Raw genomic sequence first — 72,089 nt, 5'->3', positions numbered from 1 at the left:
GACTTATCCAGGCATCTGAAACATGACTTCAGGATGCCAAATGTGCGCTCCACCACTGCACGGGTACGTGCGTGAGCTTCGTTATATCTTTCCTCTCCTGGGGTTTGGGGGTTCCGGAATGGGGTCATTAGATGAGGTCCCAGTGCATATGCCGCGTCACCTGGAAGGGAAAAGACAGAAGGATGTTAGTCATGCATGTGCCCCTCGTGATGTCTGCATCATGGGGGGGGAAAGTCATACCTGACACCCATGTCACTCACCAACCAGCCAGCTGTCCCCATACATGTTCTGGTCAAATTCTGTTGGGATGCTGCTCTGACGAAATATGAAGCTGTCATGACAGGATCCTGGGTGTTTGGCACGGATGTGCCATATGAGGCCATGGGCATCCACTATGACCTGGACATTGATGGAATGCCAATGCTTCTGATTACAATATATGTGCTCGGTCTCACGGGGGGGGGGGGCTGTAGTGCCACATGGGTACAATCAATGGCCCCCACGGTGCATGGGAATCTTGCAATCTGATAGAAATCTGTCACTGCCCTCTGCCGCAGGTCCTCCTGGGTGGGTTTGATAAATTGTTTGGACATGCGTCTCAGGATTGCAGGAATAACCTGGTGAACACATCTGCTCATGCTGGATTGTGACATCCTAGCCACCATTCCACCTGTACGCTGAAAAGAGCCAGTGGCCAGGAAATGCAGTGTTGCCACTACCTTGACCAGTGGCTCCACTGCATGTCCACGATGTGTCTGGCTGGTGATGTCATCATGCAGGGTTGTGGCTAATTCCAGGATGACTTCAGGGCTGAATCTAAACATGCGATACACCTCCGAATCCCCCATGGCAAAGATGTTCCTGCCCACTCTGTATATCCTCTCCTGTGCCCTCCTACGAGTCGGTTCACTCAGTAGTATTGCTAGAACCATAGCTGCCCCTGGCATGTTGGCACACAGATGTGAGGTCCAGAAAGTGTGGGTGCTCTGCTTGCTCAGCTCGTCCGTAACGGTGCTGCTGTAGTTGCTCTCCAGCTGACCTGTGGACGTCTGTTGCCAAGTTGCCCCTGCTTTTATGAGGAGCAATTTTTCCCTGGCCAAACAGCTTGTGCGCTTGGTGTGCAAACTGCGCCTCACACGTGCAGGTTTTTGAATCAGTGTTAGTTCCTCATTTGCATATTTGCTGAGGGAAAACAATGAGAGCGCAAGTTGCACCCTGCGCAAAATTGCACATTACATGCGCCGGGGCAGAGAAACTGCGCCCGTGGAAAAATGCCTAATTTCAGGCTTAGCTTGTTTTCTGGGTCATCCGCATATTTGCCTGGGCGCAAATCAGTACTTGCGCGGCGCATATCGCGATTGCGCACGCGCAAGTCGTACCTGAATCCGGGCCAATAAGTGTATATTGATTGATTTGCACAAAAGTTATAGGGCCGGATTCAGAAAGGAGATACAACGGCGTATCTCCGGATACGCCATCGTATCTCTGAGTGCGGGCCGTCGTATCTATGCGACTGATTCAGAAAATCAGTTACGCATAGATTTCCCTAAGATCCGACCGGTATCTATCTATCTATCTATCTATCTATCTATCTATCTATCTATCTATCTATCTATCTATCTATCTATCTATCTATCTATATATATATATAGATCTATATATAGATCTATATATAGCTATATAGATAGATAGATAGATAGATAGATAGATAGATAGATAGATAGATAGATAGATAGATAGATAGATAGATAGATAGATAGATAGATAGATAGATACACATACAGTAGATCAGCGGATCTTTAGATCCGCGTGATCTATGTGATTTAAGATCCGCTGCAGCAAGTTTGAGAGGCAAGTGGGTAATTCTCAAAACACTTACCTCCAAACTTGCGTGGGCGGATCGTAAATCCCCCGGCGGAATTCAAATTCCGTGGCTAGGGGGAGTGTACAATTTAAATCAGGCGTGTCCCCGCGCCGATTTAACTGCGCATGCGCCGCCGCGAAATTTCCCAGTGAGCATGCTCCAAATGACTAGGACGTCATTGTTTTCGGCGTTAACGTAAATTAAGGCCATCCGTATTCGCGACCGACTTACGCAAAAGACGTAAAAAAAAACAAAATTTGGCGCGGGAATGACGGCTATACTTAACATTGGCTGCGTTTCATAGAAGCAGGGGTAAGTATACGCTGGGAAAACCGCTACGTAAACGTCGTAACAACACTGCGTCGGGTCCGCGTACGTTTGTGAATTGGCGTATCTCGCTGATTTACATATTTCTCAGTGTAAATCAGCGAGAACGCCCCCCGCGGCCATTTTTAAATTGCAGTTAAGATCCGACGGTGTAACACAGTTACACCTGTCGGATCTTAGGCATATCTATGCGTAACTGATTCTATGAATCAGTCGCATAGATACGACTGGCCTAAGTCAGAGATACAACGGCGCATCAGGAGATACACTGTCGTATCTCTCTGTGAATCTAGCCCATAGACTGTATATAGATCTCTCTCTCTCTCTCTCTCTCGATATAGATAGATAGATGGATCTATATCTATCTATCTATCTATAGAGAGAGAGAAAGAGAGAGAGATCTATATACAGTCTATCTATCTATCTAGATAGATAGATAGATAGATAGATAGATAGATAGATAGATAGATAGATAGATAGATAGATAGAAATATAGATATAGATAGCTATATATATATATATATATATATATATATATATATATATATATATATATATATATATATATATCAGCTTCTAATGGAAACTGTGATACGCATACACTGTGCAATAAAATCAGAGAAGGCAAACTGTGTGAGACTGAAGATTATGCTGAAGTTCAGCTTTAAATGTATAGTGTCAACTCAGCTACTATAAACAACTGAAGAATTTTCAATAGTAATGTTCTGTTCGCCAATTCAGTGACAAAACTTTTCAAAAAAATCTCTCTCTGTAGTAATATCATTTATAATGAATACAGTTGCAGAACTTTTAAAAACATAGGTTGACTGGAGCAATACTTCTATATTTCTCATACAGCTGCAATTCCAAGCACAGCGTGTTGCAGTAAATATAGTTTTAGATGCTCAGTGGCAGGTTATTTTGTTAAATGTCTCAGCTGTGATCAGCTGCTTAGAAAGCTAAGGTTCTTTACATTGTAATGGCAAAAGTTCATTGGGGGAATACTTGAGGCAATAAACAAATTTAGCATTTAACAGGATATAGTCTAATTTTGTGGGTTTTGTAACCAGCCTTCGTGCAACATAGAATACTTTAGAACATTTTAAAACTTCTGTTTACAGACCTGTGGCTCTGTAAAGCAGGATTCCTTAAAGTGGCAATGATGGCAGACAGCTAAAATTACATCTGAAATATGTAAGTTTTAAATGTCTCACTGGTCATTTTGTCCTGTCAATATTTTGTGTAGCACGGTCCCCTTGAGGGCTGCTTGGATTTACCTGCTCATCTGCATTTCCACCATGACCCTGTGCATAGGCGTGCGCACAGGGTGTGCCGGGTGTGCCTGGGCACACCGTAATCCTCCCCTGTGCCAGCCAGGGCTTTATACTGGTGAAATTGCTGGGTTCACTAATTGACACTCACTGGCAGTGACAGTGCTGCTTGTGAGACAAGTTTGATTCATATGTACACTCTTAGAGAGTATGAACTATAAAAACTGCAGCTGCGGAGTAAGCTGACAGCTGGCCGCATTTCCCGATGCTCCCTCTATAGTTCTGGCAGCGGAGTGATACAGCTGCACTCTGCCTGCCCTCCACTGTATCTTCTGTTGTCAAAGGATAGGAGGTCAGTAGTATCTAGTGGGGGCCTGGCTGAATCTAGCATGGCAGATTTCACTTCACTCAGCCAGAAGAAATCCCCCCTTCCTCCCCCCACACTGCACGTACAAGAGAGAGGTCTCGATCCTCTCTGGCTCCTCCAGCCCCCATCTCCTGTGTCTGCCCCGCCCACACTGCAATCCTTGGATGGAGCCTGTGTCTGAGAAATGAGATGTGTGGGCGGGAGATCTTGAGCAGCATCTGGCAGATCCGTGGGGGCTGCTACACTGCCCCCCCCTTCCAGGAGCTGCCAAATAGATTTATTGTTCAGCTAGCACTTAGGGATGACTTAACTCTGATGTCAGGGGGCACTGTGCCAGGCTCTGATGTCAGGGGGCATTGTGCCAGTCTCTGATGTCAGGGTGTACTGTGCCATTCTCTGATGTAAGGAGCTCTGTGCCATTCTCTGATGTAAGGGGCACTGTGCCAGTCTCTGATGTCAGGGGGCACTGTGCCATTCTCTGATGTAAGGGGAACTGTGCCAGTCTCTGATGTCAGGGGGTACTGTGCCATTCTCTGATGTAAGGGGCACTGTGCCAGGTTCTGAGGTCATGGGGCACTGTGCCATGCTCTGATGTAAGGGGTACTGTGCCATTCTCTGATGTAAGGGGCACTGTACCATGCTCTGATGTAAGGGGTAATGTGCCATTCTGTGATGTAAGGGGCACTGTGCCATGTTCTGATGTCAGGTGGCACTGTGCCAGTCTCTGATGTCAGGGGCACTGCGCCATTCTCTGATGTCAATGGGCACTGTGCCATTCTCTGATATCAATGGGCACTGTGCCAGGATTCTGATGTAAAGAGACACTGTGCCAGGATTCTGATGTAAGGGGGCACTGTGCTATGCTCTGATGTAAGGCGCACTGTACCAGGATTCTGATGTAAAGGGGCACTGTGCCATGCTCTGATGTAAAGGGGCACTGTGCCATGCTCTGATGTAAGGTAGCACTGTGCCATGCTCTGATGTAAGGGACACTGTGCCAGGATTCTGATATAAGGAGGCACTGTGCCATTCTCTGATGTAAGGGGCACTGTGCCAAGATTCTGATGTCAGGGGGCACTGTGTCAGGATTCTGATGTAAGGGGGCACTATGCCATTCTCTGATGTAAGGGGCACTGTGCCATTCTCTGATGACAGGGGGCACTATGCCATTTTCTGATGTAAGGGGCACTGTGCCATTCTCTGATGTCAGGGGACACTGTGCCATCCTCTGATGTAAGAGGGTACTGTGCCATGCTCTGATGTCAGGGGCACTATGCCAGGATTCTGATGTCAGGGGCACTGTAACAGGATTCCGATATCAGGGGTCACTGTGCCATGCTCTGATGTCAGGGGGCACTGTGCCAGGATTCTGATGTAAAGGGGCACTGTGCCAGGATTCTGATGTAAGGGGCACTGTGCTATGCTTTGATGTAATGGGGCACTGTGCCATTCTCTAATGTAAGGGGCACTGTGCCAGGATTCTGATGTAAGGGGGCACTATGCCATTCTCTGATGTCAGGGGGCATTGTGCCATTCTCTGATGTAAGGGGCACTGTGCCATTCTCTGATGTAAGGGGCACTGTGCCATTCTCTGATGTAAGGGGCACTGTGCCATTCTCTGATGTAAGGGGCACTGTGCCAGGATTCTGATGTCATGGGCACTGTGCCAGGATTCTGATGTAAGGGGGCACTGTGCCATTCTCTGATGTCAGGGGGCATTGTTCCATTCTCTGATGTAAGGGGCACTGTGCCATTCTCTGATGTAAGAGGGTACTGTGCCATGCTTTGATGTCAGGGGCACTGTAACAGGATTCTGATGTCAGGGGTCACTGTGCCATGCTCTAATGTAAGGGGGCACTGTGGCATGATTTTGATGTCAGGGGGCACTGTGCCATGGTCTGATGTAAGGGAGTACTGTGGCAGGATTCTGATGTAAAGGGGCACTGTGGCAGGTTTCTGATTTAAGGGGGCACTGTGCCCCACTGTGAGCAATCTTGTACTAACTGACGCTGGCTGGCAGGGTCATAAACTGACATTGATGTCGCAGGGACACTACTGCTAATACAGTGATCAGTGATAATACTGTACTAATGACACTGGCTGGGAAAGGGTTAACATCATGGGGCAATCAAGGGATTAACTGTGTGTCTAACAATGTGTAAAGTGCACTGCTTTTACTTACTAAGGCTGTTCCGCGGGCCAGTTTCAGCATACATGTTCGGTCGTGTGTAGGCGCGAGCGGGCCGAATTCCAGCAAACATTTGCCCGCCGGGCCTTTTCCCAGCGGGCAAATATTCCTGGACGTGTTTTAAAACCGTCCGCTGGAATCCTGCCCGCTCGGACCTGTACGGTCGTCAGTACAGACCTACCGTACATGTCCGAGCGCCCGCCGTCCCTCGCATGCGTCGAATGACTTCGACGCATGCTTGGAAGCCTTTAAATGGCAGGCCCGCCCACGTCGCCGCGTCATCGTCGCGGCGACGACGCGGACACGCCCCACGTAGTGTTTACGTGCGGACTTCTGTACGATGGTTAGTACAACCATCGTACAGAAGCCCTCTGGCAGGCATGCACGGTGAAAACGGTCCGATGGACCGGTTTCACCGTACATGTTTGCTCGTGAGTACCCGGCCTTAGGCTGCAATTCTAGGCCGGCCGCTAGGTGGTGATTCCTTTGCGGTCGGCGTAGAATATGCAAATGACTAGTTACGCCAATTCACGAACGTCCGCTTTGCCCGTCGCTGTAAATTTACGTTGTTTCCGTAGAGATACGCCGCGTAAAACTAAAGCTGCCCTCTAGGTGGTCTAGCCAATATTAAGTAATGCCGTCGTTCCCGCGTCGAAATTTGAAATTTCACGTCGTTTGCGTAAGTCGTCCGTGAATGGCGCTGGACGCCATTTACGTTAACGTCGAAACCATTGACGTCCTTGCGACGTCATTTAGCGCAATGCAGGTCGGGAAATTTTAGGGACGGAGCATGCGCAGTACATTCGGCGCGGGAACGCGCCTAATTTAAATGGTCCCCGCCCCATTTGAATTAGGCGGGCTTGCGCCGGGCGGATTTACGCTACGCCGCCGCAAGTTTACAGGCAAGTGCTTTGTGAATCAAGCACTTACGCTGAAAACTTGCGGCGGTGTAACGTAAATGTAATACGTTACGCCGCCGCAGCGTAGGGCGATTCTACGTGAATCTGGCCCATAGTTCTGTGTGTTTGTGTGTAATATATACAATGTATAGGCATGTGTGTTTGAGCTTCTGTTTGGGGTGCACACCCTAATGCAATAGGCTGTGCACGCCTATGACCCTGTGAACCTTTCAACCCACCTGACACTTTGGGTTCAGACATCTTTCACAAGCACCTTTAAATGACATGGCACACAAGTCAATGTATTTGTATTATCTCAGCTTTTACTGAAGTAGGCAAAGAAGTATTAATTTACAAAAGGGAAGGGCAATATATCAATCAAGTTCTGGATAACAGCCCAGACTTGGCAGAGGAATTCCCCCAAAGACTGCTTAAGAACAGTTTAACCACTAGCCGACCAGCCACCGTCATTATACGGCGGCAGGTCGGCTCTCCTGGGCGAGAGCCCGTAGCTATACGTCCTATCGTATAGCCGCCACTAGGCGGCGCGTGCGCGCGCCCCCCCGCTCGCCCCCGACTCCCGTGCGTGTGCCCGGCGGGCGCGATCGCCGCCGGGCACACGCGATCGCTCGTTACAGAGCGGGGACCGGGAGCTGTGTGTGTAAACACACAGCTCTCGGTCCTGTCAGCGGGGGAAATGCTGATTTTCTGTTCATACAATGTATGAACAGAAGATCAGTGTTTCCCCTAGTGAGGCCACCCCCCCCCCCCCCACAGTAATAACACACCCAGGCATACTTAACCCCTTCCCCGCCCCCTAGTGTTAACCCCTTCACTGCCAGTGGCATTTTTATAGTAATCTAATGCATTTTTATAGCACCGATCGCTATAAAAATGCCAATGGTCCCAAAAATTTGTCAAAAGTGTCCGAAGTGTCCGCCATAATGTCGCAGTAACGAAAAAAAATCGCTGATCGCCGCCATTACTAGTAAAAAAAATATATTAATAAAAATGCCATAAAAATACCCCCTATTTTGTAAACGCTATAACTTTTGCGCAAACCAATCAATAAACGCTTATTGCGATTTTTTTTACGAACAATATGTAGAAGAATACGTATCGGCCTAAACTAAGGAAAAAAAATGTTTTTATATATTTTTGGGGGATATGTATTACAGCAAAATGTAAAAAATATAATTTTTTTTCAAAATTGTCGCTCTATTTTTGTTTATGGCGCAAAAAATAAAAACCGCAGAGGTGATCAAATACCACCAAAAGAAAGCTCTATTTGTGGGAAAAAAAGGACGCCAATTTTGTTTGGGAGCCACGTCGCACGACCGCGCAATTGTCAGTTAAAGCGTCACAGTCCCGAATCGCAAAAAGTGCTCTGGTCTTTGACCAGCAATATGGTCCGGGGGGTAAGTAGTTAACAGTGGAAGGATACAATACAAACATATGTACAATGAGATACCACCTGAAGCATGACCTGTAGGACTGTCATGCCTTTGGCCTACAAGGAAATACAGTAATATCTTCTGGACTTGTAATGTACATTTCCTGTTGTGTTACTGAAAACTGTCTTTACTTCCTATCACCACTCTTTCATCTCTTTTCCACTGGACAGTCCACATGGAATCAGCTAAGCCTGCACCACATGTTTCCTAGGTCTTGATTCTCCTGGGACAGCATCGCTGGTATGATAAAGACTGTTTATCTATATGCCTAGTAGACATTTGTTTGTGTTCATATAATTCTTATATGTTCAATTATTTGTTTATCTCTAGTTTCACCATTATTCATACGCATCTTATATGGCCACCACCTGTTCATCGTAATAAAGATCCAAAGTTACAGACAGTCTGGTTATTTAGGATGCAAGGTTTAAGCTGTATGTTGAGCTACATATACGCCAGGGGCATACGTGAAGCGAGAACAGAACAAGGGCAATAAAGGGTTAAATGTTTAATGCAGTTGGTTAGATTTTAAAGGGGAACCCAGGGCTGGCCTATTTAACCCTTGAATCCTAATGAGAGATCATACAGAATAAGGATAGTATAGGGCCCTTTAAATAGTAGCAACAGCAATGTCCGAGGTGCAGGCCTCATAGTCTTCACCGGTAGTTGAGGCTCATTAGATTATATCCAATAAGGCATAGTGATGCATTAACAGACTGACTTTCTTAACTGCTTGCCGACCAGCCGCCGCAGTTATACGGTGGCAGGTCGGCTCTGCTGGGCGAGAGCATGTAGCTATATGTCACCTCGCCGAGCAGCCAATAGGCAGCCAGGGGCACGCCCCCGCTCGCCCCTGATGCCGACGCATGTGTCCGGCGGTCGTGATCACCACCGGGCACCCACGATTGCTTGTTACAGAGCGAGAACCGGAAGCTGTGTGTGTAAACACAGCTCCCGGTCCTGTCAGGGGGGAAATTACCTACCGTCTGTTCATACAATGTATTAACACCGATTTGTCATTTCTCCATGTCAGTCCACCCTCCCCTTCAGTTAGAACACACCCAGGGAACATGATTAACCCCTTCACTGCCAGTGGCATTTTTATAGTAATCAATGCATTTTTATAGCACTGATCGCTATAAAAATGCCAATGGTCCCAAAAATGTGTCAAAAGTGTCCAAAGTGTCCGCCATAATGTCGCAGTACCGATAAAAATTGCTGATCGCCGCCATTACTAGCAAAAAAAAATATTAATAAAAATGCCAAAAAGCTATAACTTTTGCGCAAACCAATCAAACGCTTATTGCGTTTTTTTTTTTTAACTAAAAATTTGTAGACGAATACGTATCGGCCTAAACTGAGGAAAAAATTGTTTTTTATATATTTTTTGGGGATATTTATTATAGCAAAAAGTAAAAAATATTAATTTTTTTAAAAATTGTCGCTCTATTTTTGTTTATAGCGCAAAAACTAAAAAACGCAGAGGTAATCAAATACCACCAAAAGAAAGCTCTATTTTTGGGAAAAAACGGACGCCAATTTTGTTTGGGAGCCATGTCGCACGACCAGGCAATTGTCAGTTAAAGCGACGCAGTGCCGAATCGCAAAAAGTGGCCTGGTCTTTGACAAGCAATATGGTCCGGGGGTTAAGTGGTTAAACAGGCTAATGGTACTCCTTGAAATGGTTGTTGGTAAAGGTGTATGTGTACAGTTTTCAAATAGAATTGCAGTAAAGTATTCCCAAGATAAAGGTGTCTGCACACAGTGGGGTTGATTTACTAAAGCAATGCACCGTCAATAGAGGCGCACGGCGAGGTGCAACGCAACATTTCCATAATTACGACATGGTGCGCCGGTAACAGAGCTCGAATCAACCATTTACTATTATGATCTCGGCGCACTGGAGAATGCAATCTGTGCACCTCTATGGACATGGCGCACGGCATCTCCAATTCAATATTAACTGTAGATGGAGGTGCTAATATTATGAGGTGATGTGAGGAAGTTTAGTAACAACTGCCCAAGTAACAAACATGCCCAAAATAGAATGAGAAAGTACATTTTTCAGAGATAGCCTGCTGCGCCTGCAAGGACGTTTAGAACTGCCTGAGAGCCATGTAAGCATTGCGCATGTGCAAGGGGCTCTTGCGCTCACTCACATTCGTTTTTTCATTGCATGCCCAGAATCGTAGTAAATGTTAAGCAACGTACATGCAATTGCATTCGTTAAACGGGCTCACCTCTAATCTTGATTTTTTTTTTTTTTAAGCTGGTTCACCTTTATGTTTTTTTAAAGCAGAGTTCCACCCAAAAATGGAACCTCCACTTATGCGGTTCCTCCCCCCCTCCGGTGTCACATTTGGCACATTTCAGGGGAGGAGGGGGGATCAGATACCTGTTTAATACAGGTATTTGCTCCCACTTCTATTGCCGCGATCTATGCCATGCCTCCTCCCTCTGTCCCCCCCGCTGTCTTCTGGGAGACACACAGGTCTCAGCAGACAGCAGAGACTAGTCAGGATGTGCAGGACAACTTGCGTATGCCCAGTAGGGAACCAGGCTGTGAATCCCGCAAGGCTTCACTTCCTGATTCCCTTACTGAAGATGCCGGCGCCTGCACCTGGGACCCGAGGGACAGGTCAGCTTTGGGTGAAGACATCGTGGGTGCCCTGGACAGGTAAGTGTCCTTATTTTAAAACTCAGCAGCTGTAGTATTTGTAGCTGCTGACTTAAAAATATTTTTTTTCGGAACTCTGCTTTAGCCCTGGTTCACACTGGTGCGATTTGACATGTGAAATTGCATGTCAAATCGGCGGCAATTTCTGGCAATGGCACCGTCCTAATCGGTGCGACACCGCATATGCAGTGCTGCACCGATTTCAAAAAGTAGTTTCTGTACTACTTTTTGCGATTTCGGCCCAATCGCAAAAAGTAGTACACTGATGTCCCTGTAATTGCAGCTGAAATCGGGACTGTCAAGCGGGAGTGAAATTGTGCGAGTTCAGCTGAACTTGCATGGCTTCACTCCCGCAGCCCTGTGTGAACTTAGGCTTAAGGAGATTTGCACACAGGTTATGTGAGCATGTTACGTTGCCAACATGTGATGTGTACTTATGTAAAGACTCTCGCTCCTCTAGCTCCTTTTTTAAAGCTTAAAGGGGTTGTAAAGGTTTGTTTTTATTTTCTAATTAGGTTCCTTTAAGCTAGTGCATTGTTGGTTCACTTACCTTTTCCTTCGATTTCCCTTCTAAATGTTTTTTTTCTTTGTCTGAATTTCACACTTTCTTACTCTCCTCAGTAAGCTTTCCATCATCATCCATGGGGGTTAGTCAGCCAGAACAGCTTACTGAGGAGGAACAGGAAGTGATAAATTTAGACAAACAAAACAAAGAAAAAAAAAACATTTAGAAAGGAAATTGAAGGAAAAGGTTAGTGAACCAACAATACACTAGCTTAAAGGATTTGTAAAGGTAATTATTTTTTCTTAAGTAGGTTTCTTTTTTCCACTGCAGTGCTCGTTCACTTCTAAATGTATTTTTTTCTTCCTTTGTTCCTGTTCTTTAGTGTGTAACTATATCATTCGAGCCGTTGTGTCCATGAGAACTTTGCTCGTTCTCATTATGGGGAAAAAAAGGCTCTGCGCAGGCGCGATGCCGCTAAGCCTAATGGGAACTGTAGTTCCCATTAGGCTGTGATGTGGCTATAATGCACGCGCACCGCAAAGCCGAAAGTAAGGGATACTAAGCATACAGGAAAGAGGGAGGCCGATACAAAAGCTATAATTAAACAGGTATATAACTTTTTTAAATGGCAATAATTAATTTATTCTATTTAAGCACCTGTCAGACATTAATTAGAGACAATTTTTTTTTACCTTTACCACTTAAAGTGGAGGTTCACCCGGAAATGACCATTTTTAACCTTAGATTGATGCTCATTTTGTCTAGGGGAATCGGCTAGTTTTTTTTAAATCAAAGCTGTACTTACCATTTTAGAGAGCGATCTTCTCCGCCGCTTCCGGGTATGGGCTGCGGGACTGGGCGTTTCTTCTTGATTGACAGTCTTCCGACAGTCGCATCTATCGCGTCACGATTTTCCGAAAGTAGCCGAACGTAGGTGCACAGGCGCCGTATAGAGTCGCACCGACGTTCAGCTTCTTTCGGCTCCTCGTAACGCGATAGATGCGACCGTCGGAAGCCTGTCAGAAGACTGTCAATCAAGAAGGAACGCCCAGTCCCGAAGACCATACCCGGAAGCGCGGAGAAGATCGCTCTCTAAAACGGTAAGTACAGCTTTGATTTAAAAAAAACTAGCCAATTCCCCTAGACAAAATGAGCATCAATCTAAGGTTAAATTTATTTTTTTAGGGTGAACTCCCACTTTAAGACCCTCACCAATATGCAGGTTAAGGACCTTGCCCCTTTTTGCGATTCGGCACTGCGTAGTTTTAAGTGACAATTGTGCGGTCGTGCGACGTGGCTTCCAAACAAAATTGCCGTCCTTTTTTCCCCACAAATAGAGCTTTCTTTTGGTGGTATTTGATCACCTCTGCGGTTTTTATTTTTTGCGCTATAAACAAAAAAAGAGCGACAATTTGGAAAAAAATATATTTTTTACTTGTTGATATAATAAATATACCCAAAAAAGATATAAAAAAAATCGCAATAAGCGTTTGCAAAATAGGGGATAGTTTTATTGCATTTTTATTAATATTTTTTTTTACTACTAATGGCAGCGATCAGATTTTTTTTCGTGACTGTGACATTATAGCGGACACATCGGACAATTTTGACATATTTTTGGGACCATTGTCATTTTCACAGCAAAAAATGCAATAAAAATGCATTGTTTACTGTAAAAATGACAATTGCAGTTTGGGAGTTAACCACTAGGGGGCGCTGAAGGGGTTAAGTGTGACCTCATATGTGTTTCTAACTGTAGGGGGGTGGGGCTGGACGTGTGATACCATTGATCGCCTTTCCCTATATTAGGGAACAGACGATCAATGACAGCGCCACTGTGAAGAACGGTGAAGGTGTACTATTTTGTGGATATGCAGACCCTCAAATTGAGAAGCACCTCATCCCATACAATGCAAAATAGAAGAAGGAGGGAAATGGGTACCTGAGAACCCTGGGATTATAAGACGGTGCTGATAAAGTGTAAAAGGACACAATTGTTTAAAAAATAGAAAATATTTTTAATTAGTTTATACATACAAAAGTGAATAAATATTTAGAAAAAAGACCAACTGAAGTTTTAAACATAGACAAACTTCAATAACGTAGGACGACTTGTTGCAGTTATAGTTTGCTCAACATGTTTGGCTCGTTTGAGCTTCTTCAGGAGTGTTAGAACTAACTGCAATGTATCAGAAAAGGTCAGTGTAAAACAGATGGTCAGCAGAACAGTGTAGTAATTACAAATATAAAGATAGATATGACACAGCATATTACTTGCTCTCAAAAATGTTGTAATGATTAGACAAAGAATAATGTAAACAATGTAACAATTCCAAATTTAGAGATATTGTGGCAGAGGAAGGGCGCAAACAACTTACCCCATTGTGTATAATTTTAAAATCAATTTCATCTCTCATCGATTAATCAGGAAATACGAAAATCCTAATTTACACACACCTCTCCCCGTTCTTCAGCTCCAGGGACTGATCGCGGGATTTCGGTGGCGATCGGGTCCGCGGGTCTCGCAGCCGTGGTCACGGAGCTTGGGACCCACGGCTGGGCCATTCTGCCGACGTATATCGGTGTTAGGCGGTCCCTAAGTGGTTAAAGTGGTTGTAAATCCAAAAAAACATAAAGAAAACCCCTGCAAGACACAGGCATAATGAGCTAGTATGACTAGCATACTAGCTCATTATGAATTACTTACCTTAGATCGAAGCCCCCGTAGCGACCCTCGTTCCTCTCCTCCGCTGTCGCCATGATACCCAGACTGACTTCCGGGTATTGCCGCTCCGGCGCTGTGACTGGCCGGAGCGGCGATGACGTCACTCCCGCACATGCGCGGCACCGGCATGATCCCTGTGCATGCGCGCTTTTCCAGCACTATCCCATTCAAGACCCGACATGCTCAGTGCACCTGTGCCGTTGTCTACGGTGTGCATGTGCCGTAGACATCGGTGCCCGATTTTCTGCAAGTATCTCCTTAACCGTGTAGGTTAAGGAGATATTGCAAGCACCTACAGGTAAGCCTTAATACCCTTTAGGTGCAAGTAGTATCAGAGGGCTTACAACCACTTTAAGGAACCTTAGGCCCCGTACACACCAGCGGATCTGTCCGATGAAAACGGTCCGCGGACCCTTTTCATCGGACATGTCCGCTGCCGGATTTTGGTCTGATGGCTGTACACACCATCAGACCAAAATCCCAGCGGAAAACAAACGCGGTGACGTGTCGCGACGTGGCCGCGCTGTCGCGGCGACGATGACGCGGCGACGTGCGCAACCCTGGAAGGTCAATGCTTCCACGCATGCGTCTAATCACTTCGACGCATGCGAGGGATGGCGGCCGATCGGACGTGTCCGGTGAGTCTGTACACACGACCGAACACGTCCGACGGACAGGCTTCCAGCGGACATGTTTCTTAGCATGCTAAGAAACATTTGTCCGCTGGAAAAAGTCTGCTCGGCCGGGAATCCGGTCCGGTCGGCTGTACACACGACCAAACATGTCTGCTGAAACTGGTCAGCGGACCAGTTTCAGCAGCCATGTTTGGTCGTGTGTACGAGGCCTAAGAGTAAACAATTTACTAAAGTTACTTAAGTTACTGGAGTCACCTTTGAAATATTTGTACTTTGTACATTCATTGCAATTATATTCCCTCCCATTCCCTCCAGTGAATAACTGTAGTCAATTAAATTGATCATAGCTTCCCCTTATTATTTTGTTGCCCTTCACTGAAATCTTTCTAAGTCAGCAAAGTCTTTTCTGAGGATTAGTAACCAAAACTCAACTGTATATTCAAGATGAGACAGAGCCAGTGTTTTGTAAAAGGGTAAATGCATTGTTATTATTAGTAAAAGGCTAAAATTATTGATTTCTCTCTGGAATGTATGTTCTTTTTAATGCATGGCAGTATTTTGCTAGGCTAATTAGCTTTGGCTTGGCATTGCATGCTATCGCTAACTCTGTGATCTACAAGCATCCACATATCCATGCATCTGCCCAACTCCCTATGTTGTAAAGGTTGTTCTGTAATGATGCTACATACTGTGCTGAATTTTTTTCCTGGCATAACTTTGTATCATTAACAGAAACTGAAAGTGTGTTTTTATTTCTTTATATCAATAACCACTTAAGGACCAGGCCCATTTTTCAAACTTGTGGTTTACAAGTTAAAATATAATTTTTTTTGCTTAGAAAATTTCTTAGAACCCCCAAACATTATATATATTTTTTTATGATACCTTAGAGAATAAAATGGTGGTTGTTGCAATACTTTCTGTCACACCGCATTTGCACAGCAGCCCTACAAGCGCACATTTTGGGAAAAATTACACTTTTTTTAATAAAAAAATAAGACATCAGTAAACTTAGCATAATTGTTTTTTAGATTGTGAAAGACGATGTTACGCTGAGTAAATTGATACCCAACATGTCACGCTTCAAAATTGCACCCGCTCGTGGAATGGTGACAAACTTTTATCCTTCAAAATCTCCATAGGAGGTTTAAAAAATTCTACAGGTTGCATGTTTTGAGTTTCAGAGAAGGTCTAGGGCAGGGATATGCAATTAGCGGACCTCCAGCTGTTGCAAAACTACAAGTCCCATCATGCCTCTGACTCTAGGTGTCATGCTTGTGGCTGTCAGAGTCCAGCTATGCCTCATGGGAATCGTAGTTCTGCAACAGCTGGAGGTCCGCTGCATATCCCCGGTCTAGGGCTAGAAATACTAACTAACGATCGCTGTGATACCTCACATGTGTAGTTTGAACACCATTTTCATATGCGGGCACTACTCACGTATGTGTTCGCTTCTGCACGCGAGCTTGGCGGGGCAGGAAGCATTAAAAAAAAAATTCCACACTGTTCTTTTTAAAAAAAATGTGTTGCATTTATTCCCATTACAAGGAATGTAAACATCCCTTGTAATAAAAATAAAGCATGACAGGTCCTCTAAAATATCAGATCTGGGATCAAAAATACCTCAGATCTCATATTTACACTACATTGAAATTGAAAAAAAAAGTCCCTTTAAGAGCTATGGGCAGAAGTGACGTTTTGACGTTGCTTCTGCCCTGCAATGGTATGGAGCCATCTTCCTCTTACTCAGCTCCAGGCCAAGCAGGGAAACCTCCCGAAAGCGGCGGAACTCATCAGAGCGTGGCAGGAGGGGGCTCTCTCTCGCCACCGATAAAAGTGAACTCACAATGAATCCGCCGCAGAGACCATTTTTATCTGGAAGCAGACCGCCCTCTGAAGAAGTGGATAACGGGGTTATGGCAGCTAGTTGCTACCATAACAACGATATTCCACTTCAAAGTGCTGCCGTATAATGACGGCGGGCGGTCCGTAAGTGTTTAATAACAAACCTGAACAGCAATGACCTCAAGACAGAATCTTGGGGCGCATCACTTACAACTTCAGTCCATTCAGAGAAAGAGTAATTTAACCTATGTTAAAAATCTATTAGGTACAATATCAAGGCCTGGGAAGGCCTGGGGGAAAAATGGGAAAGTTGGAATAAAAAATTTTCTTTTCAAAGTCGTTTTTTGCTTTCTTCCAGAAAAATTTGAAAACAAGTAATGTGGAATATGTTCTGTAATATACAGTATGTATGACATGGTATTCAAACTATATAAATGTAAAGTCTTAAATTAAGACAAGCAAACCTTGCAACAAAGTTCAAGCAACACTGTACTTCTCAATGCAGTTCTCAAACAAGAGAAATATGCACTAGGGAACACTGCAGGGGAAAGACTCCAGTTTCATTTTCTTGTGGGTTCCATATTGTACCTCCTACAGTATGGTGATTGTTGGGATACAGTAGACCATCGTTTCTGTCCTCTCAGGCTTTAATTGATAGGTAAAAGGGGACATTTGTCTAGTATTAGTTTATCCTTTTTAACTTTTAAATGATTCCTATTAATGTTCTCCACCATCACAGTCTAATATTGCCCTATTGCCTGGTCAGTACATTGTTTTTTCTTTTCCTCCTCTCAGTAAAAGGGTAAGACCAACATCTATCATTGAGTTTGGAAACATTTCTACAGTGCAATTTCTGTTGAGAGCAAAGCTGCAATTTGCAAATATTGTGAGAAGAATTATTATTTTCAAGACGTTACAAGAATGACAAAACACTTCCTGGTATGCTAGAGGTGCCCTAAAGACACTACAAAATACTTTATGGAATTTAATGATGAGGGTCATAATGAAAATGCGAGTAGCTTTTCCCTCCAGAGTTCTCATTCCAGAAACACTCTTTTTGCTACATCTGGATCTGAAAGAGCGAAACACGTTGATGCACAGGGGCTCACTGTTATTTATATGGTGCAATTACTCTTCCTGTGCCATGCAGTCGTGTTTATTATGCGGTATATGTTTATAACTCTCTACTCTTTTGCTCTGTTTTCACAAATGAATTGTTATCAATAAAAAATATATTTTTTACTTAAATATCGTCCAATGTGCCTTTAAAGTCTGACCCAGGGCTGTCCTTAATCATTAATTTACTGAAGAAGCTGTACTCTTATTCCAAGCATAATACTTGTATATACACTGCATTTCACCTTCCCAATGTAACAAAATTACTTTCAATTTGTAAAACTACCCCACGCTAATTTTTTTTTTTTTTTAATTCATTTTTTTCCCCAGGACAAAACAGGGAAAGAAATATTTGTTTACCATGCTTCGAAATTTCTGGAAATTTTACATCTCTCTTTTCACCATCCAATTGCTGAAGTACTTCCTCATAGAACAAAAAAATGTTGGTCTGACCAAAACAGTCTTTCATAAATCTATGCTGGTTGTTTTTTATGACACTACTAGTCTTCCTATCTTAACCTTTTGGGGAGGAAAATCATAGTAATATAAATATACCCATCTTTTATATAAGGGTGTAGGTAAGGGTTAATTTAACTGTCATATATTTTTATTTGGCATATAAGTAATATGTGTACCAGGTATTATTGAAATATCTCCAGGCGTACAGAAGTTATGTGGGAACATACATTTCCCATTGATTTGCATGGGACTTTAAACAAAAACCCCGACCCTCACAAATGGGGGTAGTTAAGGGATAAATTAACTATCCTATAGTTTAAGTGGACATATAAGTAACATGTGACCAAGTGTTATCGAAATATGTACAGCCGTTTGGAAGTTATGAAGTAACATGTATTTCCCATAGAGTTGAATGGGACTTTAAAGGAAAACCCCGACCATGGCAAATAGGGGTGGGTAAGGGTTAAACCACCTATCCTATGTTTGTTGCTGACATATAAGTAACATGTGTGCCAAGTTTCATGTTAATATCTTTAGCCGTTTGGACGTGATGCTGGAACATGAAGTAACATGTATTTCCCATAGAGTTGAATGGGACTTTAAAGAAAAACCCCGACCATGGCAAATGGGGGTGGGTAAGGGTTAAACCACCTATCCTATGTTTGTTGCTGACATATAAGTAACATGTGTGCCAAGTTTCATGTTAATATCTTTAGTCGTTTGGACGTGATGCTGGAACATACATACATACACACACTAGATTATCACAGTTACATTTCTGAATTGAGCTTCTTACCATTCCATCAAATACCTTACATACTATTGATGTTAGACTGACTGGTCTGTAGATTACTGGTACATATTTTGATTCAGTTTTGTAAATTGGTGCCACATTTGCTCTATGCCAATCAGTTAGTACCATTCCAGTTAGTAAGGTGTCTTTAACCACTTGCCGACCGCCCACCATCGTTATACCTTGGTTGTTTAAAATGGAATATTGTTGTTATGGCAGCAGCTAGCCGCCATAACCTCGGTATCCACTTGTTCAGCGGGCGGTTGGCATTCAGGAAAAAGTGGTCTCTGCGGCGGATTCGCCGCAAGATCACTTTTATCGGTGGCGGGAGAGGGCCCCCCTCCCGCCACATTCTATTGCCCTTCGAGGCTTACCGGAGCTGTGTGTAGCAGCGGAGGCGATCATGTCCTCTCCCCTCTTTGGTATGGAGCTGAGTGATGGGAAAATGGTCCCCACCAAAGCTCCATACCATCTTTTTGACCCCAGATCTCATATTTAAGAGGTCCTGTCATGTCTTTTGCCTTTTTTCTATTACAAGGGATGTTTACATTCCTTTCTAATAGAAATAAAAGTGACCCAATCTTTTTTTGAAAAGAACAATGTAAAAATAGAGAATAAAAAGTAAAATAAATAATAAAAATTCCAAACAAATTTAACTCGCCCTGCCTTGCCAAGCTTGAGTGCAGAAGCGAATGCATATGTGAGTAGCGCCCGCATATGTAAATAGTGTTCAAACCACACATGTAAGGTATCACCATGATCGTTAGAGAAAGAGCAATTATTCTAGCACTAGAAATCCTCTGTAACTCAAAACATTCAATCTGTAGAATTTTTTAAACATCACCTATGAAGATTTTTAAAAGTAAAAGTTTGTCGCCATTGCACTAGCCATTTTGAAGCGCGACATGTTAGGTAACAATTTACTCGACATAACATCATCTGTATTTTTTTTGTAAAAAAAAATGATTTAAACTTGTAAACACCAAATATCAAAACTAGGCCCTGTCCTTAGGTGGTTAAAAAATAGAAATAACAATGTGGGAATGCTGTAGCAATGTGTTTCTCCTCTTCTGTTTTAGTCCCTTATTTTGCTGCATTGCATTTTCATTTGTATTCCATGTAAATCTGAAATCTCAGGCCTTGTACACACGACCGGATCTATCCGCTGGGATTTATACACAGATCAGTTCCAGCGGATAGATCCGGTCGTGTGTACGGCCTAGCGGACATTTATCGGCGGATAAAAATCCAGCCGACGGATTTCAAGCGGATAAAAATTTCTTAGCATGTTAAGAAATCTATCCGCTTGAATCCTGTCCAGCGGACTGATCCGGTGGTCTGTACAGACTCACCGGATCAATCTGTCCGCTCCCCTCCCTCGCATGCGTCGTAATGATTCGACGCATGCGTGGAAGTCTTTACCTTCCAGCGTCGCGCACGTCGCTGCGTCATCGTCGCGGCGACGGCGCGACACGTCACCGCGGATGGATTCCGCGCGGATTTCAATCTGATGGTGAGTACAGCCATCAGATCCAAATCTGCCAGAGGATTTATCCGCTGGAAACGGTCCTTAAGGGTATACCTTGCACTTTGTAAATTTTAAAGGCCTCTTTTCTCTCTCTCTCTCTCTTTTTTTACTCCAGTTCAGCCACATAGGTTTAAATATTGTTCTTTTATGTTAGTCACCCAATGGAATACAAACACTAATGGACTTGTTTAATTTATCTTTAAAACACTCTCACTTGCCTTGTGTGTTCGCTGTTGCAAATATTTGGTCCTAATGATTGTTATGCAGTTATATAATGATTACTATCACCTAAATTGTTTCTACCTTGCACATCTGTATTGCGCTCCATGTTGTTTTAAATAATAGATACAACATAGCATGTTTCCTTGCTGGGGCTTCCATCATCTGTTCCATGAAATTGTCATGCAAAACGTTTAAGAAATTACAAGCTTTTGATGAGTATGCAGTTCCATTTGCTCAATCAATATTAGGATAATTAAACCACCAATAAAAATAACATTGCCCTGCTTCCCTGTAATTTCAGTCTGTGAAAGGAGCTTAGACTCTTCCTCATCATTTGTTTTCGTTGGCTTGTAACATATTTCCACAAGTAATTTAATATTTGTTGCATTTGTATGTAGCTACAGCCAAAATTACTAGGCGCCTTCAGAGTTCTTATTAGGGATATCATTTCTCAAATTAATTTTAGATCATCCTTTACATACATAAATACCCCTCCAACTCTTCTGACAATTCTGCTTCTCTGAAACAGAGTGTACCCCTCGATTTTAGCAGCCCACCTCTAGTTTTCTAAGGATAGTTTAACATTTAGAACCTTGCTACAAATTACAAGTTTAGAACCATGCTACAAATTACAAATCTCACACAGCCAAGAACCTATAGTTAATCGTTAAATACCAGCTTAAGGTTAAGCTGCAGGTGAAGGTATTTACATGTAAGTGCACACATTCTTTCCCCTTCCACACAATTTTAATCACTACTCACACTTATGAAACTTACACTCGCACATGCAATATACAAGCTATTGTAGCACTACCCCCGAAGGAGTTCCTGGTTTGATTTGGGTGGCACGTTACCTCTGTCTTCTCGTCATCTAGGGTACTGGATGAGAGCTGTAATAAAGTCAATGTCCACTCGACAGGTGTCTTTTCTGTGCATTTATTACCCAGCTGGGTAAAAACGATAGAAATAGGAGTAGGTGAAGAGATAGAAGAAATGAAAACGGCGGATTCAGGGTTAATTGCTGCGGAAACAGTCCTGCTTCCAACTATGAACTTCTTCACCACTCTAGCCAGAGTGGGTATAGTGCACCCGTATAGGCCTCTCTCACCAGCCTAGCAGCCAGAGTGTCACTCGGAAACTTCCGGTTAAAGTCTCTGCCACAGACCCTCCTAAAGGTGGAGACAATCTCGGTCCAGCACAGGACTACTTGTAAATTTGTAGACTCAGTCTGCTAACTGAGCCCACAAGGTAGATTAACGTGGTCCCAGAGCCAGGAACACAGCAACACACACACGGGGGTGGTGGGACAACTGCCCAGGTGAAAGGCACAGGGCGGCAACGACCTCGACCAATGGCGTCTGCCCCTTAAATACCCCTCTCCAGCATGCACAGCGAGGCGATCAACCCTCCTGATTGGCTGCCGAGGAGAAGTATCCACATAACCCTGATTCCACTGCCACCACCTACCGTCTGGGGGTGACTGAAGTCCCCAGACAGCAGCATAGGTGCCCAGTACAACCAGGGCTGGAACAGAGGCCTTAAATGTCGCCAAATAAACCTGGTCAGAGTCAATTAACTCTCTGACCCCCTTCTAAATTTACAGCAGCACCTGCTATAAAAGTAACCAGGCGCTACACTATTTTAATTCTAATTGAATGGAATGACCTGTAACAAAACATCCTGGGATTTCTATGTAAGGATGATCATTATTGATCATATTATCTTAATTCATATAATCAACCTACTGAACTGAACATTTTTATTCTGGTTGTCCTTGGGAAAGTAAACGAGCCTGCAATAAGAGAATGTCTAGACAATGTGTAATTTATTCAAACCCCATGTAAGGCAGCATAAATGTCTATGCCATCAAATCCATTTGTGTTCTCTTAGATTCAGCGAGGTTATTGATTTGCTAGACATGAAGTTGTACATTGATGAGGCTCGTGTTTAAATAGGAGCTTAGTGTGTTGTTTACACTGTTCTAAAATTGCCAGAGACTTCAAAATCTTACTTTTATTAATGGAAAACAAATTCTTCTAAATCATTTCTATTTCAATCATGATTTCAGGTGTGCACAACTCAAGGTCATCTAGGATGTATCATGAAACTGACAAACTGGATAGTTGCAAAGAGATATATGGCGATTACTTACTTGGTTTGCAATGTTTTGGTGGAATATTAGTTTAAAATAAGTTCAAAATAGTTAAAAAAAACATTTTCAAATAAGTGAGCCTGCTATGACAACAACGCTTCAAAACTGCAGCTGATACCGTCATTTGTATTAGAGAATTATGGGCACTGAAAAGCTACGCTGAGATGACATAAAGGCAGCATGAGCTACCTGCTATGTGCTAAAAGTGACAGTACAGAAATTATGATGTCAATTTAAGTTAATTTTAAAGCACACCCAGGAAGCTAGTCCAAACTATACATGGCCACGTGTACTCGCAAAGCATACTGCTCCTGACCATCCCTCACCTCATCTCTTTATGATTACACTCACCTGAGCATAGTCAATGAACTCGGGCATATCACACAAGCATACAGCATGGCAGCAACAGGACTGCTAATGGATGACAATTGGAGATTTTCCTACCCTCTGGGACGGAAAATATAGATTTTATTAAAAACAGGAGGCGAGTATTATGCTATAATCTTTCTTTACTGTCAACCAGCAGCAAGAGAGTTAATGAAAAGAAAAAACGTTACACAGATGGATATGCAAATGAACATAGGTAGACTGTCCAATCAGGTAACAGAGTACGCTATAAAGGTGAGGTGTAGATGATGCTCTTCCTCTTTCTTGATGATAAACTAGACTGGAAACCACTTGAACTGGAGGCTAATCGGGGTAACTTGAACTGGAAACTTATACTTCAATATGTCATGAAGTCCACCGTAGAATAGGCGTATTTAAGCTGAAAAAATAATACATTATGTAAGAACAAGATAAATCTCTAAGGGTAGGGTATTAGGGTGGGATAATACTCGCCTCCTGTTTTTAATAAAATCTATATTTTCCGTCCCAGAGGGTAGGAAAATCTCCAATTTTATGGCAAACAGGAGGCTCATATTATGCTAGTTCAAAGCTGTGTACCCTAGCATTAGATAAACATACAACCTATAGTTATAATGCATTCATAGACACATGAGATTCAGGTTTAAAATAGAAATTCTTAAAGGTGGATTCTGAAGACCAGTTTGCTGTTCGCATTAAATCTGATAGTGAACCACCTGATTGAAATACCTTAGTGGCCATAGCGCCTCTGGTGGAGTGGGCGCCAAATATGGAAATGTCAATGCCTGCTAAATCCATGGTTTGTCTCACCCATCTAGCTAAGGTGGGTGAGGAAACTGGATGGAAGGGTTTGCAGTAGGAAATCAGTAATTGAGATGAGACAGGGTCTCTAAAAGGGTGTGATTTAGTTTCATAGGTTTTTAGACATTGGACTACACAAAGGTTTGGGTTGAAGGGAAAGGCCGGATAGAAGACCGAATGTAAGTTGGTCTTTGTGCGTCTGAAAATGGAAAATGGAACGCCCTGGGGGGAGAATTGTCTACGGGATATATCTAGGGCTTTTACATCCGCTACTCTTTTGAGGGAGATAAGACAAAATAGTACCGTTAGTTTGAAGGATAGATGTTTAAAAGACAGATTCTCGTTATCGCCCCAGGAGTTAAGAAAATTTAAGAGGATGGAAACATCCCAAGTAGAAAGGTATTTGGGTTTAGGAGGTCCTTTGAATTTTATGCCTTTCATTAATTTGCAGACCAATGGATGTTTCCCTATTGGAATAGAATCTACGGGTGAGTGACTCGAGGAAATGGCTGAACGATATACGTTAATAGTTCTGTAGGCCTTGCCGGAAGAGAAAGCGTCAGATAGGAAATTTAACACGTGAGGGAGAGGTGCATGTAAGGGATCCAGATCCCTTTGCATGCACCAATTAGACCAAAGTTTCCAGGCTGATCTGTAAGCTGTTTTGGTTCCTGGAGCCCAGGCTTCTGACAAGATGTCTCTAGATGTCTGCGAAAGTTCTGAGATAATTCCCGATTGCCTGATAACTTCCAGGCTACCAGGGAAAGAACTCCTGAGATTATTAGAGGATGAGGATTCTGAAATGGGTCTAGTAGAATAGAAGGGAATACTGGGAGTAATCGTGGGTAGTCTATGCTCATCTCCAGAGCCTGGGGGAACCATGTTTGGGATGGCCAGTAAGGGGTTATCAGAACTATGTTCGATTCCAGGTAACGTGTCAGGAGAAGAACCCTTGAAATTAGAGTGAAGGGAGGGAAAGCGTAAGATGTTCCTTTCGGCCAAATTTGTAGAAGGGCGTCTGTCCCCAATGCTTCTGGGTCTGGACGCCAACTGAAGTAAGTTGGAATCTGTCTGTTCAGGCGTGATGCAAACAGATCTATTTGTAAAGGACCCCACAGGGAGTTTAGATGTTGAAAGATTGGCTTGTTCAACATCCAATCGCTGGAATCTGTTAGATAACGGGAATTCCAGTCTGCGATGGAATTGGATAGGCCTGGGATGTATTCCGCCTTCAATATAATGTTCTTGTCCAGGCAAAAATGCCAAAAATCCTTTGACATGTTCGCCAAAGGTTTGGATTTCGTACCTCCTAATCGATTGATGTATTGTACTGCGGATATGTTGTCCATGCGCAGGAGAATACAACAATCGGACCTGTCTCTCGCGAAACTCTTGAGAGCAAATGATCCCGCTAGGAGTTCGAGACAATTGATATGCAACCGAGCTTCGTCTGGAGACCATTTCCCTCCCGTTGTAAGAGGGCCGCAGCGGGCACCCCAGCCTGAGTTGCTTGCATCTGATTCTATTATCAAATCCGGATGTGGATGGAAGATTGTCTTCCCATTCCACATCTGGATGTGAGTCAGCCACCAAAGTAATTCTTCTTTGGTGTCCGGGGTTAGTGTTATCTCGTCGGAATATGCCAGACCGTCTCTTAGATGTTGAGCTTTTAGTCTCTGTAGTGCTCTGTAGTGTAGAGGTGCCGGAAATATCGCTTGAATGGAAGCTGATAATAGACCGACAATCCTTGCAATTGTCCGAAGAGATATTTGACTTTTGTTCAGGACTGAGCGAATCTCTCTTCTGATCGTCTTCAATTTCCTGTTTGGAAGACTCAGAAGGGATAGTTGGGTGTTGACGAGAAAACCCAGAAATTCTACCTCCTTTGAAGGGGTTAAGATGGATTTCTTGTAATTGATTATGAATCCCAGCATGTTCAGAAGGGATATTGTCCATTGAACGTGTAACTGAATGGTCTGAAGTGATTGTGCCATGATCAAAATGTCGTCTAAATATATTATTAGACGAACACCCCTGCTCCTCAGAGCCGCTACTACTGGTTTCAGTAATTTCGTAAAGCACCAGGGGGCAGATGACAGCCCGAACGGGAGACTGGTGAATTGCCATTTCTTGTTTTGCCATAGGAATTGAAGAAATGGTTGGGAATTCTCGTGCATGTGTACAGAAAGGTAGGCATCTTTCAGATCTATTTTGGCCAACCAGTCGTCTTGTAATAAAAGGTCTTTTAACAGGTGAATACCTTCCATTTTGAAATGGCGGTAATGGACGAAATTGTTTAGGTATTTCAGATTTATTACTGGTCTGAAACCTCCGTCCTTCTTTTTGACCAGGAACAGGTTGCTCACAAAACCTGGAGTTTGTAGGGGAACCTGAACTATGGCCCCTTTGGAGTAAAGCTCTTTTATCTCCAGTGAGATGAGCTTTTTGTCCTCTTCTGAGAACCTTATTGGAATAGGGTCCTGACTGAGGCCCCGTACACACGACCAAACATGTATGCTGAAACTGGTCCGCGGGCCAGTTTCAGCATACATGTTCGGTCGTGTGTAGGCGCGAGCGGGCCGAATTCCAGCAAACATTTGCCCGCCGGGCCTTTTCCCAGCGGGCAAATATTCCTGGACGTGTTTTAAAACCGTCCGCTGGAATCCTGCCCGCTCGGACATGTACGGTCGTCAGTACAGACCTACCGTACATGTCCGAGCGCCCGCCGTCCCTCGCATGCGTCGAATGACTTTGACGCATGCGTGGAAGCCTTTAAATGGCAGGCCCGCCCACGTTTCCACGTCATCGCCACGTCATCGTCGCGGCGACGACGCGGACACGCCCCGCGTATTGTTTACGCGCGGACTTCTGTACGATGGTTAGTACAACCATCGTACAGAAGCCCTCTGGCAGGCATGTACGGTGAAAACGGTCCGACGGACCGGTTTCATTGTACATGTTTGCTCGTGTGTACCGGGCCTTAGAGTCGGTAGAGAGGTGAAATCTATCCGGTAACCTAACACGGTGTTCAGAATCCACGCATCTGAGGTTATCATATTCCAACTTTGGAAAAAATACATTATCCTGCCTCCCAAGGGAATTGGGGAAAAACACCTCGGATGGGGATTTACCAAAGGAAGGTCTTGACCTGGGAAAACCGCGATGGCCTCTCGCTCTCCAAGGTCTACCTCTTTGTGGGAAGAAAGGGGATTGTTGATAGGTGTTAACCGGTTGGGCAAAGTGATCTGATCTGGGAGGGCCTCTGGGGAAGTGACCTTCGGTAGAAGGTCTGCGGGGAAATCAGCCCCTACGTTTCCCAGCTCTGGGAAAAACTCTTGGTTGGAAAACCTTTTTGAGTGACGATTGGGCCTTGTCTAGAGATGTAAAGAGAGCCACGTATTTGTTGATCTCTTTTATAAAAGAGTCACCGAAAAGTAGACCCTCGGTGATGGAAGATGGTTGAGATGAAGCAAGATGCATAAGCTGTGGATCCAGCTTCATCAGAATCGATCTTCTTCTTTCATTAGAGATGGCCGCATTGGCGTTGCCAAATAGCACAAAGGCTCGCTGAGCCCAACCTTTCAGGATATTTAAATCTATCGGGGTGTTAGATGAAACTGCCTCTTCTGTTAAATCCAGAATCTTAGCTAAGGGGCCTAACATGTCTAATAATTTGTCTTGACAGAAGCGAAATGATCTGTCCACACCCTTTTTTGGGTGTTTTCCTGATTTTAGAAGAAATTTTACTAGTGCGGGGTCTAATTCAGGTGTATTGGCTAATTTCTTTGGGAGGGAAGGTCTCGGGCACTCTGCTCTTAACTTACTAGCCTCGTTCTTATCTAATGGTTTCTGGATCCAGAGGCTTAAAAATTTTGTAACTAAGGAATGGGCCACCCATTCTCCTGAACGGGGGTGTTTAATTTGACCTGGGTCGAAATACGGGTCACCAGAGCCGTCTAAGATTGTGTCCTCGGACTCCTCCTTTTCAAGGGGTATACCCTCTTCCGTATCAGAGACATACTCGTATTCAGAGTCTCCTTCCTCTTCCGATAGAGCGTCCTCATTAGAAGAGGAATTGCTGGACGAGGTACGGTAAGAGTCTGGTTTCTGCCTTTTTGAGGCCATTTTTACCCGTTGAACGAGCAACTCCTCCCGGGCAGAGGGTGTAATGTGTGACTTCTTGTCACTAAAAATAGCCTTTCCTTTACTAGAAGGCTTAGAAGATTCACCCTGGTTCTCCATCAGGACCATTCTTTTAGAATGGGAGGGACCGGTATGAGATGCATGATGTCGCTTTTGAGACACTTTACCCCCTTTTTTCAATCCCTGGATCATGTGGGATGTAGAGTCCTCCGCTGACCAATAAATGTCAGATGGGGTAGCAGGTAAAGGTTGCTGGGTAACCTGAGGTTTACTTTGGGACAGGGCCATGACTACCGATTGTGCAATGGAATCATGCATAGAAGATATGGCCGTTTGCATAGCAGAGTGGATGGATTTATCTACTATGGATTGGATTTTTTGGTTTTCCTCAGGGGTATCTGAGGGGGTAACGGTAGTGTGATCTTTATCAGACATAGTGGCTGAAGACAAATTGTCCTGCAAGAGAAAATATAATAGGACAACTAATTAGTATATGCAGTCGAATTATATATATCTGTTTTGTATCAGCAGATAATACACATGTCAGTAAGCGGCATATATATTAAAAGCATATACCTCAAACATACATATATATATTATAATTAATATTCAGACTGCAGCTCAGTGTTTGTAAGTATATATATCTATATATACATATACATCCACAATTAACATACAACTACATGTATATATCAATGAACAAACATAAGTTATTTAACATTAGAAATTGTGAATGCTATGTTTTACCGTATGTGTTACTATGTGTGTGTGTGACAGGCACACAGACACACAGAAGAAAGCATTTCTTGCTTGTGTCCCTGACAGAAACTTTCTGTCAGGGAAACAGCGGTATCGCAGTGTTGCAGTGTCGTGAGGGGAGACACTGTGTGACAGGCTGCGAATCCGCGCGGTACCGCGCACAGCTGATCACCAGCTGAGGAGAAAAATGATAGCCTGTAGTGTCGGGAACCCGTCGGAACGGCCGCGGTAAAGGGACGTGGGTTGTCAGGGTATGAGAGAAATGTTGAAAGCGGGAGTGAATGAAAAAAGGTGAGGAGACACCTGAGGAGATAATGAGTAGGAGAAGGGGGGGGGGGGGGATGGGCAGTGGAGGTGCTGATTAAGGATGAAAGTGTGACCCTGCAAAGCTGAGACAAGTGCAGGTTTGCAGGGAAATTCTTTGTCGAATATGAGTATAAATATATATATATATGTAAGAGTTATATATATATATAATCTAAGTATAAGCATAAGCACCTGAGGAGAATTTTTTAAAGTACTTATCTGGCTGGAGCAGCAAGAAAGAGGAAGAGCATCATCTACACCTCACCTTTATAGCGTACTCTGTTACCTGATTGGACAGTCTACCTATGTTCATTTGCATATCCATCTGTGTAACGTTTTTTCTTTTCATTAACTCTCTTGCTGCTGGTTGACAGTAAAGAAAGATTATAGCATAATATGAGCCTCCTGTTTGCCATAAAATCACCTGTATGCCCAGTATGGTAACCTTGCTGGATGCAGTCATGTGCACTTCCCTGGCCAGAGACACCGCTATCTTGCCTGTGAAGGAGATTCTCCAGAATATTTTTCAAAGCCTGCTGAGATCCTGATTCTTCTGGGAAGTATTTGTAGGATACAATAGTGACAGTGTCAGTACTAGGATCCCTTTAATGAATGAATGATTGACTTCTATAGCGCTACACATGCAAACTGAATTGCTTCTAGGCGCTTTTTGCAGCCAGTGTCTTACCCCGTAGGATCTCGACATGCTTTGGACACTCAGTCCTACACACATATATACAGGGCCAATTTGGACAGGATCCAATTAACCTACCAGCATGTCTTTGGAGCGTTGGAGGAAACTGGAGTACCCGGAGGAAACCCACGCAGACACAAGATGCAAACTCGAGGCAGATGGTGTCGTGGTCGGGATTTGAACCAGTGACCCTTTTGCTGCTAGATGAAAGTGCTAACCACTACACCACCGTGCTGAGTTGTTACTTTTGTGTGCCATTGTTTGATCCAGCTTTGATCTGCTTGCGTTTGGTGTATGACCCTGCTAGTTTTGACCCTACTTGCTCGCTTCTGATTTGGTACCGTTTGGACTCTGATCTACCTGTGTATAACCCAGCTTGCCTAGACTACGCTTTGTCTTATTTTACTGTAGTACCTTCATCTGCAGCTGTGAAGTACAAGTCCCAGCTGACCTGCTCTGCTTAGACCTGCTCATGGTATGTGCTCTTGTTCCTTGAACTCTTTGCACAATCAGCACACCTGTTATCTGCTCCTGGCCTGACAGACAGGAGGTCAGAGGACGGAACAAGTGAGAACATGGAAATCGACCCTTCCTAAAGAGCAAGTGAACTTCTGGAAGCAAGTTCTCTGTGGGTGGCAGAAAATGAAAGTATATACTTAAAAAAAAAATAATAATTTGATTTTAAAAATTTAAAAATGTAATATAACAAGGTTCCCTTTACGGTGAGTGTATGTGAGCTTTGTGTTTTGTTCTAGTGTCTGTGTGTGTGTTCACCCTATTAATACCTTGGAAGGTTTTATTCCTTATTAAAAAATAACTTTATACTCCCTAAAACACTTTCCTTTTTTTTCCAATCCTACCACCATCCTCTCTAATGCCGCGTACACACGACCGTTATTCATGTCATGTAAAAAAACGATGTTTTTCTTGACGTGATTCCTCTCGAGCCTGCCTCGCATACACACGTTCGTGAAAAAAATGCTCGAGCAAAGCGCGGTGACGTACAACAGGTATGACGGCACTATAAAGGGGAAGTAGAATGGCGCCACCCTTTGGGCTGCTTATGTTAATTTCCCCATCTCATAACTTGCTTCTGAGCATGCGTGTTTTTTCCCCCTCGTTAAAGCGTACACACAACCGGTTTTCATGACGTGAAAAACAACGATGTGAAAAACTAAGAGAAAAAAATAGAGCAGGTTCTAAGGGCCAGATTCACATAGAAGTGCGGCGGCGTAACGTATCGTAGATACGTTACACCGCCGCAAGTTTTCATCACAAGTGCCTGATTCACAAAGCACTTGCAATGAAAACCTACGCTGGCGGCCTCCGGCGTAAGCCCACGTAATTTAAATGGGCGTGTGCCATTTAAATTAGGCGTGCTCCCAAGCCGGACCTACTGCGCATGCTCCGTTTTGAAATTCCTGCTGTGCTTTGCGCGAAGTGACGTCATTTTTCCGAACGGCGACGTGCGTAGCGTACTTCCGTATTCCCGGACGTCTTACGCAAGAAGGAAACATTTTCAAATTTCAACGCGGGAACGAGGGCCATAATTTATACAGCACATACGTGTGCTGTGTAAAGTTAGGGCACCAAAAACGACGACTAACTTTGCGACGGGAAACTAGACTAGCAGCGACGTAGCAAACGCGAAAAACCATTGTGGATCGCCGTAACTCCTAATTTGCATACCCAACGCTGGTTTACGACGCAAACTCCCCCCAGCGGCGGCCGCGGTACTGCATCCTAAGATCCGACAGTGTAAAACAATTACACCTGTCGGATCTTAGGGCTATCTATGCGTAACTGATTCTATGAATCAGTCGCATAGATACTCTGAGAGATACGACAGAGTATCTGAGATACTCCATCGTATCTCCTTTGTGAATCTGGCCCTTTATTTTTAACGTCCATTTTTATCGTCAAGAAAAATGCTCTGGAGCATACACACAACCAATTAAAAAAATAGCATTTTTCTCGTCATGAAAAACGGTCGTGTGTACGCGGCATTATGCTATGATTTTTTTAACAACTTTTTCCACCCTGCACATCCTGGATTCTCACCAAGGTGAGAATTATGCATTAGATCCTTACAACCGCCTATGATGCATGCACAGCCCATCCAAAGAGGCATTGTGGGAGTCTACCATGTGCCATCAGGGCCCAGGGGCTGACTGCAAGAAACTGGAAGACGCTTCCAGTTCCCTGGTGAGAAGAAGATGGCAGTGTTGGCCTAGGCTTGCAGTGGAGCTCCATAAAACACCAATGGAATGCTGGGCATGTGAGTATGATTTTTTTTTTGTGCATAACCTAAAAAAAAGTAGGGGGGAGGGATTGGGGGAAGAGGGATGAAGATTCTTTTTAGGTCAATGAATAAGGAAATACATACAGTACATTACAATTTTCCATACTACATCCATGAGGCAATTAGCATTTTTTTACCCATTTATTGTGAAGTAGTTATCTTAATGAACTACTACATAGATGGCTACTTGTAAAACTACTGTATATCAGTATACTTTATCCCTGTGCTGCAATACCATTGTGATTCAATAAAAGATGCATTACTATCATTTAGCAAAGCATTATTGCTCTTCTTTAACCACTTCCAGACCTTAGGTGTTTTTCAGATTCGGTGTTTGCAAGACTAAAACATTTTTTTCTGCTAGAAAATTACTTAAAACCCCCAAACATTATATATTTTTTTTTCTAACACCCTAGAGAATAAAATAGTGGTCATTCCAATACTTTTTGTGACACCGTATTTGCGCAGCGGTCTTACAAGTGCACTTTTTTTGGAAAAAATTCACTTTTTTTAATTAAAAAATAAGACAACAATAAATTTGGCCCAATTGTTTTATATATTTTGAAAGATAATGTTACGCCGAGTAAAATGATGCCCAACATGTCACGCTTAAAAATTGCGCCCGCTCGTGGCATGGCGTCAAACTTTTACCCTTAAAAATCTTGATAGGCGACGTTTAAAAAATTCTACAGGTTGCATTTTTTGAGTTACAGAGTAGGCCTAAGGCTAAAATTATTGCTCTCGCTCTAACGATCGCGGCGATACCTCACTTGTGTGGTTTGAATACCGTTTTCATATGTCGGCGCTACTCGCGTATGCGTTAGCTTCTACGCGCGAGCTCGTCGGGACGGGGCGCTTTAAAAAATTTTTTTTTTGCTTTTCGCATTTATTTTTATTTATTTTAGAATTTTTAACACTGAAAAAAAAAAAAAAAATTATCACTTTTATTCCTATTACAAGGAATGTAAACATCCCTTGTAATAGAAAAAAGCATGACAGGTCCTCTTAAATATGAGATCTGGGGTCAAAAAGACCTCAGATCTCATATTTGGGCTTAAATGCAAAAAATAGAAAAAAAAATAAAAAATGTCATTTTTTCAAATGACCAAAAAAAAAATTTGTCTCTTTAAGAGGCTGGGCGGGACTGACGTTTTGACGTCACTTTCGCCCAGCCGAGCTATGGGGACGGGCGAAGGAGATTTTTCCTTCAGTCTCGTCCCCGCTCACCAGCCGACAGCATCCGATCGCCTCCGCCGCTACCGACGGCTCCGGTAAGTGGCGGAGGGCGCAGGAGAGCGGCGGGAGGGGGGGGGCCCCTCTCCCGCCACCGATAACGGCGATCTCGCGGTGAATCCGCCGCGGAGACCGCTATTATCGGATTCCAGACCGCGCACACTAAAGATGGATACCTCGGTTGTGACAGCAGCTGCTGCCGTTACCGAGATATCCGTCTTTAAAAATAGGACGTACATCGTCGTGCGCAGGTCTGGAAGTGGTTAAGAGACCATATCATTTATTAATCAGTGATGGATTTCACATGTATTCTACCTCTGCGTGTTGTAATGCTGTCTCTAGCATTCCCTGAAGGTTAAGATAGAGTAAAATGCCCATAGAGGCACAGAACTGTGGATGCTTCAAATCAGATAAGGATCTCTTGACTCATAGGGTGAATTTATTTATCTTACAATTATGATCCCATTTACAAAGAACTGTCTGTGTTTGTTTCAAGGTTGTTAAGAGATTTTCCTATATTTGTACCAAGAACACAGTTAATTCTGAAAAAATAATGTGTAGTAGAAGATCAACTAGGGTGTGCACTCAGGGATTTGTTTAGTTATTGTAATGTCTACCAGGTGCATTGATATCCTTTTCATATTTTTACGTTCAGTTATATATTTTTGTTAATAAATATTTCACATAATGTTTTTTTTTGTAATTGTATGTTTATTGAAGATTTTTTACAAAAACAAGAAAAGGCGAACATAATACAGAAAAGTAACATCAGCTTATACAGAAGAAGATAAGCGTCTCTTAGTGGGGGATGTCATAATCAGAAGAAAAAAGAAAGAAGAAAATAAAGGGGGGAGGTACACCATGGATCTAAACGTAGCAAACATATAGTAATAGTATATAAAAAATAATAATGGTATGTAGGCTAATTATTCGAACATGTAGGAACTAGTTGCCTAAGAAACCTTAAAAAGTAGTTCAGGAAAGTGATTCAGGATTAAAGGAGGAGTTGTCCCAAGGATCCCATATCTTTGAGAATTGAGACAAAGAATTGTGAATCACTGCTGTCATATGTTCCATTCTACATATCTGTGCTATAGCCAAGATCAACTGGGGTTGTGTCGGGGGGTTGGGGGGATAACCAATGAGTAGGTATTACCCTCTTGGCGGCTAGCAGAATATATTACATCAATTTTTTGGCCATGGCCCTTACCAACCATGTTATTCGAACATGCAGGAACTAGTTGCCTAAGAAACCTGTAATAGTAGTTCAGGAAAGCGTTTCAGGATTAAAGGAGGAGTTGTCCCAAGGATCCCATATCTTTGAGGCAAGGAGTTGTGAATGACTGCTGTCATATGTTCCATTCTACGTATCTGTGCTATAGCCAAGATCAACTGGGGTTGTGTAGGGGGGTTGGGGGATAACCAATGAGTAGGTATTACCCTCTTGGCAGCTAGCATGGCATGTTTAGGTATTCCAGGGACTGGGAGACCTAACAAGTACTGGGCCGGGTCTTTTGGAATGTCCATTGCTAACACAGATTGGAGCACTGATTGGACTGAGGACCAAAATGGCAAAATTAACAAGCATTCCCAGAAGATATGGTAGTGTGTTCCTATATCCCGTAAGCATCTCCAGCATGTCTGTGGTATAGAGGGATCATATTTATGGATAACCTCTGGAGTCCTATACCAGAACATGAGGACCTTATAAGCTGTCTCTCTCTGCTCCACGCATCTTGAAGCTTTAGATATAGAGGTCCAAATCTCCTGCCATTGAGGGAGGGATATAGGGGTAGGAAGCACCTTGGCCCATCTCCGCATATATACATGAGAATCTAACATAGGAGGATTTGAGTCATGGAGGATCTTATATATAGAAGATATGAGACGTAATGTTTAAATTGGAGATATGAAAAAAAAAAGCTTTTTGAGTATGTCAAATTTGTTTTGGAGATCTTGAAAGGAGAATAATTTGCGAGTTCCGGGATGTACTAGGTGGCGGAGCTGAAAAATGCCCGCCTGAGACCATGGATACATGGTATTGTAGGATAGGCTATCCGAAATATCCAGGTTAAAAATAACGTTTAAGAGAGGCGGACATGGAGAAGAGAGAGAGAACCTCTTTTTTACAGATGGATAGAGTAAATAACAATGGACCTAGACATATGCGTCTGAGCTGAGATATGGATGAAGTCAAGTCGACCCAGAGCATTGAACAAGGATGTACAGGGCTAGTAACACTAAGTTCTAACACTGACCATCTACTCATTGCAAAGCATGTTGACCAAGAGACGGTCACTGTAAGATGGGTAGCATAGTAGTATTTACCAATATCGGGTGCTCCTAACCCCCCCTGAGAGCGGGGAGCAAATACCACTGTGTTAGCAATCCTGTGCGCTTTATTTCCCCAAATAAATTTAGTAAAGGCCCGTTGAATATTTCAAAGTTGTAACATATGGAGCGCAATAGGCAATGTTTCAAAAAGATACAAAAACTTCGGGAGTATAGCCATCTTGGGGACATTTATCCTACCCAGAAGAGACAGAGGGCATTCCGCCCATTTACGGAATAAGCCAAGTGTTTCCGAAATTAGGGAGGGAAAGTTGGCTTGGTACAGAGTGGAATAAGACGCCGTCAAGTGTATACCTAGATACAGTCCTGATCAAAAGTTTAAGACCACTTAAAAAATGGCAAAAAATCATATTTTACATTTTTGGATCTTAACAAGGTTCCAAGTAGAGCTTCAACATGCAACAAGAAGAAATGAGGCCCCGTACACACGACAGAGGAACTCGACGTGCTTGGCACGTCGAGTTCCTCGTCGAGTTTTGGGATGAAGCCGCCGAGGAGCTCGGCGGGCCGGCTTCTCCCATAGAAGAACGAGGACAACGAGAAAATAGAGAACATGTTCTCTATTTTCTCGTCGAGTTCCTCGGCGGCTCCATCGAGCCAAAACTGTACAGACGACAGAGTTTCTCGGCAGAATCCGGGTTTTGACCGAGTTTCTCGGTGAATTCTGCCGAGAAACTCTGTCGTGTGTACGGGGCCTCAGAGTGAGACAAAAATTTTTTGGAGCATTCAATTAATTGAAAATAACTATTAAACTGAAACAGGCTGTTTTTCAGCTGATCCAAATTTTAGGACCACATGCCTTTAGAAGGCCAAATCTGTGCAAAGATGTGCATTCATTGTCATTCTCTGTCAGGTAGTCACACGTTGTGATGGCAAAGGAAAAAAAAACTCTCCCTTTTTGAACGTGGTCGGGTTGCTAAACTGCATAAGCAGGGTCTCTCACAGCGCGCCATCGATGCTGAGGTGGGACGCAGTAAGACAGTCATTTGGAATTTCTTAAATGATCCTGAGGGTTATGGAACAAAAAAGTCAAGTGGAAGACCCAAAAAAAATTTCACCAGCACTGAGCCGGAGGATCCAATTGGCTGTCCGTCAAGACACTGGACGATCCTCAACCCAAATTAAGGCCCTTACTGGTGCTGACTGCAGCCCCATAACCATCAGACGGCATCTGAGACTGAAGGGCTTCAAAAACAATAAACATCTTCAAAAACCTTGTCTCCTTGAATGCCACAGAACTGCTTGTTTGCAAGAGAGCACCAAACATGGGACATTCAAAGGTGGAATAAAGTTTTCTTCTGTCTTGGCTGTATTAACTTTATAACCAGAAAGTTTACTAAATGTATCTAGTAAAGCGTAAAGGTTTGGGAGAGAGATGTGTGGTTTTGTTAAGGTAAGCAATATATCGTCTGCAAAAAGAGACAGTTTGTACTCTCCTTGTCGCAGGGAGACTCCACTTATGTCGGGGTGCATACGGATAGCTTCAGCTAAGGGTTCCAAACATAGTATGAAGTAATAAAGATAGGGTAAGCCGTCTGGACCCGGTGACTTTTGTAAAGGCAACGCTTTAACAACTTCAGCTAGTTCTTCTGGTGTGATAGCAGCGTTAAGGGTAGCCGTTTGGGATGATGACAGTTTGGGCAATTTCAAAGAGCCACAAAAGGAGTCAAAATCATCTTGGGAGAATAGATGCGTGGGGTCTGTGTTTAAACAATTATATAGCTTAGTATAAAATGTCCCAAAAACTTTGGACATCGTCTGCGGGCAGTGAGTTGGGGTTCCATCAGCCTGGGTAAGAAATTCTGGGTAAGAGTGAAACGGACGCGGTTTGAGCTTATTTACTAGCATCCTATGAGGTTTATTAGCGAATTCAAAGAATTTCTGTTTAGCCCAGAGAAAGGATCTGGAGCATTTGTTCATATCAAGAGATTTTAACCGTTCGCGTAAAGAGGTGACTGTGTGCAGACGCAGCACCGTAGGGGAGGCCAGTAGCAAATCTTCTGCTTTACGTAGCTGGGATAGAATATCGAGTCTCTGAGCTGCAGAATCCCTTTTTAAGTGGGAGCCAGCTGAGATACATATGCCTCTAAAGTATGCTTTATGGGCCTCCCATAGGGGGGACACATCCGCCACAGAGTTGTCATTCAGTTGGAAGAATTTGGTTCGATTTTGAGACAATTGAGTCTCAGTGATAGAGTTGTGGAGGAGAGAGTCATTAAGTCTCCAATAGCAGGTTTTAGGTGTAGATGAGGAAAGTGTGAGGTCGAGCTGAACAGAGGCATGGTCTGACCAAGTTATAGGATACAATTTTGAGGCTACAGAGGATGTTAGTAAGGGGGCCGTGACAAAGAGATAATCTAATCTGGAGTACATCTTGTGTGGGGGGGAGAAGAACGAAAATTGTTTATGTGTGGGGTGTTTGATTCTCCAAATATCCAGTAGGTTATGAGATCTAATGAGTCTACGGAAAGAGGCCGATTGGCGTTCTACTTTAGCTGAAGGGCTGGAAGAGAATAGTGTGCGTCTGTCTCTTCTAGGGGACAAGGTCATGTTGAAATCTCCCCCAACAATCATATTTGCCAAGTTTTCCAAATACATCAGTGAGAAATTGTAGTTGACCAGAGTTGGGGACATAAACATTAATCAAAGTGAAAGAGCATGAGAGATAATCACAGTCCAGAAAAATAGATCTACCCCGAGGGTCCATGAATGAGGATTTTACTCTTAAGGGGCAGGACTTTCTAATCAATATGGCCACCCCCGCTTTGCCAGAGGGATGAGAAGCTATAAATGAAACAGGAAAATGTTTTACTGCAAATTTAAAGGATCCCCCAGAGCGGAAATATGTCTCCTGGACAAGGATTATGTCTGCAGCTGAAGACTTGAACTCCTTCAAAGCCAACCAACGCTTATGAACAGAGTTCAAGCCCTTCACATTATAAGTGAGAACCCGGAGAGCCATTACGGTGAAATATGGTTAAGCTATGGTGACTATAGTACAATAATGTCCATGCAAACATAAACAAACAGACTGAGCAAAAAAGTCCATGGTGTATCCTGTGGAGGGAAAACATGAAATAGTATTCAACATTAGTGAAGAATGACGATGAAAAAGAAAAATGTAGGTACAACAAACAAAAAGTGAAAAATAGGTAAAAAAAGGGACCTATAAAAGCAAAAAAAAGTATAACCCGGGGGGTAATAACCACCCAGGAGTCCACAGCCGTGGCCGTGGAACAAAAGGAGGCACACTAGGGGCTCCAACTTATCTGGGGAGATCCCCGCCGTCTTCTGAAAAAAAACTTAATAGAAAATTCACATATTGGTTTGTAGCCACCTGTTCCTGTATCTGCATTCTGCAGTAAAATTTGTGCATTTTATGAGCAATAGGAAACTAAGACGCCCTAAAATTTGACATTAACCCATATTAGATTCCATAATCCATATAATTGTATTTTGTAAGCTTATGGAGGTTTTATAGTGCTTACTGTAGGTGCTGCAAGAATTCTAATAGTGCTGTAACATTTTCACACCCCTCCATGACATTACTGAAGTCTATATATGTATGTTTTAGAAGAGCCCCGTACTAGGTACTAGGGAAGCATAACTTTAATGCAAAGGGAGAAATTCATATATACATCATAATATACAAGAGGTGGAGAAGCTCCTCTAAGATCTTTCCTGGGAATTAAAATTTTAAAAATGACGTTACTGAGACCAACTTCCATCACTCATTGGGCCTGATTTACTATGCTCTGTGCGCTGCGCTGGTTCATGCGTTAATTAGTACTCCGGGTGGAGGCTTAATTGGGCGCATGAACCAGCGTAGCAGCCGGCGCATTGAAAGTAATATGTAAAGCTGCGCCGAACTCCCTATAGAAGTCTATGGGAGAAATCAAAAGTGTTCATTTTAAAGGCTAATCTGCAAGTTTTGTCCTAAAAAGTGTTTGGGGACCTCAGTCCTGTCCCAGGGAACATGTATCAATGATTTTTTTATTTTTTAAAACGGCCGTTTTTTCGGGAGCAGTGAAATTAATAATTCTTAAAGTGAAACAATAAAAGTGAAATATTCCTTTAAATTTCGTACCTAGGGGGGGTGTAATGTCAGCATGTGAAATAGCGCATTTTTCCCGCACTTAGAACTGCCCCTGCACAAAGTGACATTCAGAAGGAAAAAAGTCATTTAAAAATTCACACGCGGCTATAATGAATTGTCGGCTCTGACAATTCTAAAGGGATTCATTCATAAAACAAAAAAAAATGTGTAGGGGTTCCCCCAAATTAAATTACCAGGCCCTTCAGGTCTGGAATGGATATTAAGGGGAACCCCGCCGTAAAAAAAAAAAAAAAAAAGACGTGCGGTTCCCGGCAAATATCCATTCCAGGCCCTTCAGGTCTGGTGTGGATTTTAAGGCGAACTCCACCCCAAATTGAAAAAAAAAATGGCGTGGAGTCCCCCTAAAAATCCACACCAGACCCTTATCCGAGCACGTTGACCTGGCCGGCCGCAGAAAAGAGGGGGGGACAGAGTGTGGCCCCCCCCCTCTCCTGAACCGCACCAGGCCACATGCCCTCAACATGGGGAGGATGTCCCCATGTTGATGGGGACAAGGGCCTCATCCCCACAACCCTTGCCCGGTGGTTGTGGGGGTCTGCGGGCGGGGGGCTTATCAGAATCTGGAAGACCCCTTTAACAAAGGGGACCCCCAGATCCTGCCCCCCCCCTATGTGAAATGGTAATGGGGTACATTGTACCTCTACCATTTCACCCCAAAAAAATGTCAAAGGTGTTAAAAATGACAGTAGCCGGTTTTTGACAAATCTTTTAATAAAATCTTCTTTTCTTCTTTCCTTCGGGTTTCTTCCGCTGCTTCTTTCTTGGGTCTTCTTGTCCACATCTTGCCCGACGTGTTCTTCTATCTTCTCCGTCCGTCCTTCAGCCTTCTGGTCCCCCATCTTGCCCGGTGTCTTCTCCTGTTTTCTTCTCGGTCCGCCAGCCTCCTCGTCCGCATCTTGTGTCTTCTCCGGACCCAGCGTTTGAATTTGATTTGGCCGCCGTGTTCCCGCTCCTGGGACCCGCCCCCCTCTGACGCCACAAGTAAACTCCTTTGAAGGTCATGTGCGTCAGAGGGGGGCGGGTCACAGAGCATCACACAGCGGGGGAATTCAATTTCAATCGCGCCGCCCAGAGAAGAAGATGCCCCCGCTTCCAATTGAAGTTCCCGCCGTGTCACACTCATGTGACCCCGCCCCCTCTGACGCACATGACCTTCTAAGGAGTTTACTTGTGGCGTCAGAGGGGGGCGGGTCCCAGGAGCGGGAACACGGCGGCCAAATCAAATTCAAACGCTGGGTCCGGAGAAGACACAAGATGCGGACGAGGAGGCTGGCGGACCGAGAAGAAAACAGGAGAAGACACCGGGCAAGATGCGGGACCAGAAGGCTGAAGGACGGACGGAGAAGATAGAAGAACACGTCGGGCAAGATGTGGACGAGAAGACCCAAGAAAGAAGCAGCGAAAGAAACCCGAAGGAAAGAAGAAAAGAAGATTTTATTAAAAGATTTGTCAAAAACCGGCTACTGTCATTTTTAACACTTTTGACATTTTTTTTGGGGTGAAATGGTAGAGGTACAATGTACCCCATTACCATTTCACATAGGGGGGGGCCAGGATCTGGGGGTCCCCTTTGTTAAAGGGGTCTTCCAGATTCTGATAAGCCCCCCGCCCGCAGACCCCCACAACCACCGGGCAAGGGTTGTGGGGATGAGGCCCTTGTCCCCATCAACATGGGGACATCCTCCCCATGTTGAGGGCATGTGGCCTGGTGCGGTTCAGGAGAGGGGGGGGCCGCACTCTGTCCCCCCCTCTTTTCTGTGGCCGGCCAGGTCAACGTGCTCGGATAAGGGTCTGGTGTGGATTTTTAGGGGGACTCCACGCCATTTTTTTTTCAATTTGGGGTGGAGTTCCCCTTAAAATCCACACCAGACCTGAAGGGTCTGGTATGGATATTTGGGGGGACCCCACGCCATTTTTTGGGGTTTTTTTACGGCGGGGTTCCCGTTAATATCCATTCCAGACCTGAAGGGCCTGGTAATTTAATTTGGAGGGACCCCCATTTTTTTTTTTTTTTTTTATTATTTTTAATGAGCAATGACTGTATTCTTTATAGCCATGAGTACTTTAAACTTCCTTTTTTTTGTTTCACTTCAGAAATGACATCTTGTACAGGGACAGTTCTAAGCACGGGAAACATGCGTGTACCCCCCCCCCCCCCCCTGTCTGAAATTTAAAGGAATATTTCACTTTTATTATTTCACTTTAACCACTTCCATACCGCGCCTATTCTGGCACTTCTCTCCTTCATGTAAAAATTATATTTTGTTCCTGGGAAATTAATCAGGATCCCCAAACATTATATCTAATTTTTTAGCAGACACCCTAGGGAATAAAGTGGCGGTAATTTTTTATTTGATTTCCAACGGTATTTGCGGTCGCTGGTTCGAATCCAGCCCGTGACACCATCTGCATGGAGTTTGCATGTTCTCCCTGTGCCTGCGTGGGTTTCCTCCCACAATATAAAAACACGCTGTAAATCGGATCCGGTCTAACTAAGCCCCAATATGCAGTAGTATATTTAGGTTTTGTTCTGCCCTAGGCCTGACTACATATCTGCACCTCCTAATAGAAAAATGACCCACCCCTTCCTGTCAAGGTCACACCCTGTTTTTGTATGACCCGCCCAGTAATTTTCAGGGGACCCACACACTAGTTCTGGGGGGGCACTGGATTCCCTTAACCACTTCCATACCAGGCACTTACGCACCTTCCCACCCAAGCCAATTTTCAGCTTTCAGCACTGTCGCACTTTGAATGGCAATTGCGCGGTCATACAACACTGTACCCAAACAAAATTGGCGTCCTTTTTCCCCCACAAATAGAGCTTTCTTTTGTTGGTATTTGATCACCTCTTCGATTTTTTTTTGCGCAACAACTAAAAAAAGACAGCAAATTTTGAAAAAAAAAAATGTTTTTTTTTTTGTCTGTTAATTTTTTTGTAAATAAGTTTTTCTCTTTCAATTACGGGCACTGATATGGCGGCACTGATGGGCACCGATGAGATGGCACTGATGGACATCGATAAGGTAGTACCGACGGGCACAGATGAGGTGGCATTGATTGGCGGCGCTGGTATGCGGCACTGATGGGCACTCATGGGCACTCATGGGCGGCACAGATGGGCACTCATGGGTGGCACTTATGGGTGGCACTGATGAATACTTATGGGTGGCACAGGTGGGCACTGATAGGTGGACACTGTGCATGGATGGGCACTGTGGGGTGGCACTGATGGACACTGTGGGGTGGCACTGATGGACACTGTGGGGTGGCACTGATTTTCCCAGGTTGCCAGTCAGTGCCCATTTGTGGGCACTGATTGGCATCTTTTTTCTTTTTTTTTAATGCTTTTTGTTTTTTTTTCCATATTTTTTTTGTTTTTTTGCCCACCCTGGTGGTCCAGGGTGGGCATCCCTGGTGGTCCAGTGTGGTCATCCGAGGGGGGGCTGCGCTGATAAACAATCAGCGCGAACGCCCCCTGTCAGGAGAGCCGCCGATCGGCTCTCCTATACTCGCGTCTGTCAGACGCGAGTGAGGAAGAGCCATCGATGGCTCTTCCTGTTTACATCGTGATCAGCCGTGATTGGATCTCCGTGAGAGACTCTTTACCGAGATCGGAGATGCAGGGTGTCAGACTGACACCCCGCATCACCGATCGCCGCGCTGCGTGCCCCCACAGGCGCGCGCGGCATGAAATCCTGCAGGACGTCCTGTCAGGATTGTGTAACCACTTCCCGGACGTAAATCGGCCATAGGCTGGGCGGGAAGTGGTTAATTTGCATAGTTTTTCTCTCACTTCCTGTTTGGCTATGGGGCAGGAAGTGAAGGCAAATCTCCCCAATTGGACACAGATAATACAAAATAAACTGACAGGGCCTATAACCCTCCCTCACTCTATCCAAAATTAAAGAAAATAAAAAGTGTTGATTATAGTTCTAGTCAGGGGCGGACTGACCATTGAGTCACTCGGGCACTGCCCGAGGGCCCCATGCCACTAGGGGGCCCCATCCGGGTTGCCAGGCTCAGTAAAACCAGGGACAGTATGTAAAAATCTGTGTTTTTTTTTAGATCTGTCCCCGATATGTCCGAAAATGACATGCTTTTAATGTGAATATCCCAAGATTTTAGCTGCCCGCCTCTGCACTACCTCCTGGCGTGGTGGCCATCTGTAAGCCAGAGGGGCCCCATACTCTTCTATTGCCCGGGGGCCCCATGAGTTGTCAGTCCGCCCCTGGTTCTAGTTTAAGCACAAATTTCATAGAGTTTTATTGAGAGGCCTAAGAAAATATAACCATGCCAATAGGCCAGGATACAGCGTGGCTAATATGTATGAATGTGTGTGTTAGAGCACCCCACCCAATGTTAACTAAAAAATTATTAATTTGCAAATAAGTATTATCTGCTTATTTTTTGGGGATGTCTGCACCCCTGATAGTGAGAACAATTGTGAGGTGTCTTCACCCTTTCTAATTCAAATTCATTCACTTCCTGTCACATAGCCAAACAGGAAGTGAGGGTAAAACCTTACTAATATCTTTTATTGGGGACACAGAGATCAATCTAAATAGTTTCCCATTATGTAAATTGCACTCTAGTATTTTGCTGTGTACACCCCAAATTATTAGGGATCTTGGACTTTGGGGTCCATTTACTAAAGGCAAGTGCAAAGCAAGGAAGAAAACAAAACAACTTTGCTTCTACAGGATTGGATGTTAAAACCATCAGTGCTTCCTCTCTGATTTTCAGCAACTATGCTTGTACTGCAGAGTGGCTTTGCCTTTACTAAACCCCAAACTAAATAATCCTTTGGGGCAGGGATCCTCAAACTACGGCCCTCCAGCTGTTGTAGAACTACACATCCCATGATGCCTTGTAATGCACTGACATTCACAGACATGACTAGGCATGATGGGAATTGTAGTTCCTGAACAACTGGAGGGCCGTAGTTTGAAGACCCATGATTTGGGGTGTACACAGCAGTGCTGGAGTGCAATTTGCTTAATGGGGACACTAGTTAGATTGACCTGTGTCCCCAAGAAAAGACACTGGTAGGGTTTTAACCTCACTTCCTGTTCAGCTGTGTGACAGGAAGTGAAGCCAATTTTAAGAAAAGGGACACAAAGCTCAACACCAAAAAAAACAACACAAGCAGTGGTTCTAACACTCACTTGGCTTCCCTCAAACACCCACAATTAGAATAGGATTGCCTTGCGCTAGATTTAAGCACAGTGCTGTAAATCAGCACTTCAAGCCTGTCCACCAATAGCAACCCCCCCCCCCCCCAGGCCATGTTTGCAGGTTTTCCTTCATCTTGCACATGTGCTTTAAAAGACAGTCTGGACAGCAATTCTTAAGAGAAATCCACAAAACATGTCCTGTCGGGGGTACTTGAGGGCCGAGGACCACTACAGTTAAAAGAAAATACTTACCAGTTTTTGTCTTTAAAGTCATGGGGAATAAACATGGCAAACATTTCATGATTACACACCAGGAAAGAAGCTTAGACAAAAATCACACCTAATTTGTTAGGCCCTAACCTAGTTCAGCTGCAGCTGTCAAAATATGTTGCATGAAAAAGTAACAAAAAACAAACTTCAAAATTTTAAAGTAATTTTTATTGGTCAACAAAACAAGGAAAGAAAAAAAAACAAACAAACACACACAAACAAAAATACATTTCAAAACTCAAAATAAACAGATTTAAAGTCGCAACATCTTCACAATTTTTTCATAAAATAAGGCAGCAGAGACAAATACATCAAAGTGAACATCATTTAAAAATAAACAAAAACCATTGGCAAAAAAAAAACCCATGCAACAAACCACATTTGTGTTCCACAACAGCATTTCTGCCTGCCCCTATGAGGGCAGCTGAGGACTGATCGATGCACGGTTTTTATAACATGTGCTAGTAATGAAGCAATTGAAATCACATGAACAAATTGCAGTCTCTAGTGTGGGTGAGCTTACACCTGGTTAATTAACCCAACCCACGCTCTATGACCATCCAAGAGATTTTCACCTTTTAAAAAGAATGGATTTTTTCTAAGTGTTTGAGCATGCTCAGTTCATCACACATGTAGGAACCAAGCTGCAATGGCATGAGTTTTTTTTTTTTCCCCCTGATCTCATGCTTTCCAGCCTGGCCTGGTCATTGACCAGCAATATGGTCCAGGACTCAAGTGGTTAAAAATTAACAAAACACAAAAGTTAGCCCAATTTTTGGGGATAATGTGAAAGATGATGTTACACTGAGTAAATAGATACCTTACATGTCACGCTTTACTATTGGAAACACTCCTGCAATGGGGCCAAAATGAATTCCGTGAATATCCCCATAGGCGACCTTTTTCTTTTTTTTCCAGGTTACCAGTTTATAGTTACAAAGAAGGTCTAGTGGTAAAAGTATTGCTCTCGCTCTAACACACGCGTCAATACCTCACATGTGTGGTTTGAACGATGTTTATATATGTGGGCGGGACTTGCGTAAGTCCCGCCCACATATGTAAAAAAAAATTACTTTTTGCTATAATAAATATCCCCAAAAATATATATTCTAAAAAAGAAAAAAAACCTCAGTTTAGGCCGATACGTATTCTACATCTTTTTGGTTCCAAAAAATCGCAAATAGCGTTTAGTGTTTGGTTTTGGCAAAAGTTATAGCGTCTACAAAATATATATTTTTTTTGTTTTAACTAGTTATTGCGGCGATCAGCGATTTTTATCGGTACTGCGACATTATGGCGGACACATCAGACACTTTTTTGGAACCATTGGCATTTTTCTAGCGATCAGTGCTGTAAAAATGCATTGCTTACTCTAAAAATGCCACTGGCAGGGAAGGGGTTAACACTAGGTGCGAGGGAGGGGTTAAATATGTTCCCTGGGTGTGTTCTAACTGTAGGGGGGGGGGGTGGGACTGACATGTGTAAATGACAGATCGCTGTTCATGAAGGGGAACTCCAGACCCCCAAAATAAAAATAAGGTGGGTTCCCTCCAGGTGCATACCAGGCTCTTAGGCTTGGTCTGGAACATAAGGGGTTAAACCCGCGCAAAAAAAACCAGCGTGGGGTCCCCCCCAAGATCCAAACCAAGCCATTATCCCAGGCACGCAGTCTGGTCAGACAGGAATGGGGGTGGGGACGAGCGAGCGCTCCCCTCCCTCCTGAGCCATACCAGACCACATGCCCTCAACATGGGGGAGTGTGTGCTGTGGGGGAGGGGGGCACTGCCCCCCCACCCCAAAGCACTCTTGTCCCCATGTCGATAGGGACAAGAGCCTCTTCCCGACAACCCTGGCCGTTGGTTGTCGGGGTATGCGGGCGGAGGGCTTATCAGAATCTGAGAGGCCCCTTTAATAAAGGGGTCCCCAGATTCCGGCCCCCCACCCTATGTGAATGAGTATGGGGTACATTGTACCCCTACCCATTCACCTGGGAAAAAAAATGGAAAAAAATAATACACCACACACATTTAAAAATTAATTTATTAGTCAGCCGGGGGTCTTCTGCCGGGGCCCCCCACCACCACCCCATTAGGCCCCGGGCTTCGCCATCTTCTGCCGGAACCCCCTTCACCAGTGAGGCTCCTGCCTTTGGGGGAGGGTCCCGGGCTACTACGACGGTTTCTGCGGGGGGGTGCACTGGCACCCCACCCCCGTCTTCAGCGACGTTATTCACCGGGACCCCCTTCACCAGTGAGGCTCCTGCCTTTGGGGGAGGGTCCCGGGCTTCCACGACGGTTTCTGGGGGGGGTGCACTGGCACCCCACCCCCGTCTTCAGCGACGTAATTCACCGGGACCCCCTTCACCAGTGAGGCTCCTGCCTTTGGGGGAGGGTCCCGGGCTTCCACAACGGTTTCTGCGGGGGGGTGCACTGGCACCCCACCCCCGTCTTCAGCGACGTAATTCACCGGGACCCCCTTCACCAGTGAGGCTCCTGCCTTTGGGGGAGGGTCCCGGGCTTGTACGGTGTCTTCCGCCGGGGGGCGACACCCGCGGGCTTCTGCGATGCCTTCCGCTTCTGCCTGTCTCCTCCGCGGAGCACAGGGCTTGTCTCCGCTGTCTTCTTCCTTCTCTTCCATTCAATGTTGACACGACGAGGTCCGGCGCTGGAATGCCGTCTGAGCAGTGGGCATGGACTTATATAGGGCAATGCCACCATGTGACCTCAACCCATGTGACATCACATTCCCATCATGCCCAGGGAATGTGATGTCACGTGGGTTGAGGTCACATGGTGGCATTACCCTATATAAGTCCATGCCCGCCGCTGACACGGCATGTCAGTGCGGAACCTCGTCGTGTCAACATCCAATGGAAGAGAAGGAAGAAGACAGCGGAGACAAGCCCTGGGCTCCCGGAGGAGACCGGCAGAAGAAGGAAGAGAGAAGAAAGAAGACGGAAGAAAGCCCTGGCTCCGCGGGGGAGCCAGGCAGAAGAGGGAGCAGAGAAAAGACCGGGGAGTTGGCGCACCCCCGGCAGAAGACCAGGAAGACCGGAACCCTGGCGGAAGGCACCGGAAAGACCGGGGGATAGGCGCCATCCCCCGGCAGAAGACCCCGAAGTCCGGATGCCCCTCCCTAATGAAAAAGAGCTTAAATGGGGTGGGGGCATCCGGCGGAAGGCTCCGGAGAGGACCGAGGGATGGCGCCCTCCCCCGGCAGAAATCACCGAAGCCCAGGGTCCCGGCGGAAGATCGGGAGAGAAGAAACCCCCCCTTGTAAGAGAGCTAAAGAAGAAAGGGGGGGCTCCGGAGCAGATTAATAAAATATTTTATTCTGTGTGGTGTTTTATTTTACTTTACATTTCCCCCATGTGAATGGGTAGAGGTACGATGTACCCCATACTCATTCACATAGGGTGGGGGGCCGGCATCTGGGGGCCCCCTTATTAAAGGGAGCTCGCAGATTCCGATTAGCCCCGCCCGCATACCCCGACAACCAATGGCAAGGGTTGTCGGGAAGAGGCTCTTGTCCCTATCGACATGGGGGCAAGAGTGCTGTGGGGTGGGGGGGCAGTGCCCCCCTCCCCCACAGCACACACTCCCCCATGTTGAGGGCATGCGGTCTGGTACGGCTCAGGAGGGGGGGGGGGCGCCCGCTCGTCCCCGCCCCCATTCCTGTCCGGGCCAGACTGCATGCTTGGGATGAGGGCTTGGTTTGGATCTGGGGGGGACCCCCGCGCCGAATCGGCGCGGGTTTAACCCCTCACGTTCCGGACCAAGCCTAAGAGCCTAATGTAGCCCTGGAGGGGGACCCGCGCCGATTTCAAGTTTGAAATTTGGCGCCGAGTTCCCCTTCAGGGCTGAAAACAGCTCGGAGATTCCCGTGCGCCGCGTCACGCAGCGCATTCACGGGTACGCCGCTTGGTATTTACCAAGATTTTCATGGCGTACTGACAAGGCGCACGGGAATCCCTGACTTTTCTCTCTGCGCATGCCCAGTATGCAAATGAACCTCCCGAGGTTCAGGCGCACTGTGCAAGCGTACGGGGATCTGTTTTCAAAAAACACTTTCCCTTTCAATTCGGCCCGCCAAACACTTCAAAACACATGTCACTTCACTTCCCCTGCATCCCCCCACCTCCCCCCCTAATAAACTCCCGCCCGAACCCCCGCAATTTACAGTTTAATGTGCCGTGCGCCAGGTCTGTACTGGTGCACAATGCACCCTCTCCTGGGCGCACGGAGCACATTAGTAACTAGGGAAATACACTGCACTACCAGCGTATTTCTTTAGTAAATGGCCAAACGGCTGCTACTCCTGCTTTTACTCCATGAGTCATGGAGTAAAGGCTTGGTAAATCAGCCCCATTGTGTCTCTGTTTCAAAATTATTATATTGACAAGGTTTGGCCAAGTTCTGGTTGACAATAGGGATGAGCTTCGAGTTCAAGTCGAACTCATGTTCGACTTGAACATTGCCTGTTCGCCTATTCGGCGAACAGAGAACAATTTAGGGTGTTCGCTGCGAATTCGAAAAGCCGCGGAACACCCTGTAAAAGTCTATGGAAGAAATCTAAAGTGCTAATTTTAAAGGCTAATATGCAAGTTATTGTCCTTAAAAGTGTTTGGGGACCTGGGTCCTGCCCCAGAGGACATGTATCAATGCAAAAAAAGTTTTAAAACATCAGTTTTTCCGGGAGCAGTGATTTTAATAATGCTTAAAGTGAAACAATAAAAGTGAAATATTCCTTTAAAATTCGTACCTGGGGGTGTCTATAGTGTGCCTCTAAATTAGCACATGTTTCCCGTGTTTATAACAGTCCCTGCACAAAATGAAAGGAAAAAAAGTCATTTAAAATTACTGGCTATAATGAATTGTCGGGTACCAGGAATACAGATGAAAGTAATTGAAAAAAATGGCATGGGTTCTTCCCCAGTCCATTACCGGCCATTTGGGTCTGGTATGGATATTAAGGGGAACCCTGTGCCAAATAAAAAAAATGGCGTGGGGCTCCCCCCAAAAATCCATGGTTGTGGGGGTCTGTGGGCGGGGGGCTTATAGGAATGTGGAAGACCCCTTTAACAAAGGGGACCCCCATATCCCGGCCCCCCTATGTGAATTGGTAACGTGGTACATTGTACCCCTAAGATTTCAACCTAAAAAGTGAGAAAAAAACACACAAAGTCCTTTAATTAAAAAAAAAAAAAAATTCCAGCGCCGTAATCCTTCTACGAGTCTGACCCGCCTCCATAAGAGGATCCCGTACGAATGATGCATGACCCGTCTGACAGCTCTTTTATAACCCAGGGCGGGTCCACCTGTGATGTGGATGGGTGACCCCGCCTCCTTCTGATGCAACGGGGGTTTCCAGTGGTTTCCCTGTTGTGTCATGGGTGACCCGCCCCCTCTGGCGCATCATGGGAAAACCGCATTGCATCAGAGAAGGGCGGAATCACCCGTGCATGTTTTGGGGGAACCCACACCATTTTTTTGGGGGGCGCGGGGTTCCCCTTAAAATCCATACTAGACCTAAAGGGTCTGGTTTGGATTTTGAGGGGGACCCCTACAATGGCGCAGGGTTCCCCTTAATATCCATACCAGACCTGAAGGGCCTGATATGGAATTTGGGGGACCCACACACATTTTTTTTTTTCAATTTTGGTTCGGGGTTCCCCTTAATATTCATACCAGACCCATAGGGCCTGTTAATGGACTGTTGGGGGAACCCCTGCCATTTTTTTCAATGAATTTTATCTGTATTGCCGGGACCCGACAAATCATTATAGCCGCGAGTAGTTTTAAATTACTTTTTTCATTTAGAAATGTCATTTTGTGCAGGGACTGTTATAAAAACAGGAAACATGCGTTACTTTACAGGCATACTATAGACACCCCCAGGTATGAAACTTAAAGGAATATTTCACTTTTATTGTTTCACTTTAAGCATTATTAAAATCACTGTTCCCAAAAAAACTGCAGTTTTTAAAACTTTTTTATGCATTGATACATGTCCCCTGGGTCAGGACCCAGGTCCCCAAACACTGTTTATGACAATAACTTGCATATTAACCTATACAATTAGCACTTTTGATTTTTCATGTTCGTGTCTTATAGACTTTAGCGGTGTTCGCGTGTTTGAAAAATTGTTTTGCCTGTTTGCATGTTCTGCTGCGAACCGAACCGGATGGGGGGGGGGGGGTTGTTCGGCTCATCCCTAATATATTGTAGAGAATTTGATACTTAATGCAGTTTTAATGTTTTTTACTCTGTTCCCTCTAGAATGCATTGATAATTTATCTATTTTCTATTTCTATTTATTGCTAGTCAGACAATTTTATGAATTCATTTGGTATTTGAGTAGCTCTAGTGCTCATTATCTACATCTTGAAAGAAATAAAAAGCACAATAGCAAATAAATAAACCTTCTATTCTGCAGAAGAAATTTCTGTTCTTATTGAGATCTTAAATATAGCATGTAAGTTGGGAAAATAAATGATTTGCTGAATGGAATAATAAACCAGGTGTTCATCAGCAAAGAGATGTATTATGATGAGCGGTGCAAACCCTTTTCAGTCAGCTGAAGTGTTACCAGCTTGATTGCAGATACAATAGAAGTATATTTAATACAGAGCTGGTCTTTTAATCAAAACAATGTTCCTGAACTAAGGTTGTCAGTTTTGTCATGATTCTGAGGTAATTATTTTATGCACATATAGGTTAATGGTTAGTCTGATGTACATAATGGAGCTTTAATTGCCTCGGGTATATAATCAAGACATAATTAGAGAAGCAGCACTTCAAGGTTCCCCATTTTGTCTTCTTTGATGTGCATTCCCTTTCTAGCAGAACAAATTTAGGTAATATAAAGCAGCAGGAAATAAATAGCTGACAAGAAGCAGCTTAATCACTATTTTTGCTGGCAAAGAAATAGTTCACAGAACTTTGCACATATACAAAAGTGATGTTTAAAGTTGCACTTGTTTATAATGATCTGAAAGCGATAGTCTTAATAGATTTTCTAAACAAATAGCTAAGGTACATGTAAAAACATTTTTATCTATCAATTTTTTTATAATAGGCACACTTTTGTGATCCATTTATCTCTGATGTGCTGTATGTTTGCATAACATAAAGGTGACACTGAATAACTTTCCAAAAGCATTGCAGGCTTGGTACACCTGACTCCTCCTATCTGTCTTTCAGATTATTAGTAGACACAATTACACTGGTTATGGTCACCTCAAACTCTATTCTTACTGTAAGCCTATGTAACTACTTTCTCATGCCTCCTATTAGTTTACAGAGCAAGAATACCCACATTAAGCTTGAAGGGGTTGTAAAGGTTCGTTTTTTTATTTTCTAAATAGCTTCTTTTAAAGCGGTTGTAAACCGCATAAACTTTTTTTTTTTTTTTAAACCTGCAAGGCAAAAGGCATAATCAGCCAGTATGCACCGCATACTGGCTGATTATGAAATACTTACCTCGGAACGAGGTGAGGAACACTTACCTGGTTCACGCCGAGCGAGATGTCATCTTGCTCCGGTGTGTCTTGCGGGTATCGCCGCTCCAGCGCTGTGATTGGCTGGAGCGGCGATGACGTCACTCCCGCGCGTGCGCGCGGGAGATTTAAATTCGGCAAGGTCCGGCGGCTGCCGGTCCTTTAGCCGAGGATCCCCCCTGCACATGCGCCGCTGCATTGCAGCGGCGCATTTCGGGGGAAATATCTCCTAAACCATACAGGTTTAGGAGATATTCTTGATACCTACAGGTGAGCCGTATTATAGGCTTACCTGTAGGTAAAAGTGACAAATAAGGGTTTACAATCACTTTAAGCAAGTGCATTGTTGGTTCACTTACCTTTTCCTTCGATTTCCCTTTTAAATGTTTTTTTCTTTGTTTTCTTTATCTGAATTTCTCACTTCCTGTTCCTCCTCAGTAAGCTGTTCTGGCTGACTAACCCCTGCTCGGATGATGGGGGCAAGCTTACAGGAAACAGGAAGTGAGAAATTCAGACAAAGAAAAAAAAAACATTTAGAAGGGAAATCGAAGGAAAGGGTAAGTGAACCAACAATGCACTAGCTAAAAGGAACCTATTTAGAAAATAAAAAATGAACCTTTACAACCCCTTTAAAGCTCACATCCAGGCATATATAAAAAACAACACAAATTAATGCAGCTCTATAATCATTACAGTACGAGGGCTCTTCAAAAAGTTTCCGTACATTTTTTAAATTCTAATATAAAAAAGTTTGAAATTTTTTGGAAGACCCCTCGTATAACTAAATACAAAACTTTGTTAACTTTGGATAGAGTGGAGAGGCATTAGAACACCTGTCAGGTTTTTATTCTCATCTGGGCCCAGATGAGGAAGATGCCTCCTCTCTTTTTGTAATGTTTACTTTTATCACTGAGGCCCCGTACACATGACCGCGGACCAGTTTCATCGGACATGTTCGGTCGTGTGTACGGCCTATCGTACCGGTTTCCAGTGGACATTTTTCCAGCAGACCGTTTTCCAGTGGACAAAAGTTTCTTAGCATGCTTAGAAACTTGTCCGCTGGAAACCTGTCCGTCGGACATGTCCGCTGGTTAGTACATCTAACCAGCGGACCGAAATCCTGCGCATGCGTCAAATTGATTCGACGCATGCGTGGAAGCATTGAACTTCCTGGTTTGCCCACGTCGCCGCGTCACCGTCACCGCCATGTCACCGCGTTCTCTGTCCGCGGGGATTTTGGTCTGATGGTGTGTACACACATCAGACCAAAATATCCCAGGAGACATGTCCGATGAAAACGGTCCGCGGACCGATTTCATCGGACATGTCTCCTCGTGTGTACAGGGCCTTAGAGTAAATCCAGCCAAAATATAGCTGATTCAGCAGGGACCAGGCAAGATTTGATCAATGTATGGGTAGGCTGACTGTACCCCAGTCAATCCAATAGCGCTGTGGCAGGCATTGACTGTGACTGTGTTGATGGGAAATCAATAAATTTTTAGGAAAGAAAACTACCGTATTTATCGCAGTATAACGCGCTCCCGCGTATACCCCGCACCCCTAAAGTTACCCCGAATCCTGTGGAAAATACGTTTTTTTTGTACTTACAGTTTTGGTGTCTTGTGCGGCGTCCATCGGCGGCCTCGTCGGGTTCGGCGTCCGTCTGCGGCTTCGGGTTTCCTCTTCATCGGGTCCGGCGTCCTTCTGCGGCTTCGGGTGTCCTCTTCGTCGGGTCCGGGGGCCGTCTGCGGCTTCGGGTGTCCTCTTCGTCGGGTCCGGCATCCTTCTGCGGCGTCCTCGTGTCCTCCCCGCTTGTTTCCCGTGCCGAGTTTGAATACTGCGCCGACATATACAGAGCGCAGTACACTCGTGTATTGTCGGGCAGGCTCGGCAACTCTCGCGCTGACGTCCTGTACGTCCAGGACGTGAGCGCGGAAGGAGCCGAGACTGCCCGACTATACCCGAGTGTACTGCGCTCGGTATATGTCGGCGCAGTATTTAAACTCGGCGCGGGAAAGCGGGTATCGGCGTATACTGCGCACCCACGATTTTGCCCTGATTTTCAGGGCAAAAAAGTGTGCGGTATACGCCGATAAATACGGTAAATCATCTATGGGCTACCAGAACAGGAACAGAGTATGAGTAGTTCTGGCACATTCTTTCCCTTTAGAGGGATTCCCTCTCACTTTCTGTGCTGGCTATGGGAAGTCAAAGGAAATTTACCCAATTTTTTTTTTTTTTTTGCTTTTTACCTACTTTAATATATCATTATATTTATCTTCAAATGAAAGAAGTGTGTTTTTCAGCTTGTAAAAAACGAATTTTTATTAAAAATTTCATTTAAAATGATCGTGTGGGGGCTTCACAGCATTTTTCCGTTTCTGAAAAACGACAATAAAAAGAATTCGAACATGCTATATTTTTTAACGACGTTTTATTTCAAATAGTTTTTATTGAGGTTTTCAAAGTACAGTATAGCAAGTACAATAACAAAGTGTAAAATATGCCAAAAAATTACAGCGTACCTATCATGAACATTAGGCAAGTACTATGAGTGCGCTAAGGTGCACCTGATTTGATTCGGTATATCCATAGTACCATAGTAACATCGGAAAGAACAAAAACCATACCAAGAGTGAGGGTCATGGTGTTAACATAGTGTGCGTTACTTCAAGAGCATAACACAGAGGGAGGGGAGGCAGGGGAAATAGGGAGCGGGTGAAGTCATGTCAAGGGGAGCGGGGAGGAAGGGGGGGAGGGGGGGGGAGGGGAGAGGACCAGTAAGGATTGCAACATAGATCAAAATTGTATCACTTGGCGTATGTGTTTGTGTACCAAGTGGTCCAAGGTTTCCAGAGGGCGAGCAATTTAGAGTAAGTGGGTTTCCCCCGAGCTAAGACTGTTTCATATGTGTAGTGGGTCTGTACTAGGTTAATGACTTCCGTGAGTGTGGGGGTATCTTTTGTTTTCCATTTCCTAGCAATCAGTAGTTTCGTCGCTAAGAAAACGTGTGTGGTCACCAGTCGATGGGTCGGTGGTAGGTCGTCGATAATTAAGTTGAGAACGGCTAGGTGGGAAGATAGAAGTATGGGGGAACGAAAGATGTCCCGCAAGGTCGTCTCAACTGCCGACCAAAGTTGTCGTACGAGTGGACATGTCCAAAAGATGTGTAAGAGTGTACCGGGCAGGCCACAGTCTCTCCAACACATGTCAGAGGCATGTGTATAACACTTGGCTATCTTGTGGGGTGTCATGTACCATATCATTAGTATTTTTTGGGTCAGCTCCCACAGGGAGGTACAAGAGGTGTATTTATAAACAGACTTAATTGCCGTTTGCCACTGCTCATCAGTAAAGAGAGTCTGGACATCAGTTTCCCAATCGTCCAGGGGTTTAGTTTTGTGGAATAAGGTCTTGTCCTGGAAAGTGGAGTACAATATGGAGGTACCCCTAGGTTTACTAACGTCATTTAGGAAGTAGTTCCAGATGTGAATTGGTAAAGAGCCTTCTAGAGAAGGGTTTGCCGCTAGGCACTTTTGTATTCTATAGTATGTGAAATAATCCCTGGTTGGAGCGAGGAACTGTTGTTGTAGTTGTAGAAAAGAAGTAGTAGCCACAAGGGAGCGTAAGTCAGATGTGGAGTGTACTCGGTCTGCAAGCCAAGTCGGGATGGTCAGGTCGGGTGATAGCAGTTCCAATGTTTCTAGCGGGACCGGTATTGGCTTCGTCAGACGGTTCGGCCATCGGGTGTTGTGAAGGATTTTCCATGCCTTAACAGAGGCTTGGACGGTAGGAGAATAGTTAGTCAATGGTGCATTTTTTGTGGTCATGCTAAACAGCCACCTGGCTAGGTTAGGTCCCGGTGTCGCTGTGTTTTCTATGTCTCCCCATAGTGTAGATGGCGAAGAGGAGAACCAGTCCCTCATTTGGGAGAGGATTGAGGCTAAATAGTAGTCCCTGATGTCTACGTGGCCCATCCCGCCCACTGACCTGTGTTTAATGAGTTTAGAGTGGCCACATCGAGATTTTTTCCCTTGCCATACAAATTGTGTCAAAATGGACTGTAGAGAATTGAGATAGGAGCGTGAAAGAGGCACGGCAACGTGCGGAAGATGTATAACAGCCTGGGGAGTAGCATCATTTTGAATGCCGCGAGGCGACCCGCCCATGAGAATTTGTGTTTAGAGAGGTTGTTAGTTTCTTTGATCAGTATTTGCTTAATGCTAGTGTAGTTATGCTTTGAGGTATCTTTTAGCGACTTATATAGTGTTACACCCAGGTATGTTATGCCATCGTCTGCCCAGGAGTAAGGATAAGTGTGTCTGAGTATGTTACTAGTAATTGCGTCCAAGCCCAGGTCTAGAATATGAGATTTTTGTTCATTCACCTTGTAATACGAAACAGCACTAAATTTCTGTAACAGCAGTTGTACCGAAGCCAGGGAGGATATTGGATCTGTGATCATTAGTATCACGTCGTCCGCGAATAAATTAATTTTGTGGTCTTTAATGCCGAAGCAGAAGCCCGCTATATCGGGGTGAGACCTGACATGTTCCGCGAGCGGTTCCATGACCAGGTTGAATATGAGCGGGGACAAAGGGCAGCCTTGGCGGGTGCCATTGGTTATGGAGAATGGTCGTGACAGCATTTCCGAGGTATATGCTTGGGCCGAGGGGGAGGAGTATAGCGCCAATATGGCCGACAGTATGTGGCCCTGGAAACCGAATTTAATAAGAGTCGCTTTCATATAGTCCCAATGGACTCTGTCGAACGCCTTCTCTGCATCCAGAGAAAGGAGCAGAGAAGGCGTTCGGGTGGATCCAGCACCATGTATGATGTTGAGAATCCTGCGGGTAGCGTCATATGTTTGCCTCCCTTTTGTGAAGCCCGACTGGTCTTTGTGAATGAGCAGGGGCATCAAGTTAATCAGCCGGTTGGCTATGAGTTTGGCATAAATCTTGGTATCTATATTGAGTAAGGATATAGGGCGAATGTTCTGCGCGTGGGTGGGTTCCTTGCCTGGCTTCGGCAGTGTAATAATCAAGGCGGACAGCATTTCAGGAGGGAGAGAGGAGGACGAGGCAGCGTCATTGCAGACATTCGAGAGGAAGGGCGCTAGTGTTTGTCCAAAGAGTTTGTAGTACTCACTAGTGAGTCCATCTGGGCCCGGGGACTTGTTAGAGGGCAATTTCGAAATGGTTTCTAGAATCTCTTGAGGAGTAAACGGGGTGTTCAACGTCAAGAGCTGGTCGCTAGACAGTCTGGGAAGGTTAATGTGCTCTAGAAATGCTGAAATGTCTTGGGGGGAGGGCTGCGGAACAGAGGAGTCGTCTTTCAGGTTATAGAGGGTATTGTAGTAATGGCGGAAAGCTTCGGCGATGGCCGAGGGGTCTACTAGTTTTTGTTTGGAGTCAGGGTGATATATATGGGCGATTTTGGTTTTGGCATAATGCCCTTTGATCCTGGCAGCCATGGCTTTACCGTCTTTATTGCCCGTGGAGTAATGTTTAGCCCCGAAACGTGTGTGGGCTTTCTCGTAGGAGTCTAAAAGATGGGACCTTAGCTCCTGTCTAAGGAGACCTAATTTATGCTTAAGGGCCCTGTCAGGGTGAGATTGGTTTAGGTTTTCTAGTGATTTGATTTCTGCCGTCAGGGAGTCTAGACGTTGTGTTCTCCTCCTCCTCTCTCTATCCCCAATCTGGATGAGAATCCCCCGCACGAATGCCTTATGGGCATTCCATAAAACAGAGTTATCAGCAACAGAATCAGTATTCAATTCAAAAAATTCCTCTAAACTTGTCCTGATATAATCTGAATAAAGCGGAGAGTTCATGAGAGCTGAATTAGCCCTCCAAATTCTTGTAGCAGAGGCAGATGGAGAGCCACTTGTAGTTAGGGTAATAGGTGCGTGGTCTGACCACGTGATGGTACCTATCTCAGATGCTGAGGCAGTGGGCAGGGTCCACTTGTCAACCAAAAAGTAGTCAATTCGAGTGTAGGAGTTATGGCAAGGAGAGAAAAAGGAATAGTCTCTTTCGGTGGTGTGGTGGCAACGCCATACATCGTACAGGTCATGTGAGCGTATGAAAGCGCCCATAGGCGATGCTGTTCTGTTGAGCCTGGAAGAAGCATCGATTGAATTATCTGGTACAATGTTGAAGTCACCGCAGATGACAAGGCGGCCTTGTTTAAAGCGGTCTATTTTTTTCATCAGTTTGGACAAGAAGTGGATTTGGCCTTTGTTTGGTGCGTACACTGACACAATGGTGACACCATTCAGAGAGCAGTCCAGTGCTAAGAATCTGCCATTGGGATCAGTGAGAGTATTGTGAATGACTAGAGATACCGTGGTCTTGAAGGCCATCAGTATGCCATTTTTTTTTTCAGGTCCCGAGGCTTTGAGTATGGTAGGAAAGTTCTTGTTCGTGCATTTGGGTTCTGCAGTGAGTTGAAAATCTGTCTCTTGTACACAGAGGATATCGCATTTGGAGTCTTGGGCTGTTTTCCATAGAGATGCCCTTTTGGCCGGGTGGTTCAGGCCCTTTACATTCAGTGACAGAAATTTCGGCATCGTGGAAACAAAAAGGTGGAAAGAGGTAGTACTCACAGTTCGTGTGGCTCTGGATCAGGACCTGGTAGGATCTCGCAAGTCCTGAGGTTTTGGAGGGTTACGAAGGTAGGTTCTTCAGTGGAGGCTGTGTAGTGGTAGAGAGGTGCTCTTCCGGAACAGGATAGGTGGAGGGGAGAAGAGGACAACAGTTATTGCAATAGAATGGATATGCAATGGGATCAGGTAAGGAAATGAGGGGAAGGAGCAATAAACACAAACAAGGATCAGTGGTATACCAGCAGAACAACTGAGCGTAGCTGGAGGGTAAAAGTTTGTGAACTAGCTGCAACGAGCAGGCACCGGACCGGAGTGCTTAGTGAAAAGTAAAGACAGAGCAGCACTGAAACATGGTCATTTGATCCCATCTGAGTGAGGGCATTTCATGGGAGGCAGCTGTTTCCCTGCAGCGGGTGTGTGGGGTAATGGCACCCCCTCCGGGATGATCTTCCATTTTTTAAGCAAGCGTATTCCTTCCTCAACTGTGTGTATGGCATGTTTCACTCCATTTTTGGTCACTAGGAGTTTGGTCAGGAGCATGTCCTTGGTGTGGAAAAAATGTATTTTCATTAGCGTGTCTCGGGGGACCTCTGCCGGTAGGTGGGGGGGTTTTGGCAGGCGGTGTATGCGGTCTATTATAGTTTCCACAGGAGGAAGATCAGGCAGTAAGGTGGAAATCATTTCTCTAGCATATGTATTGAGATTCGCTGGGATGATCGATTCGGGTATACCGCGAATCTTGACGTTATTACGTCTCGACCTGTCCTCGAAGTCCGCCATTTTGGCCCGTACCCACTGTTGCTCATATCTAACATGGTCGTGGGCGTCCACTAGGTCATTTACTGTGTCTGTCATGGCGCTCATCTGGCTTTCAATATGCCCCATCCTGTTCCCTATGTATCCCACCTCCAGCTTAAAGGCAGCAAACATAGAGGAAATGTCACTGTGTAGTGAGCTATGCAGTGAGGTGAGCATCTCTTTTAGCTGTGTGTCCACGACAGGCTGGCCTGACGTGGGGAAGGCTGCAATAGGGGATGGTGCGGGAGGTAGTGAGAGGAGAGCGTCCTGAGCAGGCCTTACCTCAGAGGCCTGTATGCCTGAGTCGAGCCGCATCCGCGCCTTCGCCGGGCTGTTGGAGGTGGACGGAGGCCCAGGAGCAGTGGAGGGATCCGGGGATGGTATTTGCGGCTGGGTGAACAAGTCCTCCTCATCAGGCAGGTCAGTGTATGCTCGATCACCGCGCGGGGAGCGGTCGCGGGCGCCATCTTGGATATGGTCTCCGGGCGCTGAGGAGAAGAAGTCGGTCAGTTTCCGAGGGGCCCGGTACTCCTTTCGCTTGCGGGAGGTTCCGGTCTGGTTCCCCACTGTGTGGGGGTCTTGGTGTTGCATTTCTGTGCTCGGGACAGTGCCGTTAGCGGGTCAAATCTCAGGTCCGTGCGGGAGCTGAGGAATCAGCCGTCCATTCAGCTCGATGGCTAGCCACGCCTCCCTTTAACGACGTTTTAAACAATGTTGTTTTTCGGGTTGTAAAAAATTATTGTGTGTGGGCTTTAACGACGTGAAAAACCTGTGCATGCTCAGAAGCAAGTTATGAGACGGGAGCGCTCGTTCTGGTAAAACTACTGTTCGTGATGGAGTAAGCATATTCATCACGCTGTAATAGATAGAAAAGCGCAAATCGTCTTTTACAATCACAAAATCAGCAAAAGCAGCCCCAAGGGTGGTGTCATCCGAATGGAACTTCCCCTTTATAGTGCCGTTGTACGTGTTGTACGTCACCGCGCTTTGCTAGAGCATTTTTTTTTTCACTATCATGTGTAGGCAACATTGTTTTAATAAAGAAGTTGAAAAAAAGTCGTTTTTTTCTAGAGGCTGAAAAACTTAGTTTTTTACAATCCGAAAAATTATTGTGTGTGCATAAGTCCCTGAATGTGACCTCTTGCCTTCCCTGTATAGCAGAGCTGGGGTGCAGGAGGAAGAATCAATATAAGTAACCAATTAGTTCATGTGCTGACAAGAAGTATGTGGATAGGAATATAAATGACAGTGATAGAGAGATAAGCCCATTGCTGTATTGCATTTCTTTTTACTGTCTAGTCGCATGCTGGGGAGGGTTCAGCATGACCCAAGGGTGGATCCAGAGTCTAGTCTCGGGAGGGGCACTGACAGAAAATAAGGTGTTGCTTACAGAACTCAATTAGGTGTCCGGTGTGTCCGCTGCAATGTTGCAGTACCACTAAAAAATCAATGATCGCCGCCATTACTAGTAAAAAATATTTAAATATAAATGACATAAATCTATCCCATAGTTTGTAGACGATGGTCAGAGACTGCAGACGTGGTACAAGAGATGGTCAGAGACTGCAGACGTGGTACAAGAGATGGTCAGAGACTGCAGACATGGTACAAGGGATGGTCAGAGACTGCAGATGTGGTACACAAGATGGTCAGAGACTGAAGACATGGTACAAGAGATCAATGCAGCCTCACCAGTGCCCATCATTGCAGCCTCACTGTACATATGAATGCAGCCCCACTGTATATATGAACGCAGCCCCACTTTTGTATATTAATGCAGCCCCACTTTTGTATATAAATGCAGTCCCACTTTTGTATATAAATTCAGTCCCACTTTTGTATATGAATGCAGCCCCACTTTTGTATATAAATGCAGTCCCACTTTTGTATATACATTCAGTCCCACTTTTATATATAAATGCAGTCCCACTGTATATATAAATTCAGTCCCACTGTATATATAAATTCAGTCCCACTTTTGTATATAAATGCAGTCCCACTTTTGTATATAAATTCAGTCCCACTTTTGTATATGAATGCAGCCCCACTTTTGTATATAAATGCAGTCCCACTTTTGTATATAAATTCAGTCCACTTTTGTATATGAATGCAGCCCCACTTTTGTATATACAAAAAAGTACAGTGCACAGTGGTTAAATGAATAAAACGTTATAGTCTTTTAAAATGTGAAATGCGAACAGTGGAACATGAATTAGTAAATTATTAACAATAGCAACAATGTTTATAATGAATATAAAACAGGTCTGATAATAGTCCACGATGCATCTACAGAAGCAAACAGATGGTAAAGTGATGGTAAGGTGGAAACTAAGGCACTGAGGGGAGATAGCAAAAATGCTTCCATACAGTAAGTGTGGAGAGATGTAAACGTACCTTCACAGCCAATCACAAGACTCCATGCTGGCAGACGATTCAAATGGTGGCAGAAAAGCTATTAGTGCCAGGGGCAGTCGATGGAAGGAGGCTCTGGAGCCGGGAGCAGTGTGGCCAAGCCACCCAGATGTAAGAACGAGCGCCGCAAAAGCGAGAAGCTCGTCCTGGGTCAAACGCACCCAAACGGATGGAAGGAGCCAAAGACGCCGCCGCGTCAGTCAAAGCATGGAGGGGCGGGATCGTCAGTGGGTTGCAGAGTAGAAGGAGGCGGTGTCCGGACACACTCCTTCTCAGGTCACGTGGTGTCTGCAACCAATCGGAGGACCAGAATCCGGACGAAGGAAGGTCCTACACAGACGTTGCTGGAGGTCTCCCAGAAAGTCAGAGTGCAGTGAAAACAGCACTTGGGGGCTTCTGTAGGCAAAGTGGATGTCAGAACACATAGAGACAAGCCGTGACTGACATGTTTCGCGTCACAGACGCTTTGTCAAAGTCACGGTACGGCTTCAAGATAGGACTATTAAAGGCATACTAGCCACATTATTGGACAATAATAAAAAGGAGGGAGTGATTTAGTTATTTAACCCTACCATCACTGAACCCTTTAAAAAGGCTCATGCTAATTAATTAAATCTGAAAAACACCAACAAAACATGTAACGTCAAATTAAAACATAAAAAAATATATTAAACACACAACTGGTTGCAGATCAATGGAAAAATGGGCTAATCATAAAGAATTACTCATAATGGAATACTTTAATGAACTCTAATATAGAACCCAGCAAACCCTGTACATAGGCTTATATGATAATGCAATAAGATTACATAGAACTCCTCAAAGCATAAAGCCAGCTCTTGTGAAGCATAGCACACAAGACTTCGGGAAGCATAGTAAACGTGATATCCATAAATAATAAAATAAAATAATAATGATAATAAAAAAAAAAAAAAAATATAAAAAAATATATATATATAAACGTAAGAAAATTTATGTATACAAAATGAGAAATAAAAATAAAAATAAAAAATAAATAAAATATATGTTGCTACTACTTCTAACAATACGGTCCTTGAGCAGGACTCCGATGGATTATTACAAATCCTAGAGGAGCTTTGGACTGAGGGGAATATTGAGAGTCAAACCTTCTGTCCCTTCATGGATCCGGACATAGTTCACACTAATTTTAAGCCACAGTCCATTTTTAACCCGACCCAATCTAAAGGGCCTTATATGGAAACCTTTTATCAGGCTGTTTTTAAGGATTTTTCTACATTATGCGATAACCAATCCAAGTCAGGAAGCCCAAACCTGAATACTGCTGAACGAGAGGCACTCAAGGACCTTAAGCTAAATAAAAATATTATAGTCAAGCAAGCCGATAAAGGCGGAAGCTTGGTCCTTCAGGATAAAACAGAGTACCTCCGAGAAGCATATCGCTTACTGTCGGATGGTGACATCTATCAGAAACTAGATACAGACCCTTTTTCTATTTATCAATCAGAATTATCTACTCTAGTGGATACGGCTTTTAAAAAAGGCGTAATCAATAAGAGAGAAAGATCCTTCCTGTTGCCCAAAATATTGAGTACCCCCCACTTTTACCACCTTCCGAAGGTACACAAATCTCTTGTGGATCCACCTGGTCGACCAATCGTTGCGAGCACTAACAGTCTCACCAGCGGTCTCTCTACTTACATAGACCATGTTCTACAACCCATGGTCTGTGACTTAACATCGTATATTAGAGATTCCAGCGACATCATTGAGACCCTCCAAAATTACTCCTGGGAGGATGGCTATGCTTGGGCCTCTCTAGACGTGGCTTCGTTATACACTTCCATACCCCATGACATCGGACTAGCGGCTGTGCAATATTTTCTAAGTAAAAATGACGACATGAACTCTCTACAATCAGAGTTCATTATTAGAGGTATTGATTTCTGCCTTAGACACAACTATTTCTCTTTTTGTGATGAGTTTTTCTTACAGAAAAACGGCACTGCTATGGGGGCTAATTTTGCTCCTGTATATGCGAATCTAACAATGGGGTATTGGGAAACACTCCAGATTTGGAACAACAATCCATTTCTGGAGCACATTGTGTTTTACGGGCTTTACATAGACGATGTTGTCCTTATCTGGAGTGGAGGTGCCAGTCTTTTTTCTTCCTTCGTAGATCACTGTAACAGCAACAAGTTGGGTCTCTCATTTACTCACGTATTTGATAATGATAATTTAATTTTTTTGGATTTGGTTTTATCGCATGATCAGAGGACCATTACAACCATTAATCATACCAAGCCTACTAGTGGCAACTCCTATTTGCACTTTAATAGTTGCCATCACCCTTCTTGGAAGACCAATATTCCACATGGTCAATTCAACAGGCTTCGGAGAAATTGTACCAATACTAAGGACTATATGTCCCAGGGCCTTGTTATGAAGTCCAAATTTAAGGAAAAGGGGTATCCAGACCAACTAATAGATGATGCATATAAATCAAATATGAATACAAAACCCAAAAAGGAGACCACGAATAAAATAGTAGAAAATAATATAAGATTCACTTCTACATTTAATAACAAACACAAAAATATCATCAATATTATTAATAAACATTTTAATATTCTTCATTTAGACCAATGCCTTTCATCCTCCCTTCCATCCAAACCACAGATTACTTTTAAAAGGTCCCGTACTTTTTGCAATATTATTGCACCAAGTAAGGTAGTAAAGACTAATTCTACACGACCACTGAATATTCGGGCCTATTTTAATAACACAACCGGTATTTTTAGATGTTGTAAGAGGGGTTGTCTTACTTGCCAATCTATCCCCAAAGGCGGTACTAATGTCATAAAAACCAATGACTGTACTTTTCCGATCAAACAATTCCTTACTTGCTCCACTGAGTATATTGTCTATGTACTACGCTGTCCTTGTAATTTGTTATACGTGGGACGGACGATCCTTACCCTACGCATACGAATAGGCGAACACAGACGCCTGATTCAAAAAGGCTGCGATAAACACAGCGTCCCCAGACATTTTCTGTATACTCATAAGAAAGACTTTAGAGCTTTGGAGGTACTTGCTATAGAATCCATTCCGGTGGGGACCCTTACTGAAAATGAAAGATTTTCTCTCTTATGCAAAAGAGAGACTTTCTGGATTTTCCAGCTCGGGTCCTTATCGCCTGGTGGCTTAAACGAGGAGCTTGATATCCTCAGCATCACTAATTAATTTTGTTTTCCAATTTTATTTAATTATTATTTTTTATTTTTTATATATATATTTTTTTATATATATTTTTTATATATATTTTTTATTTTTTATATTTTATTTATTTTTTATTTTTTATTTTTTATTTTTTATTTTTATTTTTATTTTTATTTTTATTTTTATTTTTATTTTTTATACATAAATTTTCTTATGTTTATATATATATATATATATATATATATATATATATATATATATATATATATATATATATATATATATATATTTTTTTATATTTATTTTTATTTTTTATTATCATTATTATTTTATTTTATTATTTATGGATATCACGTTTACTATGCTTCCAGAAGTCTTGTGTGCTATGCTTCACAAGAGCTGGCTTTATGCTTTGAGGAGTTCTATGTAATCTTATTGCATTATCATATAAGCCTATGTACAGGGTTTGCTGGGTTCTATATTAGAGTTCATTAAAGTATTCCATTATGAGTAATTCTTTATGATTAGCCCATTTTTCCATTGATCTGCAACCAGTTGTGTGTTTAATATATTTTTTTATGTTTTAATTTGACGTTACATGTTTTGTTGGTGTTTTTCAGATTTAATTAATTAGCATGAGCCTTTTTTAAAGGGTTCAGTGATGGTAGGGTTAAATAACTAAATCACTCCCTCCTTTTATTATTGTCCAATAATGTGGCTAGTATGCCTTTAATAGTCCTATCTTGAAGCCGTACCGTGACTTTGACAAAGCGTCTGTGACGCGAAACATGTCAGTCACGGCTTGTCTCTATGTGTTCTGACATCCACTTTGCCTACAGAAGCCCCCAAGTGCTGTTTTCACTGCACTCTGACTTTCTGGGAGACCTCCAGCAACGTCTGTGTAGGACCTTCCTTCGTCCGGATTCTGGTCCTCCGATTGGTTGCAGACACCACGTAACCTGAGAAGGAGTGTGTCCAGACACCGCCTCCTTCTACTCTGCAACCCACTGACGATCCCGCCCCTCCATGCTTTGACTGACGCGGCGGCGTCTTTGGCTCCTTCAATCCGTTTGGGTGCGTTTGACCCAGGTTCCCCCCGCTGCCCTCCATCGCAGCGGTGACGAGCTTCTCGCTTTTGCGGCGCTCGTTCTTACATCTGGGTGGCTTGGCCACACTGCTCCCGGCTCCAGAGCCTCCTTCCATCGACTGCCCCTGGCACTAATAGCTTTTCTGCCACCATTTGAATCGTCTGCCAGCATGGAGTCTTGTGATTGGCTGTGAAGGTACTTTTACATCTCTCCACACTTACTGTATGGAAGCATTTTTGCTATCTCCCCTCAGTGCCTTAGTTTCCACCTTACCATCACTTTACCATCTGTTTGCTTCTGTAGATGCATCGTGGACTATTATCAGACCTGTTTTATATTCATTATAAACATTGTTGCTATTGTTAATAATTTACTAATTCATGTTCCACTGTTCGCATTTCACATTTTAAAAGACTATAAAGTTTTATTCATTTAACCACTGTGCGCTGTACTTTTTTGTATTCTGTTATTTCCATGTTTCCTAGTGGTTTATAGCTGCACGATAGGTTTTATATTATTTGCCTTATACATCATCATTAGTAATAAAGTGCAGCGCAAAAACATAAAATTTAAATAACATCAAAAGTGATCAAATATAAAGATTCTGATAATGGCACAAAGAGAAGTCCATAAAGTGCATCAGTGAAAAGTCCAAAGGTGCTCCAAATAATGAAGTGACTATTAGTGATGAACATCAGAAACGGTGATCAACAGGAAAGGTTCCTCCACCACTAACTACAGATGGCCCCTCACCTCAGCCATTCGACCATGGCTAGGTCACAAAGCTTTTTGAAAACCTCCAAGGCAAATACAGGACACTTCCAAGTTAAAGAGATGTACAGCAGGCAGCAGGCAGCAAAACGGCTCAGCACTCCCAGAGACCATGGAGAATTTATATAAAACAGAAAGGGGACAAACTAGTGCTCTCTGTTTTAAAACTGGATTTAATGAAAGATATAAATCAAAATGAACTCACATTCAATAACACTCAAAGCCGAGTGTAGAGCGTGGCAGCACAGCACGGAGCTCCAGGGCTTCCGGATCTAACACAGCTCACACTTCAGCGTTGGGTCGGCGAGCGCGGGTGACGTCACGAAGCTCCTCCCCCTCGTACGCGTTACGTTCCTATGGGCGGAACTTCCTCAGCGTGGGGTAGAGAGGCTAACGTGAACGTCCCGCGGCGTCATATATAGTGTATTGTTGCCATCGCAACACACCAATTCCTGCTAACCCGCGCCATCTAGTGGCCAATTAACAGAACGGCAACTAATATGCAATAGCACAAAGCACAGGAAGAAACGGTCCACCTAATTAAAGAAGGACCGGCAGGTTTATAAATATGGAAAAAATAATTTAAAAATTATTTTAGACGTGACGTCAACCACGATCGCCTCACCATTACAATAAAGGATACCACTAGACTTAGCAGATAAATCCAGTATAATTCACAACGTATTAAAAACCTTTATATGAAACCTTAAAGGGAAATTGAAAAATATATAAAAAATCTTAATCCCTTTTTATACAGAGCAAGTCTGCAATAGGTATATATAATATTACAATAATATACACACAGAATCTAGTCATATGAAAATGTAAAAGATAAAGATATATAACATTAAATATTAATATTAAAAAAGATAAAAATACTAAAATTAATTAAAAATTACAAATATACCCCAAATACTGAATAATACAAAATACAAAATTAACGATTAGAGATAAAACAATTAAGGTCGAACTCGACATTGAGGCCTAGTGGAGCCGAAACCTTGGTTTCATAAATCCAAAAAGATTCACGACGGCTAAGCTGTCGTATGTAATGTCCTCCTCTCCAATGTTTGGTGACCTTTTCAATGCCCCAAAATTTAAGATCTTTGGGATCTCTGCCATGGCATTCTCTAAAATGCTTAGAGACGCTATGAGTCTTAATGCCACGTCGAATGTTGCTAATATGTTCTCCAACCCTTACATGCAACTCACGCGAGGTACGTCCGACATATTGCAATCCACACTTACATTCAAGCATATAAACCACGCCCGTAGTCGAGCAGGTGATTAATTGCTTGATTGGATATTCCATTCCGGTAATATTGGAAATAAAGGACTTACGTTTCTTGATATTACGTTTGGCATGTTTACAAGTTGCGCATCTGCCACAGGCATAGAAACCAGATAAGAAATTAAAAAGTTTGGGTCTCGGGATGACTGGTGGATCTATCACCCCTGGAGCCAACCGATCTCTAAGTGAAGGGGCCTTCCTGTACACAAACTGTGGACGTTCTGGAAGAACCGGACCTAGGACCACATCTCCCTTTAAGACAGGCCAATGCTTGGCCACAATCCTTTCAAACTTTTTGTGTTGGATGTTATAATCCAACAACATTTTGTAATTGGATCTGTCTATTTCAGCCGTCGGAGGTTTATCCATAATAATTAGATTCCTATCTAGGTTTTTGACCCTTTCCTTCTCCTGATTCACGGAGGACCTGGAATAGCCTTTAGATACAAATCTAGTGGCCAATTCCTCAGACTGTACAGCATAATCGGAATCCAAAGCACAATTCCTACGAAGTCTGACGAACTGGCCACGAGGAATATTGCATAGCTACATCATCATGTATGGCACTGTGACATGGTGTAGCGCCATCTAGTGGGATTTTTTTGTATAAAACCACTTTTGTATATAAATGCAGTCCCACTTTTGTATATAAATTCAGTCCCACTTTTGTAAATACATTCAGTCCCACTTTTGTATATAAATGCAGTCCCACTTTTGTATATAAATACAGCCCCACTTTTGTATATAAATACAGCCCCACTTTTGTATATACATGCAGTCCCACTTTTGTATATAAATGCAGCCCCACTTTTGTATATGAATGCAGTCCCACTTGTGTATATGAATGCAGCCCCACTTGTGTATATGAATACAGCCCCACGTTTGTGTATGAATGCAGCCCCACTTTTGTATATGAATGCAGCCCCACTTGTGTATATGAATGCAGCCCCACTTTTGTATATAAATGCAGTCCCACTTTTGTATATGAATGCAGTCCCACTTTTGTATATTAATGCAGCCCCACTTTTGTATATAAATGCAGTCCCACTTTTGTATATAAATTCAGTCCCACTTGTGTATATTAATGCAGTCCCACTGTTGTATATGAATGCAGCCCCGCTGTATATATAAATGCAGCCCCACTTTTGTATATAAATGCAGCCCCACTTTTGTAAATAAATGCAGCCCCACTTTTGTATATTAATGCAGTCCCACTTTTGTATATAAATGCAGCCCCACTTTTGTATATAAATGCAGCCCCACTTTTGTATATGAATGCAGTCCCACTTTTGTATATGAATGCAGCCCCGCCGTATATATATAAATGCAGCCCCGCTGTATATATAAATGCAGCCACACTTTTGTATATGAATGCAGCCCCACTTTTGTATATGAATGCAGTCCCACTTTTGTATATAAATGCAGCCCCACTTTTGTATATGAATGCAGTCCCACTTTTGTCTATGAATGCATTCCCACTTTTGTCTATGAATGCAGTCCCACTTTTGTCTATGAATGCAGTCCCACTTTTGTCTATGAATGCAGTCCCACTTTGTATATTAATGCAGCCCCACTTTGTATATGAATGCAGCCCCACTTTGTATATTAATGCAGCTCCACTTTGTATATGAATGCAGCCCCACTTTGTATATGAATGAAGCCCCACTGCGCATGGCACTCACCATGGCCTTGATTACACACAGCAGGTATCTTCTCTCCCGACGTCTGTCATGGGACAAACAGGAGCTGTAGGTCTGTGTTTGGCAGGGTAGTGTTCTCTAGCAAGGTCCCCCCCTAGACGGGCTTGTGTGATAGACAAAACACTGATTCAATCAGTGTTCCATCTCCATCTACTATCACACAAGCAGGTCTAGCACAGGCAGCACAGCCAAACACAGACCCAGCTCTCACACACAGCGAGAGATGCCCGGTGTCATACACGCAGGAGAGAGGGGGAGCGCTGCAGTCAGCTACAGCTCAAAGTAGCCTCAGGACAGGCAGCCTACCGGGCTGGGCCAGTCCGGCCCTGGTGATGAGAGAGAGAGTGAGAGACTCAGCAGCGGCAGCTGCAGGCACCGCAAAGCAGTTTTAAAAAAAAATGATAAAAAAAATGTATAACGGCATAACGGCACAAGCACGTACAGGTGCGTCCTCTTTAAGTGCCCAGCCGTGGGTCGCGGGGACGCGCCCGCGGCGCGTGCCTGCGACCCGGTCTGAAGCTCCGTGAGTGTGACCGCGGGACCCGTGGACCCGATCGTCGCTGGAGTCCCGCGATCGGTCCCCGGAGCAGAAGAACGGGGAGAGCTGTGTGTAAACACAGCTTCCCCGTTCTTTACTGTGGCACTGTCATTGATCGTGTGTTCCCTTATATAGGGAGCCACAATCAATGACGTCACACCTACAGCCACACCCCCTACAGTTAGAAACACAGATGAGGTCATACATAACCCCAACAGCACCCCCTTGTGGTTAACTTCCAAACTGCAATTGTCATTTTCACAGTAAACAATGCATTTTAAATGCATTTTTTGCTGTGAAAATTACAATGGTCCCAAAAATGTGTCAAAATTGTCTGAAGTGTCCGCCATAATGTCGCAATCATGAAAAAAAATCGCTGATCGCCGCCATTAGTAGTAAAAAATTATTTTTTTATAAAAATGCGAAAAATGTATCCCCTATTTTGTAAACGCTAAGGCCCGGATTCAGAAAGAATTGCGTATCTTTCTGCAGGCGTAGGGCATCTCATATGCGCTACGCCGCCGTAACCTAGTCAGGCGAGTAGTGTATTAAGAAAGATATTGTGCCTGAAGTTACAGGGGCGTAGCGTATATGGGCCAGTGTAAGCCCGCGGAATTCAAATGCTCCAGGCAGTG

This window comes from Rana temporaria, chromosome 1 (assembly GCF_905171775.1).
Source record: "Rana temporaria chromosome 1, aRanTem1.1, whole genome shotgun sequence".
NCBI lineage: Eukaryota > Metazoa > Chordata > Amphibia > Anura > Ranidae > Rana > Rana temporaria.
The sequence above is the reverse complement of the archived record's forward strand: the minus strand, read 5'-3'. Positions refer to the sequence as shown.